The sequence below is a fragment of the Bos taurus genome, chromosome 7, assembly GCF_002263795.3.
Source record: "Bos taurus isolate L1 Dominette 01449 registration number 42190680 breed Hereford chromosome 7, ARS-UCD2.0, whole genome shotgun sequence".
In the NCBI taxonomy this organism is placed as follows: Eukaryota; Metazoa; Chordata; class Mammalia; order Artiodactyla; family Bovidae; genus Bos; species Bos taurus.
This window is the reverse complement of record NC_037334.1, coordinates 76,486,311-76,558,399: the sequence shown is the minus strand read 5'-3', so window position 1 is coordinate 76,558,399 and position 72,089 is coordinate 76,486,311.

Here is a 72,089-nt window from a genome sequence, read left to right as displayed (position 1 = left end):
TCAAGATTCATCCACATTGTAGCATGTGTCAGAATCCCTTTCCTTTTTAAGGCTGAATAATACTTTACCGATCATACAAACACATTTTGTTTATCCATTTATCGGTCAGTGGACACTGGTTGCTTCCACTTTGGGTGGCATCCCTCATAGCTCAGTTGGTAAAGAATCCACCTGCAATGCAGGAGAACCTGGTTCAATTCCTAGGTCAGGAAGATCTGCTGGAGAAGGGATAGGCTACCCACTCCAGTATTCTTGGGTTTCCCTGGTGGCTCAGTGAGTAAAGAATCTGCCTGCAATGCCGGCAGACCTGGGTTCCATCCTTAGGTTGGGAAGATCCCCTGGAGAAGGGAAAGGCTACCCACTCCAGTATTCTGGCCTGGAGAATTCCAGGGACTGTATAGTCCATGGGGTCACAAAGAATCAGACATGACTGAGGGGCTTTCACGTTCACGTTTTGGCTATTACAAATAACGCTACTGTGAATAGGACAGTAAAAATGTCCCTTCATAGCCCTGCTTTCAATTCCTTTAACTATATACCCAGAAGTGGAGCACTAGATCATATGATAATTCTATAGTTTTTTTTTTTAAGGAAAAATCATACTGTTTTCCACAGTGGCTGCGCTATCTTACATTCCCATCAACAATGCATGAGTGTTCTCAATTTCTCCACATCTTTGTCAAAACTTATTCTCTGTTTTGTTCTTCAATAGTAGATATTCTCATGGGTATAAAGTGTACTGATCATTTGATTTTAAATCTAAATGATCTAAATTTTTGTTTCCTGTTTCATTATTACTATATTTGTTTGAAAGGACCAAAAAGATGTAATACTAGTAAATTTATATGAAATTTCTTTGTGAAATTTAAAGAGACATTGATTTTAAAAGATGATGTTTTATCATCAAAATTGATTAAATGTTATTTCAAAGGACTAGATTCTACTTTGAGATCTCTTTGGCTTTTCTAGAATTCTATACTTCTGCATTTTTCTAGAAAAATATAAATAAAAAGTATACACTACCAACATAGACTCATAACTGAATACACAAGTAACCAAAGAGAAATGGAAAAAGAAGTTAAGCATTTACTCCTTTCCATTTGTTCATAGACACAAGTGGGAAATTCTATAAATGCGAAGGAACAGACAACCTATTAGCTATTTAAGTGTTTTGAACATAGAAAAGCCCCAAATGGTCTCAATTCATTCTAATAATATAAGGTTAGCAGGACCCTAAAATAAATACATACTGGATGCTTGAGGCTAGTGCACTGGGACGACCCAGAGGGATGGTATGGGGAGGGAGGAGGGAGGAGGGTTCCGGATGGGGAGCACATGTATACCTGTGATGGATTCATTTTGATATTTGGCAAAACTAATACAATTATGTAAAGTTTAAAAATAAAAAAAAAAAAAAACAAGACAGTTTATAAACTGAAATGACAGTATATTAAAAACCATCATTTACTATTAAGTTATCCCAACATGTCTAATCTGTTAATAAAGTACATTACACTAATAGAAGGAAAAAAAAAATACTTTCCAAAGTTGAAAAGGCCTATAATAAAATTTCCTATCACTTTATAATTAATATTATAAACCATTTTTGGAAATGTGCTAATATTATCCCTTAAAAGCATAAGGTATATTTATTAAGTTCATATTTATCTAAAACATCCCTGCAGAGTCCATAAAGTCATTAAACACAACATTATAAGAATCAGTCCAATAAGGACTCACATTCATATGTAAGGAACAGAGTTACTCACAAATCCCAGAATCGGGGCATTATTATTGGTAGCAGTTTTGCAGCTAAAGAAACATAGGTTTAAAGACATTAAATAACATGCACAGAGTCAAAAAGCTAGCATGAGCAGATGGTCAAATAGGTTCCCATTTCTCAGAATAAGCAAGCTAGAAAAAGGCTTTTAATTTCATACCAATTTTGATACTGTACCACTAATTGTTACATGGAATTGTATCTGAATTCTGTAGCCATTTTTGTATTGGCACTCATTGTAAACGCCTGAGATGAGGGTCCCTGTAAAATTGAGTTCCTCTTACTCTTTGATACCATCTGTGATCATATCAGCAGGTGTTAATTGTTCTTTTGATAATATCCAAACTAATCCTATTAAGGCTAACAGTGGGAGTGTGGCCTACTACAACTTAGTACCAAGGTCCAAAACATAAAAGGAGATTCTGGTATCCATTTACACCTCCAAATAATATACTTTTTAACTGCAATGAAGTGGTCAATTCCCTAATGACATTCTAAGCATCTGCCTGAAGTGTTAAATGAGTTAGTTCCTCTATCAAACCGATTAGAATAGACACATTAATTGGAAAGGAAATTCATTGTACAATATTATGTACAATTTACTGGTTTAAATAAAACCCAACTTGTGAGATTAAGGAGCTTTCTCCTCTGTGTAGGAAGATGGAATTTCTGCTGGTTAAATGTGGCACACACCAATTAGGAAAAATAAAAGTTAATTGTATTCATTCAGTGACCTCTCTAGGCATTTGTAAGCAGTAGACATTTAAACCTATCCTTTATGTTTTCTTGAAAGCCCAAAGAAAATCCAGAGAGTAAGTTTTTATTGAATTTTTTTTTAAAGGACATACACTGTATTTCCTTTTGCTAGATAGATAAAAGCTTGTCAAAAAGAGTGTTTACAAACCAAAATATTGCATTTGGTAATTTTGAAAGTCAAATTATCACATTTGGTGATTTATTTTGAATTATGAAGTGATGCTTTTTATAGTTTTTATGCAATTGAATGTAATATATATATATATATATACACACACACACACAGTTGTGAGTACTTGTGTATATAAAGAATACATGGAAGCAAATTATAATACATGTTGCCTACATTTATGCTTTGTGTTGATACTAAAATCAAGCTCATTAAATAAGTGACAATTACATTTATTAAAAAAATATTGATAACAAACAAACTCCCATTGGAATCTAGCAAATTAACAAGAGACCCCATTTGTTTTGCTGATCCCTTTTTTGATGTGCTAGTAGAGCCCCTAATAAGGTTAGTTAAAGCATTAAACTGAGAACTGAAGTGTGAAAACTAACATTATCTCCTAATTTGATGATAGACATTAATTGCAGCTTATACTTTACAGTTAATGATTGAGAGAAATTTCCACATCTGTGTAGCTTTTTAGTTGCCCACATCAGTAGTCCCTAAATGATTCCACAATGAAAGCAGAGTAAAAAGGTAGCTATACAATTTACCAACACTGGTAGGATAGACATTTTAAAAAATCTATTTATATTAAAGAGCCTCAACAGATATCATAAGAATCTGTTTGTTTGGGTTATATTCTTGGAAAGGAGGCCACATGTTCACAAATAAGCGAAAACATCATATTACCTACCTATTCATATTCCCCACAAGAATACTGAAGTGGGTTGCCTTTTCCTCCTTGAGGGGATCTTCCAGACCCAGGGGTCAAACCCAACAGACATATAAGCCCCAGGACAATATTCACATGCACACATTCTCTCCTGCTATCCAATCCATTCTGTTCCTGAGCTAAGACTGTAATAAGACATACACATACGCTTTGTGCTCTTTTAACACTTAGCTTGCATGTAGGTCAAACACTAATTCTTCCTTTTGTAATTAATATATTTTTACATAAATAAAAACTTGCATTTTTGTCAGTCTGTTGTCTTTTTGCAGGATGTACACTGAAGCAGAGTTCACTCAATCAGTTTGTTTAATTCCCTCTGCTTCTGGTGAATATTCAAATTTCTGAAAATATTTTAAATCTTCATAATTACATTAGCCTACTCTTCTCTTTTTCTTTTTAAGAAAAGTTGAACAAAGACCTTATATTAATCCTATAAATAACTCTTAAATGGGCAGTACTGAGACATCATTGTTGAAATTCAACAATTTTTATTTTCTGTAACATTTTCAAAATATTGATACCATCATGATTCATTGTTTAATATCCATTGTAATTGCAACCAATTGTATGACAGGCACTTTGGTTGATTCTAGATATAAAATGTAAAGTTTTCCTTGTTGTTTCAGAGCTGTAAGCTCCATTGAAGGAAGGGGACCACCACATTAAGTACCGTTTATCAAAATGGAAGTATAATAAGTAAGAAGGGACATAAGAATGTGGAAGACCAACAGGACAGCTCTGCAACTGACTCATTAGCTTCTGAGCACAAAGAAATGCTGGAGGGATGAATGTTTGAAATGCTGAAGCAGGTCTTCAAAGACATAGTCTAAACTAGATACCAGAGTCATACACAACTGCTTAAAATAGAGCTAAAAATACGTTGATCTAGAGCCTCTTATTCACATTAAAGCAAGCTGACAACATGCATTGAGTATGTATGTGTTCATTGTTACTTAGATTGAGTTTTTGTTTTTTTCAGTTGCTGTTACAATGAAACAAGTACCGTATGTCAAATATAAAATTAGGATAGTTAATACCTATACACCGGAGAAGGCAATGGCAACCACTCCAGTATTCTTGCCTGGAAAATCCCATGGACAGAGTAGCCTGATAGTCTGCAGTCCATGGGGTCGCTAAGAGTCGGACACGACTGAGCGACTTCACTTTCACTTTTCACTTTCATGCATTGGAGAAGGAAATGGCAACCCACTCCAGTGTTCTTGCCTGGAAAATCCCATGGACGGAGGACCCTGGTGGGCTGCAGTCCATGGGGTCGCTAAGAGTTGGACACGACTGAGCGACTTCAATTTCACTTTTCACTTTCATGCATTGGAGAAGGAGATGGCAACCCACTCCAGTGTTCTTGCCTGGAGAATCCCAGGGACGGGGAGCCTGGTGGGCTGCTGTCTCTGGGGTCGCACAGAGTCGGACACGACTGAGCAACTTAGCGGCAGCAGCAGCATACATATACACATTGTTTAGCGCCCAAAAGCAATTTAAAAAATTTTTCAGTAAGTGACAACGCTTTCCCATTTTTTGGATCTGATGGGATCTCTTTTCATAGACATCTCTGAAAAGAACAAAGGAAGCTAGGAAGCATATAAATGACACTGTATTAACTCGTGGTCCTATGTAGCTGGTGGTGACATACTTCTGGCTTTAAGAGAAATAGTGAAGAAAGAAATTGAACATGATTGAGTGCATAGAAAGAACATCAGTCAGTCAGTTCAGTCCCTCAGTCATGTCTGATTCTTTGCGACCCCATGGACTGCAGCATGCCAGGCTTCCCTATCTATCACCAACTCATGGAGTTTACTGAAACTCATGTCCAGTGAGTCAGTGATACCATCCAACCATCTCATCCTCTGTTGTCCCCTACTCTTCCTGCCTTCAATCTTTCCCAGCATCAAGATCTTTTCCAGTGGGTCAGATCTTTGCATCAAGTGGCCAGAGTATTGGAGCTTCAGCTTCAGCATCAGTCCTTACAATGAATATTCAGGACTGATTCCCTTTAGGACTGACTGGTTGGATATCCTTGCAGTCCAAGGGACTCTCAAGAGTTTTCACCAACATCGTTCAAAAGCGTCAATTCTTTGGTGCTCAGCTTTCTTTATAGCCCAATTCTCACATCCATACATGACTGACTACTGGAAAAACCATAGCTTTGACTAGACGGACCTTTGTTGGCCAGGTAATATCTCTGCTTTTTAATATGCTGTCTAGCTTGGTCACAGCTTTCCTTCCAAGGAGCAAGAGTCTTTTAATTTCATGGCTGCAGTTACCATCTGCAGTGCTTTTGGAGCCCAAGAAAACAAAATCTGTCACTGTTTCCATTGTTTCTCCATCTATTTGTCAGGAAGTAAAGAAAGAACATAAGATAAAACAATTTTTGTATTTCTTATATGATACAATAAATGTACAAGTTCCTTTCTAAGAGTGAAAATGTTACAGTCACAGAAAGGATGTTAAGAAAGTGCTTAGGATCTGGAGTCTATCAAACTCTCCCTGATTCCTTTAACAAGGATGGATTAGCACTTAAAATTTTAGATTCTTTTAATGAGTCTAGTACATATTTAGTTATTAAAACATATATTCATAACATGTTTATGGTACAAAATAGACACTCATAAACACAATGTAAGTATTTCCCTAAACACACAGATTGGTTGATTCGGCCCAACAGACTCCCCTTCAAAATGAATACTAAATATGATACTATCAATACTCTCAAAATTAAGGAATTGTTTATCTTTAATATTTTCCTTCCCCCATATATACTTTAACGTATCCTTGATGGAATTTTTTAGTTCTTTTTTTTTTTTTTTTTTACTATTCCTTTGTTCTATTCTATTGACTACATAGAATATGTGTCTATGTGTACATGCAATCTTAGGGGATTTTAAAGATACTGATTCTATCATTGACTGGGTGAACAGGTAAGAGATTATCTCCTATACAGCTTTTCATCTTAGCCTTTAGTTGCACCCTTTTCCTTCCCTTAATAGCAGAGAAGAAAGAGTGCTATTTCCTTTACATGAAAGTTCCTAAGGCTCTGATATGACAAGACACTCTTTTTCCTTTTCATTATTTATTTACAAATAGATTTTCCTAGTTTTCTCTTTAACAACTCTATTACAAAAAAGTTTATTATCACAAAATTTAAAAAAAAATATTAAGAAAATTAAAGTCAACATAAAAACCTCCATTACATGTGTATATATCATTCACGTCTAGAAATGCAAAATTATGTGCGATTATTTCACAGAACTGTTATCATAAGGCACTTGTGGTTGGTTAAACTGCTTTGACTGTATATCCTAAAGACTTTGCTCATGTCATAAAATGTTTTTCTAAATATAATTTTAAATAGCCAATATATTTCAGCATAGAGAATTAACAAACTATTCAATCTTTTAAGCTTTTAGATTAGCACTTAGAGTTTTTGAATTTTCATCCTCTTAAATAATAACATAAATATGTCCTTATATGTAAATATTCTTGCATATATCTGATTATTTTATTAAGTTAAAGGGAAGAGCTATATGCAAAGGTATGAGAATTTCAGTAGCACTGATGATTCTTTTCAAATAATTCTCCAGTATGGTTCTCCACATATAATATACAAGTACAGTGTAACTGAGTTACTATGATCTCATATTTTGGCTAACAATAAATATTAGCACTCAATCATAAAGGTATAATTTTAAGTTTTGTGATTTTACCTACTAATATCAATAGCTAAATAGGCTTGTGTGTTATTTTGTAAACTGATATCTTTTATTGTGGAATAATTAATGTTTCTTCACAGTTTTCCTTAAATTCTGAGGCACTAAATGACAAGAGGGAAAAAAGGAGACACTTTTACAAGGCAGTAAGAAATATATGTATTCTTCCAAACTGCTATACATAAAAATGTGGACACGTTGTGGTTACTTGATAAATCACTGTTGATTTTTAGCCCATAAAAACCTTAAGTAACACCTTCATCAAGTGATAATTGATAAGCCAGTGGTAGGTCCAAACTTAACACTAGTAAAATACCCATCACAGACCAAGTGATAAAAATGATTCATCTAAAAGTAATCAAAAACATGTATTTCTAAATATCTTGTAAAAGTACTTGAATATATTACTTATAAAGCAAGGTAAAAAATATAGAATTAAGAGGCATTATATAAAACAAGACTGGGAGCTGACTGTGGCTCAGATCATGAACTCCTTATTGCCAAATTCAGACTTAAATTGAAGAAAATAGGTAAAACCACTAGACCGTTCAGGTATGACCTAAATCAAATCCCTTACATTTATACAGTGGAAGTGACAAATAGATTCAAGGGATTAGATCTGATAGAGTGCCTGAAGAACTATGGACAGAGGTTCCTGACATTGTACAGGAAAGAGGGATCAAGACCATCCCCAAGAAAAAGAAATGCAAAAAGGCAAAATGGTTGTCTTAGGAGGCCTTAAAAATAGCTGCGAAAGAAGAGAAGTGAAAGGCAAAGGAGAAAAGGAAAGGTATACCCATTTGAATGCAGAGTTCCAAAGAATAGCAAGAAGAGATAAGAAAGCCTTCCTCAGTGATCAATGTAAAGAAATAGAGGAAAACTGTAGAATGGAAAAAAAAAACCAAAACAAAACTAGAGATCTCTTCAAGAAAATAAGAGATATGAAGGGAACATCTCATGCAAAGATGGGCACAGTAAAGGACAGAAATGGTATGGACATAACAGAAGCAGAAGATATTAAGAGGTGGCAAGAATACACAGAAGAACTATACAAAAAAGATCTTCACAACCCAGATAATCATGATGGTGTGATCACTCACTTAGAGCCAGACAACCTGGAATGTGAAGTCAAGTGGGCCTGAGGAAGCATCACTATGAACAAAGCTAGTGGAGGTGATGGAATTCCAGTTGAGCTATTCCAAATCCTAAAAGATGATGCTGTGAATGTGCTGCACTCAATATGCCAGCAAATTTGGAATACTCAGCAGTGGCCACAGGACTGGAAGAGGTCAGTTTCCATTCCAATCCCAAAGAAAGGCAATGCCAAAGAATGCTCAAACTACTGTACAATTGAGTTCATCTCACATGCTAGTAAAGTAATTCTCAAAAAGTAATGCTCCAAGCCAGACTTTAACAGTACATGAACCGTGAACTTCCAGGTGTTCAAGGCAGATTTAGAAAAGGCAGAGGAACCAGAGATCAAATTGGATCATTGAAAAAGCAAGAGAGTTCCAGAAAAACATCTATTTCTGTTTTATTGACCATGCCAAAGCCTTTGACTGTGTGGATCACAACAAACTGTGGAAAATTCTTAAAGAGATGGGAATACCAGACCACCTTACCTGCCTCTTGAGGAATCTGTATGCAGGTCAAAAAGGAACAATTAGAACTGGACATGGATCAACAGACTGGCAACAAATTTGGAAAGGAGTACGTCAAGGCTGTATATTGTCACCCTGCTTATTTAACTTATATGCAGAGTACATCATGAGAAATGCTGGACTGGATGAAACACAGTTCAGTTTAGTTCAGTTGCTCAGTCGTGTCCATCTCTTTGCGACCCCATGAATCTCAGCACGCTGGGCCTCCCTGTCCATCACCAACTCCCAGAGTTCACTCAGACTCACGTCCATCGAGTTGGTGATGCCATCCAGCCATCTCATCCTCTGTCGTCCCCTTTTCCTCCTGCCCCCAATCCCTCCCAGCATCAGAGTCTTCTCCAGTGAGTCAACTCTTCGCATGAGGTGGCCAAAGTACTGGAGTTCAACTTTAGCATGATTCCTTCCAAAGAAATCCCAGGGCTGATCTCCTTCACAATGGACTGGTTGGATCTCCTTGCAGTCCAAGGGACTCTCAAGAGTCTTTTCCAACACCACAGTTCAAAAGCATCAATTCTTCGGCACTCAGCCTTCTTCACAGTCCAACCCTCACATCCATACATGACCACAGGAAAAACCATAGCCTTGACTAGATGGACCTTTTTGGCAAAGTAATGTCTCTGCTTTTCAATATGCTATCTAGGTTTGTCATAACTTTTCTTCCAAGGAGTAAGCATCTTTTAATTTCATGGCTGCAGTCAGATGTAAAACAAGCTGGAATCAAAATTGCTGGGAGAAATATCAATAACCTCAGATGTGCAGATGACACCACCCTTATGGAAGAAAGCAAAGAAGAACTAAAGAGCCTCTTGATGAAAGGGAAAGGGGAGAGTGAAAAAGTTGGTTTAAAGCTCAACATTCAGAAAACTAAGATCCTGACATCTGGTCCCATCCCTTCATGGCAAATAGGTGAGGAAACAATGGAAATCGTGACAGACTTTATTTTCTTGGGCTCCAAAATCACTGAAGATGGTAACTGCAGCCATGAAATTAAAAGAAGCCTTCTCCTTGGAAGAAAATCTGAGCAACCGAGATAGCATATTAAAAAGCAGAGACATTACTTTGCCAACAAAGGTCCATCTAGTCAAGGCTATGGTTTTTCCACTGGTCATGTATGGATGTGAGAGTTGGACCATAAAGAAAGCTGAGCATCAAAGAATTGATACTTTTGAACTGTGGCATTGGAGAAGACTCTTGAGAGTTCCTTGGACTGCTAGGAGATCGAACCAGTCCATCCTAAAGGAAATCAGTCCTGAATATTCATTGGAAGGACTGATGTTGAAGCTGAAACTCCAATACTTTGGCCACCTGATGCGAAGAACTGACTCATTGGAAAAGACCCTGATGCTGGGAAAAATTGAAGGTGGGAGGAGAAGGGGATGGCAGAAAATGAGATGGCTGGATGGCATCACTGACTTGATGGACATGAGTTTGAGTAACCTCTAGGAGTTGATGATGGACAGGAAGTCTGGAGTGCTGAAGTCCATGGGGTCACAAAGAGTTGGACATTACTGAGTGGCTGAACTGACTGACTGATCCAGGCAGGTCTTGAATGGGAAGGTGGGGCACCCTGTAGAGGAGTTTACAGGGGACATTATAGGCATGCTGAAAGAAGGCAATACGAAGATGGATCAGAGAGAGATTTTAAAATATTTCCCTGGAAAACTGGAGTAATATGACCACAATCAAGGAATTTCAGTAGTCACTAGAAGCTGATACAGGTAAGGAACAGATTTCTTCCTAGAGCCTCCAGAAGAAGTATGGTCCTGCTCACACCAGGATCTCAGTCCAGTGATGCTGAGTTAAGACTTCCGGGCTTTAAATAAATTTATGTTTTTTTGAGTCACAGAATTTATGCTAACTTCCTGTTTGAGCCATAGTAAATGAAAACAAATACTGATGCTGAAGGTAAGGTATGACTATAACAAATTCTTCAAACTATATAAGTGCCTTTGAGACTGGGTTAATGGACAGAGAGATTGGAATAATTTTGTGATGCATGATAGAAAAAGCCTAGACTAATTTGAACTGACTACTAGTAAAACTGTGGTGGTTCAAGGCACTTATAGTGAGGTCTCAGAGGAAAAAGAACATGCTATTGGAAATTGGAGGAAAGTTAATCCTTATTATACAGTAGTAATATTAGAAGGTATAGCAGAAATGTGCCCTATAGTGGTGTGGAAAGCAGAATTTGTAAATGATTAACTTGGGTATTTAGTTTAAGACACTCCAAGATAAGTGATTCAAAATACAGCCTGGTCTCTTCTCATTGCCTATAGTAAAATGTAAGGGGAAACAGAAATATTGAGGAAGGAACTTAAGCAAAACTGAACAAGGATTTAATGATTTGAGAAATTTGCAGCTTATCCAGATTGCAAAAGATGCTACAATTAGGAGATTCACTTTTAAGAAAATAAATTCTGCCTATAAAGCCAAAAATGTGGCTGAATTACAATTGGCTAGTGCCTCAAAACAATTAAAAGTTTAGAGTATTCTTTCACAAAAAGGGTTCTTAAAGAGATTAAGCATGTGGCTCAGGGATTCACTCAACCATCTCAGCAGAAATTGAGAATAAAGATGGGATCATTCCAAAAAGATATGTGGAGGGCTTTCCTGTCTAATGGTGAGAATCTCTATCACATATACAGAAGACCTACCAGATTTGAGGAATATTTACCAGGAGAAATGGTAAGTATTACCAGTGAACATTTGAGAAATGTTTACCAGCTGGTCTAAAAGGAACAAAGAATAAAATGAATGAAGTATAACCCCAAGCAGAGAACCCTAATTCTATAGGCCAGATTCATTTGTACAGGAGTAGATCTATGCAGAGGCTACAGTCATGGGTCCAAAAGGCAGAATCTCAAGTCTCAGAGGATTATTCCCCGGCCTTGAAATCTAATGGAAACTGACTGGTTGGGTTTTGAAATTACTTGGGGGCTAGTGAGTCCTTTTGCCTTCAAATTTCCCCTTTTTGAATTAGGAATATATATAACTCTGTTTGTCCCAACACTGTATTTTGGAACCAAATAACTTGCTTCCCATTTTCACCAATCTAGAGATGAATTTTTTGTCACAATTGAAGACAATTCTCATTGACCATTCATTCCAAATATCCTATGACTCAAGTATTATGTTAAATCTACTCTGTTTTTACTCTATAAGTGGAACAAAGCATCGATGACAGCACAACTGTTTAGAACATGGTTTGCTGAATATCTCAAACCCACTGATGAGACCTATCATCAGAAAAAATTTTTAAATATATTCTTTTCCAAATATTAGTGCTCCTTGGCAATGTACCTGGTCACCCAAGAGCTCCAGTGGAGATGTACAATGAGATTTTCATGCCTGGTATCACAACATCCATTCTGCAGCCCATGGATCAAGAACTGATTTTGGCTCTCAGGTCTTATTCTTCAGGAAATTCATTTTATAAGGCTGTAGCATCCATAGATAGTGATTTCTATGATGGATCTGGCCAAAGTAAATGGCAATCTTATGAAAAGGATTCATAATCCTAGATATCATTACTAATATTTAGAGATCCAAATATCAACATTAACAGGAGTTTGGAAGAAGTTGATTCCAAACTTCATGAATGCCTCAGATTGGTTCAAGACTTGAGTAGAGGAAGTAATTCTAGATGTGATAGTAAAAGCAAGAGAAACAGAATTAGAAGTGGAGTCAGAGGATGTGACTGAAATGCTTCAATCTCATGATAAAGCTTTAATGGATAAGAGAATGAGAAAAAATGAGAAAAAAAAAAAAAAGTGGCTTCTTGAGACAAAATCTACACCTGGCAAAATAAGCTGTGAAAACTATTGAAATGAAAACAAAGAATTAAAAATACTATATAAACTGTAGATAATAAAGCAGAGGCATGATTTGGGAGGACTGACTCTAAAGTAGAGGCATGATTTGGGAGGAATGACTCTCAGTGCTATTGCAAACTTAACAGACTACCGTATAGTGTTATAAATGTGACTTTTTAATATGCCCTAAGAAATAAAAAACCCATGAATCACTTTATTATGATCTTCAGTCACTGCGTTAGTATGAAATAGAACCTACAAAATCTCAGAGGTATCCCTGTAATGTTGATGGATGTTAACTAGACTTATTGTGGTGATCATTTTGTAATATATATCAACATTGAATCATTATGTTATATACCTAAAACTAATATAATGTATGTCAATTAAAAATAATAAAAGAGCTAATTTTGCTTATTATAACATTTAAGTGCATTTTAAATGTTTTACAGCTCTCTTTTGGGAATTTCTTAATTTTTTTTAAAGATTAAGTAACTCAGGCTTCTCTTGCTTGTTGAGATGCTCTGTCTGTTGATCAAAACCTGGTGTATAACTATATTCTGTGTGATAATCTTGTAAAACAAAGTGCTTATAGTTTAACTCTGCCTATTCTCTCATATAACATTGTCTGTTATATGTCAATCATTGATCTAGAAACTAAAGATATGCTCCAGAACATTCTAGGTACAGTAGACCACTAATAAACAAACACATAAATAAATAATGACAACTGATTAAAAATAAAGAGGGATAGTTAATATTAAGTGGAAAAATAATTATCAAAGTAGGGAATAAGGTTTTTTTTTTTTAATGGAAATTAGGTTATGAGAGTCTTATTGACAGTCTGACATTTGAACAAATATTATTTATTTATATTTATATTCATTATTTATATTATATATTGGGCTTCCGAGGTGGTAAAGTGGTAAAGAATCTGTCTGCTAATGCGGGCGACACAAGAAACTCGGGTTTGATGCCTGGGTTGGGAAGATCCTCTGGAGGAGAAAATATCACCCACTCTAGTATGGTAGCCTCAAAAATTCCACAGACAGAATAGCCTGACAGGCTACAGTCCCTGGGGTCTCAGAGTTGGACACAACTGAACAACCTGAGCATATTATATGTTATAAGTATCAATTATAATATTTATATTATTTATATTTATTTTAATTATTATTACTTGTCCTCCATACATCAAAATTCTAACAAGTGTTTTTGGTAAAAGCCAGATAGGGACATCTGACAAAGGGTTTTATTGGCCCCACTGAAGTTAACTGCAGCATCTAAAAAAAATATTTCTACAATAATATAAGCTTAATAACATTCTGATGCTTCGTCTCCAGGTAAATGAATTTCAGTCTTCTATATTAAAAAAAATGTTTAGTTAGAGGAATTTGTTTGAATGGTGCCACTGGTTCATTGCAACAGCAAAAGAACAGACCTATGCCTGGAATATCCACCTACTGGTGTAGGAAAAAATAATCTTGAACTTGGTCAAATTATCATTTAAGTCTTTTGACTGCCTGTCTAGACCCAAACATGTCCTTGCACTCCAGTGCATAAGGTTTTGAGAACTTCCATTCCTGCTTGGAAAGCTGCAGGTCATTACCCATAAAACTGCCTCTGCTGTTACATATTCCAGATTAGTATCCTTTCTTCCCTACCCTCCCTCCATTTCCAGACTACTGGTGCCTTTCCCACTGTGCATAAAATTAAGCAATAGATGGCTGCTTAGTAATCATGATGTGGTTTGTTTGTTTATTTTTGGAAGTGCATATGGGGGTGATTTTACAATTATCTTTATCCTCTGTAATTAATTTCCAGAGCATTAAATGTAAATTAGCCCTCTGTGTGAAGTGTCAGTGCTATCACCTAAGCAAGGAAAGAGGTTCAACTTCTTAAACTATGGGAGAATTTTCTCCACCGTATTCTGTTAACTCATTGTGGAGAAAAACACTAATGTGAAGAAAAGGAGAAAAGGCAAACTTCAGGACGCTAATCTTGCTCTCTTTGGCTTCATCTCTTCCCAAGCCCATAATTGTTTTCTACAGCTCGTGGTATAGGCTGGGAAGATCAGCACAGGACGCTGGAACACAAAGTAAGCTAAGATCTAAATTTCCAATAGGTCAGAAAGCCCTGTTTGATGACGATTAACCTCAGTGGTCAGTGTACTCGGTGCAGAGAAAACGGAGCAATTTCAAAAGCACAATGAGCTCAGGTGCCTGAATGCACTTAGTATTTCTTTGGCATTTCAAGGCCGACTTTAGCCACTTTTACCTGAAAACAACATAGCAAAATGTTGGGAAAGTAATGTGAAACAGTCACTATGTTGCTCTTTTCCTTAAGGTGGACTGATAGGAGCCCTCTACACTAAGTATGATTAATGTACATACAAGGTAACTTGCTAGACTATGTTAGTTACATGTAAGTGTCTGTGGTACTCTTTTCATTTTAATCACTGGATTTATGAATCTTACATGTGATTGATTGTCCACAGGAAGTATCCAAATCATGGATACTCCCTCTCTCTCTCCCTGGCCAATTTACAGAGTGTGTTGCTAAAATGTATACTTCAAATAAAGATAGCCTTAAATAGTGTAAACATTTAAAACCCGCATTTCTTGCATCTGGTCACCTAAGTAATGGAAGTCTTTGGTCACACTGGTAAACAAGTATCATCCTTACAATTCTAGGATCAGTTCCATAAGAGTATGTCACCTAAATGCAGTATTGGCTCTAGATATATTTCCAAATTCTATTCCAAGTGCTTTATAAGATTTTGTTACATAAGTCAATAGTGAAGTTGTGACAAAATCTTATGAAGAAAACATGTGTATTCTCTGCCTTTTTCTTTGTTATTATCTTTAATATAGTTCAATCGTATAAATCACAGAACGCACAAAGATATAACAAAGCTGGCAATCTAAGTGAACCCAAGAGAAAGAGGTCTTATTCTAAGTGCCTGGTTAGTGGATTACTTTTGCTATTAGTATCTGCAATGTATTTAATGCACAGTTCTCAACTTTACTAAAGACTAAGGGTTAAACAGTTTCGTAATTAGACTGTGTCTATTTGTTTTAATCATCGAGGTCCTATCTCTTGCTCATAATAACTTTGCCACTAGGTGGAAACCTTTAAAAGATGATAGCTGTTTCTTTTCAACAGGATCAGATTTAATTCTAATTTATAGATATTGGAAGAAGCTTAAAATTTTTGTTTCCTCTGAATCAAAAAGTAAGATCTCTAACAGGAGCTGAAACAATTGGGATTTAACTTGGTTTAAGTCTAAACTATCTTCGAAATCATTTTTTAAAAGAAGCCATTCAGAGCTTACATATGCTAAAAGCTTGAACTGAAGTTCAGTCCAAAAGCATTTGAAAAGTCTCCATTCTGCTTTGTCCATTTTCCATATCTAGTGTAATGGTTTAATATGATTTTATTTTGCATTTTCTGCCTAATAACCTTATACAATAGTTAGCATATTGAAACTGTCCACATCTGCTTGAGAGGTTCATTAGGCACTTAACTAGATCTTTATTTGATTTAGGCCTTAGAGCACTTGGCATTTCATCTCTCATGAAGTTGCCTATTCATGCTCTGAGCTAGTTCAACCTTAGAGAAGCCAAAACAGCACCCTTGGCAGTGGGGATCGCTTTTACTGCCATCATTTTAGCTAAAACTCTGCTTTGCCCCATTATTAAAAATGAAAATAATTTTAAATGTAAACGTATGCATGCCTCATGCATCCATACTCATTCACTCTGAACTTGAAGCTACTTGGACTTACTCTCTAACCAAAACATCAAAATCTATGTTTTTTAAAAAGTTGAAATTCATTAAAGCAATATAGTTCCAGAAGTGGGAAATAAACTGGCACAGATTCCAGCATATTTTCTTGGGATTATTTAGAACACATTGGAACATTTATCTATTACTGAAACAGTTAAGCTAACTGTGTGACTGGGTTTTTACAACTTATTTGTGGAGGATTTGAAAGTAACTGATCCTTACTCTCAGAGCCATGCTACTAAAAATATAATTAAAGCTAATAATTCATAATGTCTGAGCAGTATCTGGAGGAACAAGAGAGAACTGTTCCCCACAGCTGAGTTCTGCGCAGCTAACTGGTGGCATTCAGGAATGTTCTGGCCATTTCTCTCAAGCATCTGGCAATAACTTCTGCTGACAGCAGGCGAACAGATTTGATGGATCAGTATTGAATCTGGAATGGAAATGTTATTTTCCCTAATGTACCCAGAACCCTTTCAGGATGTCAGATAAAGCTTTACTTTGGGGATAGAATATATAAACTACCTCTAACCATCCATTAATCTAATACCCCTTTAGGGGGGAAACTGTCAAATTAAGTCTATGTCCAAATGTTGATTCAAAGAGCCAAAAGAAGGAAAAATTTGAAACATCTTTGATATTTAGAATCACATAATTTTAAAGCTATAAGGATCTTTGTAATTAAATGCAGTAGAATTATTTTATTTTTCCAAATAAGGAGAAAATCTAGAAAAGGCAAATTGTTTTCACAAAGTTTTGAATCTCTGTCTAGAAATCATTTCAATGTACCTAATACTTCATTCAGTTTCTGTAACTTATATACAAGAACATTTCAAACCTAGTTGCATGGAAAATCGTGGGCAGGGTGAGGAGGTCAAAAATACAAATGTAAAAGCCCACTGCAGACCAATTAAACAGAATAGAATTTCTAGATAGGGCCATGGCATACGTATGTATGTATGCAGGTATGCATGTGTGTATGTGTACATGTGTGCTGTATGTATTTAAGTCTCAAGATGATTCTAAAATGCAGGAGGATTGAGAACCAGTTGATTCATACTTTGGTCACCTTTATCAGAAAATAAACAAATAGATGTTTGTGTCCTGTCTTATTCTTGCTAGAATATGGCCATTTCTTACCTTCAAGCCTCACCAACCAAAAATTATTTTTATGAGAAATAAATCTTCTCTGTTATGATGAAATACTGCATGTACAAACCATGTAGATAAAGCAAGTTATAAAATGTTGTTAGTATCAATGTGTTAAGTCGCTTAGTCATGTCTGACTCTTTGTGACCCCATGGACTGTAGCACACCAGGCTCCTCTGTCCATAGTATTCTCCAGGCAAGAATACTGCAGTGGGTTGCCATTTCCTTCTCCAGGGGATCTTCCCCACCCAGGGAGTGAACCTAACTCTCTTAAGTCTCCTAATTGCAGGTGGGTTCTTTACCACTAGGTGCCACCTGTGAAGTATCTCATCTACCCAGGAGTATCTGCATTTTAGGATAAAGTAACAGAACAGAAACAGAGTTTCAGTTTAACAAGAATGTTTTAGATAGATCAAAGATTATGAAAGATATTTTGGGTGAAAGACCCCAATCGAACCTCTAAATTAAACCATATTTATAGCTTTATACAGTCAGCAAAAACAAGACCAGGAGCTGACTGTGGCTCAGACCATGAACTCCTTATTGCCAAATTCAGACTTAAATTGAAGAAAGTAGGGAAAACCAGTAGACCATTCAGGTATGACCTAAATCAAATCCTTTATGATTATACAGTGGAAGTGAGAAATAGATTTAAGGGCCTAGATCTGATAGATAGAGTGCCTGATGAACTATGGAATGAGGTTCGTGACATTGTACAGGAGACAGGGATCAAGACCATCCCCATGGAAAAGAAATGCCAAAAAGCAAAATGGCTGTCTGGGGAGGCCTTACAAATAGCTGTGAAAAGAAGAGAAGCGAAAAGCAAAGGAGAAAAGGAAAGATATAAACATCTGAATGCAGGGTTCCAAAGAATAGCAAGGAGAGATAAGACAGCCTTCCTCAGTGATTAATGCAAAGAAATAGAGGAAAACAACAGAATGGGAAAGACTAAGGATCTCTTCAAGAAAATCAGAGATACCAAAGGAACATTTCACGCAAAGATGGGCTCGATAAAGGACAGAAATGGTATGGACCTAACAGAAGCAGAAGATATTAAGAAGAGATGGCAAGAATACACAGAAGAATTGTACAAAAAAGAGCTTCACGACCCAAATAATCACGATGGTGTGATCACTGACCTAGAGCCAGACATCCTGGAATGTGAAGTCAAGTGGGCCTTAGAAAGCATCACTACGAACAAAGCTAGTGGAGGTGATGGAATTCCAGTTGAGCTATTCCAAATCCTGAAAGATGATGCTGTGAAAGTGCTGCACTCAATATGCCAGCAAATTTGGAAAACTCAGCAGTGGCCACAGGACTGGAAAAGGTCAGTTTTCATTCCAATCCCAAAGAAAGGCAATGCCAAAGAATGCTCAAACTACTGCACAATTGCAGTCATCTCACAGGCTAGTAAAGTACTGCTCAAAATTCTCCAAGCCAGGCTTCAGCAATATGTGAACCGTGAACTTCCTGATGTTCAAGCTGGTTTTAGAAAAGCCAGAGGAACCAGAGATCAAATTGCCAACATCCGCTGGATCATCGAAAAAGCAAGAGAGTTCCAGAAACACATCTATTTCTGCTTTATTGACTATGCCAAAGCCTTTGACTGTGTGGATCACAAGAAACTGTGGAAAATTCTGAAAGAGATGGGAATACCAGAACACCTGATCTGCCTCTTGAGAAATTCGTATGCAGGTCAGGAAGCAACATTTAGAACTGGACATGGAACAACAGACTGGTTCCAAATAGGAAAAGGAGTACATCAAGGCTGTATATTGTCACCCTGTTTATTTAACTTATATGAAGAGTACATCATGAGAAATGCTGGACTGGAAGAAACACAAGCTGGAATCAAGATTGCCGGGAGAAATACCAATAACCTCAGATATGCACATGACACCACCCTTATGGCAGAAAGTGAAGAGGAACTCAAAAGCCTCTTGATGAAAGTGAAAGTGGAGAGTGAAAACAGTTGGCTTAAAGCTCAACATTCAGAAAACAAAAATCATGGCATCCGGTCCCATCACTTCATGGGAAATAGATGGGGAAACAGTGGAAACAGTGTCAGACTTTATTTTGGGGGGCTCCAAAATCACTGCAGATGGTGACTGCAGCCATGAAACGAAAAGACGCTTACTCCTTGGAAGGAAAGTTATGACCAACCTAGATAGCATATTCAAAAGCAGAGACATTACTTTGCCAACAAAGGTCCATCTAGTCAGGCTATGGTTTTTCCTGTGGTCATGTATGGATGTGAGAGTTGGACTGTGAAGAAGGCTGAGAGCCAAAGAATTGATACTTTTGAACTGTGGTGTTGGAGAAGACTCTTGAGAGTCCCTTGGACTGCAAGGAGATCCAACCAGTCCATTGTGAAGGAGATCAGCCCTGGGATTTCTTTGGAAGGAATGATGCTGAAGCTGAAACTCCAGTACTTTTGCCACCTCATGAGAAGAGTTGACTCACTGGAAAAGACTCTGATGCTGGGAGGGATTGGGGGCAAGAGGAGAAGGGGACGACAGAGGATGAGATGGCTGGATGGCATCACTGACTCGATGGACATGAGTCTGAGTGAACTCCGGGAGTTGGTGATGGACAGGGAGGCCTGGCATGCTGCGATTCATGGGGTCGCAAACAGTCGGACACGACTGAGTGACTGATCTGAGCTGATCTGATTCTACCTCCCCAATGGCTCCATATTTTTTACTGCGGTTTAACTTGCTTCCATTATAGGAATAACCTTCCACTTCAGGTAAGTTTATGAGAGTGAGAAGGTACTCATGATTAAATGTGTAGGTGATAAGCACCACATTTAATCATCACAATTAGAATTCTCCTTTCTCCAAGAAGGAGATACCATTATTTCCACATAAGATCCAAGTAAACTGCTCAAAGAAGTTAAACTGTCTAAGGCAATTCATCTACTTGGCAGTAGAACCAGGGCTCAAAACACTTTTTTATCTGATTACAGAGCAAAATGTACTTTAAAATAACATGGTTTACAAATTCAAAATGATCCCCAAAAAAAAGTAAACCAAAACAAAAAAATACCTGAATGGAGCCACAAAAAGAATCAGCTTGGCATTTTCACTGTTGATACCATGTGATACATGTCTTCAGAGGGTTTCTGTCGAAGTTTAAATACTTATTTGATAGCAGCCATATAACAGTACCTTGAATGAGCAATGCTACTAGTGTCTCTAGCATCTTTTAAAAATGAAGCTTCTACATATCAGTTTTGGAAGAGCAGCTTGCTTTTCAGCTTTCACTTTGTTAGCTTTAAGTCTCTTGTTTATCCTAAAGGAAATTTCCAAGACAGTGATGTGTTTATTTCATAGAAAAACAGCACTTCAATATTATAGTTGGAAACACACTTCAGAAAGCTTTGTGGTCCTTCTCACACCAACCCTGGCATTATACTGGTGACCCCTCAGAGCACATAGGGGCCCTGGAGAGGACTTGGATGTCTGTCTGTGGTCACAGGATCTTATAGCCCCTCGTTCGTAGGTCTGACAGGCTCTGGCCTTTGGCAACCACTAGGAGAAGGAAATGGCAACCCACTCCAGTGTTCTTGCCTGGAGATCCCAGGGATGGGGGAGCCTGGTGGGCTGCCATCTATGGGGTCACACAGAGTCAGACACAACTAAAGCGACTTGGCAGCAGTAGCAGCAGCAGCTGACCACATATGCAGACGACCTCCTGAAAGCGAAGAGACTCTGAGAGGACTTTGGACGGGGCAGTTAAAAGTTTTTCCACTTGTGTGATGGTAAAAGTGGGCATTAAGGTAAATCTGAGGCACTCTGAGTGTCTGTGGCTGGGTTCCAAAACTCCTTAAGTCACTGCAGCACTGCCTCAGAGTCTAGCCTCCAGCAGGGGAGTGGGAAGAAGCACCTCCGCCTCAGAGATGCAGAAGCACTCTCAAATCAGGACACACTATGAAATTAATAGCTCTTCCTCCCATTCTGAAGGCTGTCTTTTCACCTTGCTTATAGTTTCCTTCATTGTGCAAAAGCTTTTAAGTTTAATTAGGTCCCAATCATTTATTTTTGCTTTTATTTCCATTACTCTGGGAGGTAGGCCATAGAGTATCTTGCTGTGATTTATGTCAGAGTGTTTTGCCTATGTTTTTCTCTAGGATTTTTATGGTTTCCAGTCTTACATTTAGATCTTTAATCCATTTTGAGTTTATTTTTGTGTATGGTGTTAGGAAGTGTTCTAGTTTCATTCTTTTACAAGTGGTTGACCAGTTTTCCCAGCACCACTTGTTAAAGAGATGATCTTTTCTCCATTGCATATTTTTGCTTCTTTTATCAAAGATAAGGTGTCCATAGATGTGTGGATTTAACTCTGGGCTTTCTATTTTGTTCCATTGATCTATATTTCTGTCTTTGTGGCAGTACCATACTGCCTTAACGACTGTAACTTTGTGGTATAGTCTGACGTCAGGCAGGTTGATTCCTCCAGTTTCATTCTTTCTCAAGATTGCTCTGGCTATTCAAGGTATTTTGTATTTCCATACAAATTGTGAAATTATTTGTTCTAGTTCTGTGAAAAATGACCATTGGTAGCTTGATAGGAATTGCATTGAATGTATAGATTGCTTCATGTAGTATACTCATTTTCACTATATTATAGCAAACAAAGCAACTGACAATTAATCTCAAAAATATACAAGCAGCTCATTCAGCTCAATACCAGATAAGAAACGACCCAATCAAAAAAATGGGCCAAAAAGCTAAACACACATTTCTACAAAGAAGACATCCAGATGGCTAACAAACACATGAAAAGATGCTCAATATCACTCATTATCAGAGAAATGCAAATCAAAACCAAAATGAAGTACCATCTCACACTGGTCAGAATGGCTGCTATCAAAAACTCTACAAACAATAAATGATGGAGAGGGTGTGGAGAAAAGGGAATCCTCTTACACTGTTGGTGGGAATGCAAACTAGTACAGACACTATAGAGAACAACATGGAGATTCCTTAAAAAACTGGAAATAGAACTGCCATACGAACCAGCAATACCACTGATGGGTATACACACTGAGGAAATCAGAACTGAAAGAGACACAGGTACCCCAATGTTTATTGCAGCACTGTTTACAATAGCTAGGATATAGAAGCAACCTAGATGTCCATCAGCAGACAAATGGTTAAGAAAGCTGTCCTACATATACACAATGGAATATCACTCAGCTATTAAAAAGAACACATTTGAATCAGTTCTAATGAGGTGGATGAAATTGGAGCCTACTATAAGAGTGAGGTAAATCACAAAGAAAAACACCAATACAGTATATTAACACATATATACGGAATTTAGAAAGATGGTAATGATGACCCTACATGCAAGACAGCAACAGAGACACAGATATAAAGAATAGACTTTTGGACTCTGTGGGAGAAGGTGAGGGTGGGATGATTTGAGAAATAGCATTGAAATATGTATATTACCATATGTGAAATAGATGACCAATCCAAGTTCAATGCATGAAACAGGGCACTTAAAGCTGATGAACTGGGACAACCCAGAGGGATGGGATGGGGAGGGAGGTTCAGGATGGGGGACACATGTACACCCGTGGCTAATTCATGTCAATGTATGGCAAAAACCACCACAATATTGTAAAGTAATTAGCCTCCAATTAAAATAAATAAATTAAATTTTTTTAAGTAGCTCTTCCTGCGCTTTCCACACACAATGAAATACTGACTCTTGCTACTTCTTCCTCCTCAGTGTTAACCAACTCCTATTCCTGTCCCTCTATGTTTTTGTAACCTTTTTTTTTTTTTTTGGTTCCCCTAAATTAATATTGGTGGGAATTTTGTCATTTGTAAATAAAGTTCAAGAAGAGGAGGGTGAAAGCATTTCACTCTTCAAAATTATATGTGTTTTATAGGATTTATACACTGATATTTACAAAATGCTGATAAAACAAATAAAAGAAAATCTTTAAAAAAAATAAGAAGCCATGTTTATGTATTGGAAGACAACATAGTAAATGATGCCAATTCTACCCAAGTTGATCTAAATGTTTAATGACACTTCTATCAAAATCTCAGCAGGATGTTTTGTAGATATAGACAAACTTATTTTAAAATTTATTTGGAAAGCCTCATCTCAAGCCTTAGAATAGAAAACTAAAGTTGAAAAAGAAGAATAATGTAGTTGGACTAAATCCATGCACTATTAAAACCTATTGTATAGCTACATGAATCAAAATAGTGTGGTATTGGTGGTTTGGCTGTGGGATACACACATGAATTGGTAGAACAGAGAAAGTAAACAGACCCAAATAAATAGCCTAACTGATAGACAAAGGAGAAAAAGCAATTTAGTTAAAGGAAGAATACCATTTAGAGGTAAATCAGTCAAGCCACTAACCAATCTCAACCTAAGCTTCATACATGTATATAAATTAAGTCATGATGAATCACAGACTTAAAATGTAAAGATATGAAACTAGAGCACTTTTAGAAAAATAGAAAATAGGATCTACAGTGAGGCAAAGAGTTTTTTGATTTGACATCAAAAAAATGATTGATAAAAGGAAATATCAATATATTGTACCTCTTCAAAATTAAGTCTTTGCTCCCCAAAAGACCCTACTAAATGGGTGAAAACACAAGTCAAACATACACACACAGCAGACAAAAAATGGATTAAAAGAAACATTTGCTCATTTATTTAGCAAAGGACTAATATGTTGAGTATATAAAGATTTCTCAAAACTCTGCAGTATGAAAAAAAAAAGGAAGCAGGGAAAAAGACATGAACTAAAAATGAACAGACATTTCACCAAAGATAATGGTAAATAAGCACACAAATATTCAACATTGTTAGCCATTAGGGAAACCTAAATTAAAACTACAATAAGATATTACATATCAGAATGCCTGAAATAAAGAATACTGACAACAGCAAATGCTAATTTGGACAAAGTGAAGCTAGATGACTCATAAGCTGCTGATAGTAATATAAAACGGTAAATCCATTTTGGCAAATTCTTTGAAATTATTTGGAACATAAGTTGGCAGTATCTTATAAAACTAAACATGTAACTATTGTATGATCCAACATTTGCACACTTGGGAATTTGTCCCAGAGAAATGAAAACTGTTTTAGTCCAAAAACCTGTGCATGAATGCTCTTGGCAGCTTTATTTGCAATAGCCAAAAACTAGAAACAATCCAGATGTTCTTTGAATGTACACTTAACTCAAATTTAAAGTTTATTTTTAAAATGCATTTTTCTGTTCAAAAGCAAAGCTGTCAAGTACTATCTTTGTTTAAAATATAAATCTAACCAGTGTGTTTAAATAAGAATTAAAATATATTTTTTAGTTCTACAGATGACTGTAAAGGATTTATCAAAAGCATTTTTAGCACACATGGAAATGCAGAGGCATAATTTTTAGTAAGTTAAGAACATTTGCAAGTACTTAAGAACCCAGAGAAATAGACATGAAGTTGTAGCTGAAAAGGAACTTGTATTAGTTCTGTGGTCTTAAACAAGTGCTTGGCACATAATAGACTTTCACGTATTTGAGGAGTAAGCTGAGAATGAAAAGGAAAATGTGGTTATGATGGTGAGGATTATGATGATAATTTTGGTGGGTGTGATGGTGGTGATGAGCATGGGTTAAGACTGAGTAAGAGAAGTTTCAATTTGCATTCAAAATTTTTCTGTGTAAGGCAATGAGGTGACTAAAGATTATGTCCAATAATGTTTTTATTCTTACTGTATTTGTAAGTGCTTTTCACTTTGAAATATACCTCATGAAACTTTCTTAGAAATGTTTCATGGTTGTTGAGTTTTGTTGTTGTTTGATTCTCATGATAACTTATAAAACTAATCTCACTTCTGAATGGCTTATTCTTAAGCAAGTAAGTGGTATCTTTGCTATTTATCTTTTCCTAATTTTCTTTAAATGTCATGCTGTAAATTTAAAATACTGAAAAGTTTTATTAATTAAAAATTTTAGCAAGCAATAGAAGGTAATTTAACTCTTATATTTAGATGGTATGAGCATGCAGTGAATTCTCATAAAACTATGGCTATTAACATCAATTGCCAATCTCTGTCAAGAAGTCGAACTTCTCTTAGAGAGAGGAAAGAAAAAAAAAAAAAACAATCAAATTAGAAGCTTGGACACCAGGACATGTTCATTTAAACATGCTTTAAAATGTAAGACAGGCATTGAGTATTTGGAAATCACATGAGGTGAGGTAATGATATAACTTCTCTTTGACAAATCATTGCCACACATCTCCAGTAGCAAAGCATTTTTTACACTGTATGTTAATTGAGAATTACCAGCCTATAAAAATGTGACAAAAGTGACTGACTTCAGTATAATTACAGCAACATTACAGGTAGAGGTAAATCTATTTTTCCTGCTAATGTTTGATATTTATTTTTAACTTTTTAATTGTCCTGGTATGTGAGATGTGAACCAACACATGAATTGTTATAAAATTGACTTGAAAATAAGCACCTAAACGGAGGGAAGCTGAGGAAGATTTGATAATCAGACTGTTTACTGTTCAGTTCAGTTCAGTTCAGTTACTCAGTCATGTCCAACTCTGCAACACCGTGGACTGCAGCACGCCAGGCCTCCCTGTCCATCACCACTTCCTGGAGTTTACTCAAATTCATGTCCATCAAGTCAGTGATGCCATCCAGCCATCTTATCCTCTGTCATCCCCTTCTCCTCCTGCATTCAATCTTTCCCAGCATGGAGTCTTTTTCAATGAGTCAGTTCTTTGAATCAGGTAGCCCAAGTACTGGAGTTTCAGCTTCAGCATCAGTCCTTCCAATGAATATTCAGGACTGATTTCCTTTAGGATGGACTGGTTATCTCCTTGCAGCCCAAGGGACTCTCAAGAGTCTTCTCCAACATCACAGTTCAAAAGCATCAATTCTTCAGCACTCAGCTGTCTTTATAGTCCAATTCTCACATCCATGTATGACTACTGGAAAAACCATAGCTTTGACAAAATGGAATTGTGTTGGCAAAGCAATATCTCTGCTTTTAATATGCTATATAGATCGGTCATATCTTTTCTTTCAAGGAGCAAGCACCTTTTAATTTCATGGCTTCAGTCACCATCTGCAATGATTTTGGAGACCGAAAAGAGAAAGTCTCTCACTGTTTCCATTATTTTTCCATCTATTTGCCATGAAGTGATGGGACCAGAGGCCATGATCTTAGTTTTCTGAATGTTGAATTTTAAGCCAACTTTTTCACTCTCCTCTCACTTTCATCAAGAGGCTCTTTAGTTCTACTTCACTTTCTGCCATAAGGGTGGTGTTACCTGCATATATGAGGTTATTGATATTTCTCCTGGCAATCTTGATTCCAGCTAGTGCTTCATCCAGCCTTACATTTCGCATAATGTACTCTGCATATATGTTAAATAAACAGGATGAGAATATAAAGTCTTCATGTACTCCTTTCCCAATCTGGAACCAGTCTGTTGTTCCACGTCCTGTTCTAACTATTGCTTCTTGATCTGCATACCAATTTCTCAGGAGGCAGGTAAGGTGGTTTGGTATTTCCACCTCTTTCAAAATTTTCCAGTTTATTGTTATCCACACAGTCAAAGGCTTTGGTGTAGTCAATAACATCTACTTCTGTAGATGTTTTTCTGGCACTCTCATGCTTTTTGAATGATCCAACAGATGTTGGCAATTTGAACTCTGGTTCCTCTGCCTTCTCTAAATCCAGCTTGAACATCTGGAATTTCATTGTTTACATACTGTTCAAACCTGACTTGAAGAATTTTGAGCATTACTTTGCTAGCATTTGAGATGAGCATAACTGTGCAGTAGCGTAAGCATTCTTTGGCATTGTCTTCTTTGGGATTGAAATGAGAACTGACGTTTTCCAGTCCTGTGGCCACTGCTGAGTTTTCAAAATTTACTAGCATATTGAGTATAGCACTTTCACAGCATCATCTCTTAGGATTTGAAATAGCTCAACTGGAATTCCATTACCTCCACTAGATTTGTTTTTAGTGATACTTCCTAAGGCCCACTTGACTTTGCATTCCAAGATGTCTGGCTGTAGGTGAGTGATCACACCATCATGGTTATCTGGGTCATGAAGATCTTTTTTGTGCAGTTCTTCTGTGTATTCTTGCCACCTCTTCTTTGCCAGGAGCCAGCACAGGAGTTCCCACCCATGACAAAGGTCATGTGGAAAGGCCTGATATGCAAAGGTGAGTCAGGACTCGAGGGCCCCCCTGGATCTGCCTGAGCATCTACCCCAAAACCAGAATCTGTCTGTTTTACTATTTTACAACTTTCACCAACTCCTCTGACATTAACGGGGGGCTATCCCCGATCACCTTTCTCTGAAGGAAATCAACTTAGGGCTCTAGTTATTTAGCCTCCTGGGCATAATAGGAGTGTTTCAATCCAGACCCCTCAGATGGCTCTCTAACTTGCCTGACAGGTTTATCCAGACTCCTATAGCTACACATACGATTGTTTACAGCCTCCCAACAGCTAGAGGCACGGGGAGTTTAAGATAGTCAAATAGTATAGAGCCTCTCAGAGAGTTAGAAATTGTTAGAATAGAACTAGTAGAAGATTTCATTGTTGAGCCAATGCTTGCTGCCAAGTTTCCACATCCCCTATATTGTGTCCTTAGGAGTATATTAATTAATATAGTTGGTATATAGAAAAAATAAGTAGTGGCCTTAGTGTTAACAACTTTAGACCCTTAAGGTAATAAATTCTTTCCTTTGTTATAAGCCCACTGCACCTTTGCTCTATAGGAATGCAACTTTATCTAACACCTTCGGAGGATGGCGCCAAACTTTAAAATAATTACTCTTAGAGAAAATAAGTCTTATGGTTGAAAAACCTTTATCAGAGTCATAAAATATTAACAGGCCTTCTGGCCAGAAGATGATGTAAATCACCTAAAGCATTTGTATACGATAAGTTTGCAGGAAAGAAACCCTGGTCTCGATAAGGATCAAAGACTGCTGACTTTGCATGATTTTACACCCCCTATTATCCTCTATGCACAACTTAAGGTATATAAGCTCCCTTTGAAAATAAAGCTACCGGCCTTGCTCGAAGCTCAGTCTCCCCGTGTCGTTCTTTCTTGCTTCCTTTGCTCTCCTTTTCTTCTCTGTTCTTCCTTCAGGATGACTGACTAGGAGTGTGGGGGCTCTTTGAGACCACTTACTTGCCTGGGCTTCTAAGACCCACTCGAGAAAGTGCCCAGGGTGGGGCACCTTTCGCGATTCGAGAGGGCGCCTGCGGCCTCTGTAGTCAGAGCAAGTTCGGTGTCACGAACTTTATTAGTTTCCCACGTAAACCAGTCAGGTCAAGCCTCTGTGTCTTTCTCCTTTTATCTATCCTTTTAATCACCAACGTCGTCCTCCTGAGGGAATCCCTGAATCCAACCGGGGCTGGACCCCAGGACTTCTTAATATCTTCTACTTCTGTTAGGTCCATACCATTTCTGTCCTTTACTGTGCCCATCTTTGCATGAAATGTTCCCTTGGTATCTCTAATTTTCTTGAAGAGATCTCTAGTCTTTCCCATTCAATTATTTTCCTCTATTTCTTTGCATTGATCACTGAGGAAGGCTTTCATATCTATCCTTGTTATCCTTTAGAACTCTGCATTCAAATAGGTATATCTTTCCTTTTCTCCTTTGCCTTTCACTTCTGTTCTTTACACAGCTATTTGTAAGGCCTCCTCAGACAACAAAATAGCTGGTTTTAGAAAAGGTAGAGGAACCAGAGATCAAATTGCCATCTGCTGGATCATCAAAAAAGCAAGAGAGTTCCCCCAAAACTTCTATTTCTGCTTTATTGACTATCCAGGGCCTTTGACTGTGTGGATCACAATAAACTGTGGAAAATTCTGAAAGAGATGGGAATACCAGACCACCTGACTTGCCTCTTGAGAAACCTCTATACAGGTCAGGAAGCAACAGTTAGAACTGGATATACAACAGACTGGTTCCAAATAGGAAAAGGAGTATGTCAAGGCTGTATATTGTCACCCTGTTTATTTCACTTATATGCAGAGTACGTCATGAGAAATGCTGGGCTGGATGAAACACAAGCTGGGATCAAGATTGCCAGGAGAAATATCAATAACCTCAGAAATGTAGATGACACCACCCTTATGGCAGAAAGTGAAGAAGAACTAAAGAGCCTCTTGATGAAAGTGAAAGTGGAGAATGAAAAAGTTGGGTTAAATCTCAACATTCAGAAAACTAAGATCATGGCATCTGGTCCCATCAGTTCATGGCAAATAGATGGGGAAACAGTGGAAACAGTGTCAGACTTTATTTTGGGGGGCTCTAAAATCACTGCAGATAGTGATTTCAGCCATGAAATTAAGATGCTTACTCCTTGGAAGGAAAGTTATGACCAACCTAGACAGCATATTGAAAAGCAGAGACACTACTTTCCCAAGAAAGGTCTGTCTAGTCAAGGCTATGCTTTTTCCAGTGGTCATTTATGGATGCGAGAGTTGGACTATAAAGAAACCTGAGAGCCAAAGAATTGATGCTTTTGATCTGTGCTGTTGGAGAAGTCTTAAGAGTCCCTTGGACTACAAGGAGATCCAACCAGTCCATCTTTAAGGAGATCAGTCTTGAGTGTTCATTAGAGGGACTGATGTTGAAGCTGAAACTCCAATACTTTGGCCACCTGATGTGGAGAGCTTGAGAGGGTAACAGGCAGGAAGGCCAGGGGTCTCCAAATAGAGGAAATAGCCTGCAAGTGTCAGACATTTTTATCTCTCTTAAGCAGCAGGAGGAAACAAACTAGCAATATTTTTTCCTTCTCTATACAAATTTAAAGGGAGGTTTCTCTTAAAATATTGTGTTGCCATAATGACACCCGGTTTCGCCTGAAGTTAGCTATTCTCGAGTCTAGAGATAACCAATGCCTTTTTCTTATGGAAATGTTTGTCTTAAGCTATGCTAATGTACTATGCCTTTACCCCAAACTCTGTCTCCAAGTCGGTTCCGCCTCTTGGCCCAGAACCTACTTGACAAACCAGTATGGATATTGTTCCCCTAATCTATGTAAATGAAACTATTTGTATGGTGGTCTGCCCTTCTTCAAGATTCAAGTTAATCATTTTATGGCCCAGGATAAACCATTTGGTGCCAAGATTATCCCAAAATGCATCTTATGGGTGAGGGGCCTGGTGCCATTCTGAATTTTAAGACACTCCTTTCTTTCATTAACAGACTGCTAGTGACTATATAACATCCAGCTAAAGACTAGCAGGGGGGTACTCTTTCTGCCCCCTTCTGATGCCTATGTCAGAAGCTTTCTCTATCTTCTTTATACTTTAATAAAACTTTATTACACAAAAGCTCCGAGCGATCAAGCCTCGTCTCTGGCCCCGGATTGAATTCTTCTCCTCCGGGGGCCAAGAATCCTGGTGTATTCGCGTGATTCAACAACAACCTTTCAAGCTGACTCATTGGAAAAGATCCTGATGCTGGGAAAGATTGAGGGCAGGGGGAGAAGGAGACAACAGAGGATGAGATGATTGGATGGCATCACTGACACAATGGACATGGATTTGGGTAGACTCCAGATGTTGGTGATGGACAGGGAGGCCTGGCTTGCTGCAGTTCATGGGGTCACAAAGAGTCGGACATGACTGAGTGACTGAACTGAACTGAACTCAGACAACCATTTTGCCTTTTTACATTTCTTTTTCTTGGGGCTGGTCTTGATCACTGCCTCCTGTACAATGTCACAAACCTCTGTCCATAGTTCTTCAGGCACTCTATCAGGTCTAATCCCTTGAATCTGTTTTTCACTTTTACTGTGTAATCATAAGGGGTATGATTTAGGTCATATCTTAATGGTCTAGTAGTTTTCCCTACTTTCTTCAATTTAAGTCTAAATTTGTCAGTAATGACTTCATGATCTTAGATCTTAGCCACAGTCAGCTCCCAGTCTTGTTTTTGCTGGCTGTATAGAGCTTCTCCATCTTTGGCTGCAAAGAATATAATTAATCTGATTTCAGTATTGACCATCTGGTGATGTCCATGTGTAGAGTTTTCTATTGTGTTGTTGGAAGGTGTTTGCTTTGGCCAGTACATTCTCTTGGCAAAACTCTGTTAGTCTTTGACCTGCTTAGTTTTGTACTCCAAGGCCAAATTTGCCTGTTACTCCAGGTATATCTTGATTTCCTTCTTTTCCATTCCAGAGGAAGGAATTGTTTCAGACTCTCTTGTTGACTTTGATGGCTACTCCATATCTTCTAAGGGCTTCTTGCTCACAGAAGGAGATATAATGGTCATCTGAGTTAAATTCATTGATTCCTAAAATGTCGTTGTTCACTCTTGCCCTCTCCTGTTTGATCACTTCCAATTTGCCTTGATTCATGAACCAAACATTCCAGGGTCTTTGCAATATTTTCCTTACAGCATCAAGCTTTACTTCCATCACCAGTCACATCCACAACTGGCTGTTGTTTTTGCTTTAGCTCAGTATCTTCATTCTTTCTGGAGTTATTTCTCCACTGATCTCCAGTAGTGTATTGGGCATCTACTGATCTGGGGAGTTCATCTTTCAGTATCCTACCTTTCTGCCTTTTCATACTGTTCATGGGGTTCTCAAGACAGAATACTGAATAGTTTCCTATTCCCCTCTCCAGTGGACCACGTTTTATCAGAACTCTCCATTATGACCCATCCATCTTAGATGGCCCTATAGGGCATGACTCATAGTTTCATTGAGTTAGACAAGTCTGTGGTCCATGTGATCAGTTTGATTAGTTTTCTGTGATTGTAGTTTTCATTCTCTTGGCCCTCTAATGGATAAGGATAAGAAGCTTATTGAAGCTTCCTGATGGGAGAGACTGACTGAGGGGGAAACTGGTCTTTTCTGATGGGCAGGGTCATGCTCAGTAAATATTTAATCCTATTTTCTGTTGGTGGGTGGGGCTGTGTTTCCTCCCTGTTGTTTGACCTGAGGCCAAACTATGGTGGAGGTCATGAAGATAATGGTGACCTCCTTCAAAAGGTTCCATGAGTCCACTGCTGCACTGAGTGCCCCTGACCCCGCAGCAGGCCACCACCAACCCATTCCTCTACCAGAGACTCCTGGACACTAATGGGCAAGTCTGGGTCAGCCTCTTGTGGAGTTACTGCTCCTTTCTCCTGGGTCCTGGTGTGTACAAGATTTTGTTTGTGCCCTCAAAGAGTCTGTTTCCACAGTCCTGTCTATGTTCTGGTGGCTCTAAGGTGGGGTTAATGGCAACCTCCTCCAAGAGGGCTTATGCCATACCCATGTCTGTGGCACCCAAAGCCCCTGCCCCTGTGGCAGTCTACTGCTGACCTGTACCTCCACAGGAGACACTCAAACACAGTTCTGGTTTGGCCTCTGTGGGGTCCTTGGGGCCTGGTGCACACAAGGTTTCTTTGAATCCTCCAAGTGTCTCTGGTGGGTATGGAAAGTGAAGTCACTCAGTCATGTCCGACTCTATGTGACCTCATGGACTGTAGCTTGCCAGGCCCCTCCATCCATGGGATTCTCCAGACAAGAATACTGGATTGAGTTGCTGTTTCCTTCTCCAGGGGATCTTCCTGACCCAGGGATCGAACCTGGGTCTCCTACACTGCAGACAGACTCTTTACTGTCTGAGCCACCAGGGGTGGGTATGGGGTTCTATTCTAAATGTGATTTCTTCCCTCCTACCATCTTTCTGGGGCTTCTCCTTTGCCCTTGGACATGGAGAATCTTTTTTGGTGGGATTCAACATCCTCTTGTCGATGGTTGTTCAGCAGCTAGTTGTAATTTTGGAGTTCTCACAGGAGAAGATGAGTGCACATCTTTCTACTCTGCCATCTTCCTCTGGCATCCTCCTCCATTTACTGTGTAAGTGTAACATTTATGTTGCTATTTACCATAACATGAAATGTCTATGAGGTGCTCTTGGGCAGGAACTCTTTGCTAGCAAGCTATCAAGCTTAACTGGGATAACCTGTAGGAAATCTTTAGTAAACAAACAAGCCATTCAGTTCTTGGGAGATGCTTGTACATATTAGCATGACACAGTCATTGTCATCTTTAAAGAGTAATCCCTAAGCCACTGTTAGTTGTACTCTGATCGTTGTGAGTCAGTACAAATTTTATAAAATATTCACTTGTCTTCCTACTCTAAATTCCATTTTCTTACCCGTTAGGATTTTTTTTTTTTTTCCTTTTCTGCAAAACCTAGTCTCCCTTGAATTTAATTTAAAATCTGTGTGCCCTCCAAGCTCACTAGTTTGAAATTATAGAAAAACATGCAGTAATTTTCAGCTAACTTTCAATAAACTCTAAATGATAGAAGCATGCTGAGTTGAAAGCTATAAGAAACATGAGAAGAATATTGATCATCAATATGCTTGTCTGTTACCTTCTCTCTTGAGCATTGCTTGGGAGACCTATCCTTTGGGAAAATGCTGGGGTGATAGTTGGGACCCTACTTGTAGGTGTATTGTTGTGTTGTTAGTCGCTTTAGTCATGTCTGACTCTTTATGACCCCATGGACTATAGCCCACCTGGTTCCTCTGTCCATGGGATTCTCCAGGTAATACTGGAGTTGGTTGCCATTTCCTTCTCCAGGACTTGAGGGTGAGGATTACATAAATGGATGAACTCTTTTCTTTTTTTTATTAAATCACTAAAATGTCAATAATAATGGAACTAACACACTGTTGCTGTTGCTCTCCTACCATACCCTTTAAGGGATAACCCTTCTTGACAAAATTGCTAATAAATGTTACAAATACTAGTGCCTGTTGTTCTTGACCCCAGGGCTTATTCTACAGAATTGCCCACTTGAGGTGTGTCTGGGTTTCTAATTAACATATACAAGTGTCCTAAAGGATGGCTGTCTTTTTGAAGCTCTCCCTTGGGGTCTTACAAAGTGGTTTTCATTTGTATCATATTGACCATAATCTATTAATAATTCCAAGTATCCCTAAGTACCTTCTTATTTGGTGCTCCTTTCACTTGATACAGTTAGAGATAGGAAAACTAATTTTATCTATATTGGTCATATAGATCTATACACTTCAGAATAGATAGTTAAATCAGGGAAATCAAATAGCCACTAAAATTTTTAATCCAGTTTTCTATTTTCTTGTAGAGAAATGTATAGATTTGGCCTTCAAGTGAACTAAATACAAGGATACATTTAATTTTGTTTACTTCTGTTAGGAAATTGACATATGATTACGACAGATAACCCTTAATTTTGGTGGAGAAGTATCATTCTTATGTTGGGAGGAATAGTCTTAATGGGCATTAACCTAAATATATACTTGCACTGTGTGTGTGAGAGAAAGCCTGTGTGGCACTCAGTCATGCCCAACTCTTTGTGACCCTGTGGACTGCAACCTGCCAGGCCCCTCTGTCCACGGAATTCTCCAGGCAAGAAATATTTGCACTACTTTCATATTATTCTAAGTAATCACAGATTCATACCATTATAAAAATGAAGCATAAGGTCATATTCTAGCATATTCTTGGAGTCTAAAGAAATATAAAAGGTATAATCAGTTTATATACAGAATTCATGTAATTTGTGTATTTGGAGTCATTGGACTCCTTTTTGTGTTAATTATATTAGGTTATCATAACTATATCTGAAATATGCTTTTAAGTTACAAGCTTGTCAGGTTTCTAAGTTAAAGCATATAATTTCCAACATTGTCAATGAAATCATATTACATAAATCCAGGTGACTGAGCTTTCTAATAGTGATCCAAGATAAAATATGTTTTTTTTTTTTTCTATTTTTTTTCTTTAATAGAAAATTATTTAATTAGTATACATGTGTTCCCCATCCTGAACCCTCCTCCCTCCTCCCTCCCCACACCATCCCTCTGGGTTGTCCCAGTGCACCAGCCCCAAGCATCCAGCATCGTGCATTGAACCTAGACTGGCATCTCGTTTCATACATGACGTTTCACATGTTTTAATGCCATTCTCCCAAATCTTCCCACCCTCTCCCTCTCCCTCTCCCACAGAGTCCATAAGACTGTTCTATACATCAGTGTCTCTTTTGCTGTCTCGTACACAGGGTTATTGTTACCATCTTTCTAAATTCCATATATATGCGTTAGTATACTGTATTGGTGTTTTTCCTTCTGGCTTACTTCACTCTGTATAATAGGCTCCAGTTTCATCCACCTCATTAGAACTGATTCAAATGTATTCTTTTTAATGGCTGAGTAATACTCCATTGTGTATATGTACCACAGCTTTCTTATCCATTCATCTGCTGATGGACATCTAGGTTGCTTATGCATTGATTTTTTAAGAGTTAAAATGTTAAGTACATTTTAATAACCATAGTAAATCCCTAATTCAGGAAATATATGAATAACACCAAACCAAAGATATATTAAAGTTATACATTTTAGAAAGCTAGCCAAATACTGACTTAATAAATAAAGTTATTGGACCAAATCATACTGAACCTTTAAAATTTGTGGACAATTAAAATATTTTGTCACTCAAATAAAATTATTAATACCTTTGTTATCTTTGTTTATTTTCAGGTAATATCTGGATAGCCATCTTTGACATAGCAATATATTACCAAATACAGTATGATTTTAATTTTTTCCCTAAGAAAACAGTTCATTAAAGAATGAAAATAACATTCTTTTTTTTTTCAAACTCCCAATTATAGCCATAATGCCTCAAATATAGAGACATGCAAGTAAAACATTCATGAAAGGCAAAAGTGTAACGAAATAAAAGATTGATGTTTTCCCTAGATAATTTTTTAATCCCAATTGGGCTTAAAATTTGCATAATTGTAGGGAATCTTGGCTACTCAACACATTTACTTGCTCAAAGAGAATTCTTCTATTGAGACCTTAACTAGATCATATAATTTTCCTAACAATTATAACATTGTCTATGAATTAGATAAATAAACATGTATTTCTAGCCTATAGAAAGCTATAGTACAATTGTGTTCAGTTTAATGATTACCTCATTTGGAAACTTGATGCTTGACTGACTCTGACCTGGAAGTCTATCTCAAAACATAAGGTTTGCTTAACAGTGACCTTTTCAGAAATTTGCTGTGAGCTATCAGAACAGGTATTTATGAACCAATGATTCACATGATAAACATTTATTGAACTTTTTCTGTACAACTGTCATAAAGTGAGGAACTAAATATGTTAAGGAAACATTTGTCATTCCCTGATGAAGTTTCCTTTTAATGAACAAATCAGTCTTTAAACAAACATTCACACCAATAACAATTTGCTTTGTAATGATAATTATAAACTAAAACTGGAAGATGTATGAGGGAATATAACAGGAACACTGATGTAGATTTGGAAGTATGAGGAAGTAAATCTGAGGGACACATTGATGTGAACAGCTGGAAGTTGGGCAAAAGCATTTTAGGAGGAAGGGATGACTGTCAGTTTCCTGAGGCAGGGAAGAACTATGCCCACTTGAAAGCCCAAGAGCAGGTCAAAAAATAGAGATATGAGAGCTATGAGGCTAGAGCTACATGGAAGCCAGAACAGGCCTAGTGTTGCAAGGTAATGGAGGCTATTGGAGAGTGGATTAATAATTTCACACTTCTACCTATAGAAGTAAATTGGCTGTAGCAAGAAGTTTCACAAAGCCTCTTGGGTCCTACAAAGAGCAAATCTGAGATACACATGCAGAAGGCAGGGAAACACAGTTCATAAATATACTTTGGGTTATTAGTAGTTAGAACAGAGTTGGTGAATGCTTATTTCCAATCATAGAGATGTGCATGTGTGGTGGGGGGGTGGGGTGGGCAAAGATTTTGCATTTGAGATGTAGTTTTTAAATAATAAAATTTTTCCATTAGAACAATTACATTTGAGTGGTGACACAATGCTTTACTGCTGTAGGCTGGGTGACTTAGGTGTACATCTAGTTTAAAAGTTGAGCCTACAAACTGGTATTTTAAATTATAATTCTTAAGGTTAGAAGAAAGCACATTTTATAATAACTCTCCCTCTTGCCATGGGAAAAAGTTGCAATATTAAAAACAGTAAAAACAACCAGAGAGCTCATTCTTCTAAACAGATTGAAGACAGATGCTAACATGTAAGCAAAAGATGAGTACAAATCCAACATCATTCAGTACATCAAATATTTACATAAATGTCTTTTAAATAGGCTACTTGTTATATTAAGTGAATAGCCAACATAATTTCTTGCTTTATGGCAAGAAATAGAAAATTTAGCTATTTTCTATTAAAAGTGTTTTAAGTGAGATTATGGTCTTTTGATTATATGATACTCATAGCAACATTCATTCATAAAGTTTAGTTTCTATGAGATATAAGTGTGCTACAAGACATAATATTCCAAATTTAATGTAGAAAGGATCATGCTGCAGTTACTTTTAAAAATATTTTTATTGGTATCAGTTTAGTAAATTTCTGATACCAGAAATAACATAGCTTACATATATATGAGAAACATTTAATTAAAACATTCTTTCTTCTCTGCCAAACAATACTAGTCTTCATAACTTTGTGGTTTTGATCTTTACATCTCAAAGATATTTGAGATGGCTTAAACTTTTTTCACCTTGCAAATTAGCCATGAGCATTTTAAAAACTAACTTTAGCAGAGTTAAATAAATTAATTGCTGTCATTCTTCCATGCCCAGCCCCTGTTCATGAACTTATATAACTTTCAACTCATAATTATGGCACAGAAATATTCAGTCGCTCTTATCTTCTGTGTGACTTTAATGTAATATCTTTGATTTTGAATTCAAACTGAATTTGGAACTCAGGTACTCCCCTTAACTGTATGAATGATCATCAATAAGTTACTAAATCACTCTGAGACATTTTTTATCATTAAGATGGTAATAATAACCTACCTGAAAGGGTTGTTATGGGAACTAAATAGCCTAGGGCCAAGCTGGCCCATTATAGACACAATAAACTGTGGCTATTATCATTAACGATAATGGAGATATCTGCATCTTAAACTCCCTGAGTGACTTTATGTACAAACAACTAAGGTTGTTTGAGAATTGTTCTAGAGTTACCATGTCATGTTTATGATAGCCAGAAAAGCACTTAACAGACACTGAGAATGAAAAGAAACTGGAGCTCACCTATTTGTGGGAAGAGTGTAAACAGCACAGCATTTCTGGAAAACAGTTTAGCATTTCTTTAGAGGCTAACTCATACTTACAGCTTGCAAATACACCCCTAAGTTCTTATCCTAAAGAAATGAAATCTTACGTTCACAAAAATGATTGTACACAAATGTTTATTATAGATGCCCTTCAACATGTGATAGATAAACAAACTGTGAAATAGCCACAGAATGAGATACTACTTAGCAAGAAAAACCAACCAACTACTGCTATTTGATCTCAAGAACTTTATGCTGAATTTTAAAAAGCCAATCTTAAAGAGTTTACATACTGGATTATTTCATTTATATAGTGTTTTTTCAAAGCAAAAAAGTTATAATGCTCAATGATTGCCAAGAATTAGGGTTGAGAGAGGATAGACTTATTCAGGGGTAACATTAAGTAGTTTCTTTGTGGTAATGGAAGAGTTCTGTCTCCCAGATTGTGGAGATGGTTACTCAAAACTACCTCTATCATGAAATTTCACGGAAACACACATGGACACACATGCACAGACAAAAGAGTGCATGTGAAAACTGGTGAAATCTATATACAGTCTATATTTCAGTTAATATCATACTAATGCGAAGAGCTGACTCATTTGAAAAGACCCTGATGCTGGGAAAGATTAAGGGCAGGAGGAGAAGGGGACGACAGAGGATGAGATGATTGGATGACATCACTGACTCGCTGGACATGAATTTGGGTGGACTCCGAGAGTTGGTGATGGACAGGGATGCCTGGTGTGCTGCGGTTCAAGGGGTCACAAAAAGTCAGGCACGACTGAGTGACTGAACTGAACTGAACATTAGTTTCCTGGTTCTGACAAGGTTCTATGGATATGTAAGAGACTATCATTATGGAATGCTAGATGAAGTGTACACAAGTGTATACAGGGCTCTCAGTATTATTTTTGCAAATTCTTTTGAGCTTTCAACTATTTCAAGTTATTTTTTATAAAGTATTTCACTATGTAAACACAGCATCCAGAGCTTTAGATTCATCTGCTTCAGTGACATCTCTTGCAGCCTGAGGACCAATCTAAGAATTTAATGCTGTAACATTAACTTGATCTTTTCAAGAATAATTAGGAGTTATAATTGAATTGCCTTTGACTGTGTGGATCACAATAAACTGTGGAAAATTCTGAAAGAGATGGGAATACCAGAACACCTGATCTGCCTCCTGAGAAATTTGTATGTAGGTCAGGAAGCAACAGTTAGAACTGGACATTGAACAACAGACTGGTTCCAAATAGGAAAAGGTGTTCGTCAAGGCTGTATATTGTCACCCTGTTTATTTAACTTATATGCAGAGTACATCATGAGAAACGCTGGACTGGAAGAAACACAAGCTGGAATCAAGATTGCCAGGAGAAATCTCAATAACCTCAGATATGCAGATGACACCACCCTTATGGCAGAAAGTGAAGAGGAACTCAAAAAGCCTCTTGATGAAAGTGAAAGTGGAGAGTGAAAAAGTTGGCTTAAAGCTCAACATTCAGAAAACGAAGTTCATGGCATCCGGTCCCATCACTTCATGGGAAATAGATGGGGAAACATTGGAAACAATGTCAGATTTTATTTTTCTGGGCTCCCAAATCACTGCAGATGGTGACTGCAGCCATGAAATTAAAAGACGCTTACTCCTTGGAAGGAAAGTTATGACCAACCTAGATAGCATATTCAAAAGCAGAGACATTACTTTGCCAACCAAGGTTCATCTAGTCAAGGCTATGGTTTTTCCTGTGGTCATGTATGGATGTGAGAGTTGGACTGGGAAGAAGGCTGAGCGCCAAAGAATTGATGCTTTTGAACTGTGGTGTTGGAGAAGACTCTTGAGAGTCCCTTGGACTGCAAGGAGATCCAAGCAGTCCATTGTGAAGGAGATCAGCCCTGGGATTTCTTTGGAAGGAATGATGCTAAAGCTGAAAGTCCAGTACTTTGGCCACCTCATGCAAAGAGTTGACTCATTGGAAAAGACTCTGATGCTGGGAGGGATTGGGGGCAAGAGGAGAAGGGGACGACAGAGGATGAGATGGCTGGATGGCATCACTGACTCGATGGACATGAGTCTGAGTGAACTCTGGGAGTTGGTGATGGACAGGGAGGCCTGGCAGGCTGGGATTCATGGGGTCGCAAAGAGTCGGACGTGACTGAGCGACTGATCTGATCTGATCTGATAATTGAATTAGATTAGAATAATCTAGAAAAATTTGGAAGGAAATATTTATTTTTAAAAATCCTACTTTTACTTTGTAGCTTTTTTCATTAAATGAAATAAAGACAAAACTGTGCATTTATTTGCAAGTGAAATTGACTATAAATATAAGGATACTAACATTAAAACTGAAAGAAATTATTTTATTAATCATATTCTGATGTTTAAAATATATAAGACATTATTCTGTCAATAAATTATTTATCAACATGAAACTAATTAATTTATGTTCCTCTTTTTGCTCCTTGATATAATGAATTTTTCTCAGGATAACCACCATTTCAAATATTGAAAATCACTAATGCACTTTTTAAACTTGTATGCAGGTCAAGAAGCAACAGTTAGAATGGGACATGGAACAACAGACTGGTTCCAAATTAGGAAAGGAGTACTCAATCCTGAATATTCATTGGAATGACTGATGCTGAAGCTGGAGTTCCAATACTTTGGTCACGTGATGCAAAGAGCTGACCCTTTAGAAAAGACCCTGATGCTGGGAATGATTGAAGGCAGGAGGAGAAGGGGATGACAGAGGAGGAGATGGTTGGATGGCATCTCTGACTCAATGGACATGAGTTTGAGGAAACTCCGGGAGATGGTGGAGGACATGGCGTGCTGCAGTCCATGGGTTACAAAGAGTCAGACATGACTGAGTGACTGAAAAACAAAAGTGCTCTTTAAACAGGAAGAGATGCTAACTATAAGCTATGGCCCCAATTTATAGAATTAATTATTTTTGAAGCACAAATCAGAATTTAAGACCAGAATCCTGATGATGATAGCAATGATAATGAATTGTGTAAATCTATACCCATATCTCAGAGAAGGCAATGGCACCCCACTCCAGTACTCTTGCCTGGAAAATCACATGGATGGAGGAGCCTGGTAGGCTGCATTCCATGGGGTCGCTAAGAGTCGGACACGACTAAGCAACTTCACTTTCACTTTTCACTTTCCTGCATTGGAGAAGGAAATGGCAGCCCACTCCAGTGTTCTTGTCTGGAGGATCCCAGGGACGGTGGAGCCTGGTGGGCTGCTGTCTATAGGGTCACACAGAGTCGGACACGACTGAAGCGACTGAGCAGCAGCAGCAGCATACCCATATCTTGGAGAAGGCAATGGCACCCCACTCCAGTACTCTTGCCTGGAAAATCCCATGGACAGAGGAGCCTGGTAGGCTGCAGTCCTTGAGGTCGCACAGAGTCAGACACGACTGAAGCGAGTTAGCAGCAGCAGCAGCAGTATACCCATATCTATATCATCCATCTAGCTGTCTTAGTTTGGTTTCCTGAGAAGTAAACCTTAAGATAAGGTGTCAAATGCAAGGAATATCATTGTTGGAAATAAGAGCAGAAGAATGGGAAGCAAGACAGAGAAGATAGCCACTTTAGGGTTTACTTGTAAGCAAGTTAATATTAAGGGTAAATGTAACTGAATTCTGCTAGAGAAGTCTGGGACCCAGTGCAAAACACGTGCCGTATTTATCCAACATGAAATGGGAGGAGATTTATATTTATATATCAATTCCCATCAGTCTTTGGTTAAAGCTGCTTCTGGGAAGAAAGTGGTCCTTCTTGTCCCAAAGGTAATGAAGCAGCCAGATAGCCAGAAACAGCCCTCATACAAAGAAAAGTGCTGACAGTTGATGTAGCATATATGTAGAAATGATCAAAGTGTGGAGATTTTGATAGATCCCCAACAGCATCTGTTATATATCCCCTATATTATTCTGTATATATTGGTCATTTAACAAGTACTTGTTGAATTAATTAATACATAATTTAAGTTTGCAGACTAAGTGATATAATTTTCTTTTTTGATCACAGAACTTAGAGTACTTTAGGTTTAATATAAATTAATGTATCTATTTTTTAGATGATGTAATATTCTTTAAACACCCTATAGATTAAATCATATCTGTTTTTTTAGTTAACCAACAAATAATATTTTATTACTTGATACTATTGGGAATAAAGTTGAGACATGTGCTTTCCACTAACAAGAAACATTTAAAACATTCAGAAGGGAATAGGTGATCAATACGGGTTGACAGGTCTCACATATTCATATTGGTTAGAGCTCAAATGGTATAACACTCCATGTGAAGATTAATGAATTTTCCACCCATCTGTTATATTTTGTGAATTAAGGACATAGTAAGGGTATAGTATTCCCAGAGTTAGGGCTAAGGCCCTTTTACTGAAAGTCAGACTGCATAAATCAAGTTGATTCTTTTGAAGAGTAAATTATCAATGATCTAAATTTAATATCAATGGTTCTTCTTTGAAAAACAAAGATTTCATAGTTAATGATTTATTTGAAACACTAAAGATGTTATTTAATTTTTTAAAGATACCTGCAAAAATTGTTGAAATGCAATGTTAGACTACTCCAATTAGTAAGTAAAAATGGGCTTATTAAAGGTAGGCCAGAACCTTGTATATAAGAAAATAAAGTATAGAAACACATTTTTCACATCTGTTAATCAATAAACATCTCTCTGTAACCAAAATAAAGTCATAATATATTTTCTAATAATATGGAAAAGTTATAATAAAAGGCTAAAATGACTCAGTCATGATTCTAGAAATGAGGAAATAAAAGGAAAATTAATGCAAAGAGATAGTGTCCCACCATCCCCTTTTACTTCCCTTTATATATAATGATCACATAAAGTGAACAGGAGGAAAGTCGGGCTTAATTTATACAGAACAGAATGGTGACTTTTGAATCTATATTTCCAAAGAAAATTAGATTTTGAAATAAAAATTGGCAATCTAGCTAAAACTACTGAAAGTCAGTACTGAAAGTCAGGTACAGTCAAAAAAAGCTTTAAGAAACAAATTAATGTGGAAAGATGTGAAAACAAAACTAAATTTCTAAGTGGAAAATGGCCACTTACATCAATTCTTGTCATATTAGTTAAGTGTTCAGTTTTGCTCAGCACATGTAAAAATGAAAGGGGACTTTTAATAAATTACTACAGAAAATGTAATGGATCATATTTTGATTTGACTGGAATTTATTGTAGCTTCTGTGATGATCCAATATTCATATTTTAATTTGTAGGTATGATTAGGACATACCTTTTTTAAGCCTTTCATTTTCTATGAAGGAAAAAGACAAGATAATTTAAAAACAACTTAATATTCCTGAAATGTTTGGCCTGAGAAAATGAATAGAATGTGTCTTTTGATTATTGAGCAGTGTTATTTTAAAATTCTCATGTAGGTCATTTCTTACTCTAGAATTGGATCAATCAAAGGAAGGTGAATCAGCAAGGCACAAAAGAGGAAGCCACCTTGAAATGGATTAAGTGAAATAATTTTGTGAACATATGGCCTGGAAATTAAATTGATTCAGCTAAACAAGTTATATTAAATAGATCAGGTAATTTTCAGGCATCTGATCAGGTGATCACAATTTAAAGCAATTACACTATTTGAGGCTTGTAGAAAGTGGAGACTACTAGTCTATGGTTTATGGATAGAGACCACAAAATAAAATTGAAGTTGTTAGTAACCTTTTAAGAGTTTTCCCTTTATGAAAGGGTGCATGTAAATACAAGATTCTTGATGGAAGCCACCAAAGAGGTTTTCTAAATAAAATTTATCACACATCCAAGTTGTCAATAGTTTATTCATTTATTTACTCACTTAAATGTTTATTGAGCACTGTCTCTTTTTATCCTCATTTTAAAATGTTCCAGTTTTCAAATTTCCTATTCTAGACTGCTGAGTCAAAATATTATATGACTTTATATGTATTTAGAACAGAAAAACAGGTGTCTTTAATTGATAAACTTTACCTGCAGAATCTCCTCTGCCATAATGATATTTTTTTTTTCTTGGTCTTATCTTATGTTTGAGCTCAATGTAAAATACACATTTAGACATTACCTCTCTTCATTTGGCCTACTGTTTCCAAATATATAGGTATTTCAAAATTACCAGAAAGGAGCTGGTTACTTTGGTAACTTAAGGAACTTACAAAAGATAGACAATGTGCATTATATCATATGCCATGAATGGCTACTGATTTAATTTTTCAAAACTGAATGAATAGTAAGGCTTTTTCATATTTGTTATGAAAACAAGTAACTTTTAAAAGTATTTTTTTGTTAAATTATGTAATAAGCTTATGTTTAATTGTTATGCACTGAGTTATACAAATCAAAATTATTGTGTATTCTTATTTTAAGACTGTTAAAATTGTGATTGTAATTATGACAGTGTAAGAATTATTTTAACCTCTCTTTTTAAAATTTTTATTGGATTATAGTAGATTTAACATTTCTTAGTTTCCACTGTACAGCAAAGTGAATCAGTTATACATACACATATATACACTCTTTAAAATTATTTTCCCATAGAGCTCATTACAGAGTGTTGAGAATAGTTCCCTGTGCTATAAACTAGGTCCTTATCAGTCATCTATTTCATGTACGATAGTGTGTATGGATGCAAGAGTTGGACTGTGAAGAAAGCTGAGCACCAAAGACTTGATGCTTTTAAACTGTGGTGTTGGAGAAGACTCTTGAGAGTCCCTTGGACTGCAAGGAGATCCAAGCAGTCCATTGTGAAGGAGATCAGCCCTGGGTGTTCTTTGGAAGGAATGATGCTAAAGCTGAAACTCCAGTACTTTGGCCACCTCATGCGAAGAATTGACTCATTGGAAAAGACTCTGATGCTGGGAGGGATTGGGGGCAGGAGGAGAAGGGGACGACAGAGGATGAAATGGCTGGATGGCATCACCGACTCAATGGATGTGAGTTTGAGTGAACCCCGGGAGTTGATGATGGACAGGGAGGCCTGGCGTGCTGTGATTCATGGGGTTGCAAAGAGTCGGACACGACTGAGCAACTGAACTGAACTGAACTGAACTGAATGTGTACTGTACATGTCAGTCTCAAGCTCCCAATTTATCTCTCCATCTATTTTAATCTCTTAATCTGGAAGTCAGTTGAGTGGATGAGTTGTCATATTAAATCTAATGTATATAGTCTGGACATGCTGTCTTAAACACGAAATTCACACATGTGAAATTTGTGAAAGTTTATTCATAAGAAAACACTATGTAATTCTTGATGATATTATTGATAAATAGTCCTGTGGTTACAGTGGAAATGAGGCAAACAGTATGGTGTTTTCTAACCATAAAAGGCAGTTTTGTTGGTTTGATTTACATCAAAGTAATTCACTGATAAGAAATGAACGGATTTTAACCATACCAGGTAATGACAGAAAACATCTTGTAAATAGCTTCATATTTTATAACACATCTTCCCATAGATATTCTCACTGGGCTTTAAAACAAGCAGATGATGAGACTGCAATATTTAACATAGAGATACAAAACTGAAGCTCAGAAATCCTTGGTTTTCCAAGGATGTACAAATAAACAGAATAGATAGGACAGAAATAAAGATGTCACTGCAGTTTGAAGAAAATACTGGAGAAGGCATGATAGAAACTAGACAAGGGTCACTTGAGAGATCAGTTAAGTGGCTACTATATATTTCAGATAGAGATGATGAAATCCATTAATAGAGGTAGGGCAATGGGATGAATGGAAGTGGATGAATTTCAAAAATATTCATGAGAATTGAGAGGTTGAAAGAATCTATTAAGTGAAACCATATGGACTTGCCAATATTTAACTGTTTTGATAAGTAAAAAAGACAATTTTATATTATTTAATCTCATAAAATTTAGTCGTAAAGGAGTTACCATACAAGATTCTCAGGTTTTATAATTGACTATCTGAGTGTTTGGTGAAATTATTACGAAGCAAGTAAAAGAGAAGGAAGAGAAAAAACTGTTTCTTGACCTACATAATCTGAAATGTCTTTGAGAATCAGAGAATTAAGTAAGTATTCAAAGGGTACTCAGAAGAATGACGGCATCAGCAGTAAACAGCATTTAGACATACATCAAAATCACAACAGTTGAACAACAGTTTGAAGAGAGCATGTATGAATTGAAGAGAAAAAAAGAATGAGAAAAAACCATTCAGAAGAGAGAGGAAAGAAGACTGACGGAGACTGAGATGGAGTAGTCAGAGAGGTAAAAAAAAATAATCAATAGACATGGGTGTCAGAAAACCAAGGAGAGAAATTCAGAGAGAGAAGTGGTCCTTTTGTGTAACATTCTGCAAGATTTTATGTTTGTTTATTTTTGGCCTTACTGTGTGAGACTCACGGGATCTTAATTCCCAGACCAGGGATTGAACCTGGGCCCTCAGCCATTCAAGCGCAGTCTAAACATTGGACTGCCAGAAAATTGCCACATTCTTCTAGAAATTGTAGCCAGTGAGATAAAGCAAGAAGGGGAAAGGCACATAGACTGGAAAGGAAAAATTGGAAAGCTTCACGAATTGCATGATTATCTACATAGAAAATGCCAAAGAATCTTCAGAAAAGGTAGTAGAATATAAATAGTATGGTACAATATCAATATTTTCAAAAGCATCAGTCCTATTTTTATATATGAGCAATGAGCAACTGGCAATTGAAGTTATAAAATGTACCACTTATATTTATACTGAAAATACCAAGTCCTTAGACATACAGCCTAAAACAAAACAAAACATGTGCAATATCTACAGAAGACTCAGTTCAGTCACTCAGTCATGTCCGACTTTTTGTGACCCCATGGACTGTAGCACGCCAGGCTTCCCTGTCCATCACCAACTACCAGAGCCTATTCAAACTCATGTCCATCACATTGGTGATGCCATCCAACCATCTCATCCTCTTTCATCCCCTTCTCCTGCCTTCAATCTTTCACAGCATGAGGGTTTTCTCCAATGAGTCAGATCTTCATATCAGGTGGCCAAAGTATTGGAATTTCAGCTTCAGAATCACTCAAAATGCCAGTTAAAAATATAAACTCAAGAACTGGAAAGATGCACCATGTTTACTGGTTGGAATAATTAATATCGTTAACATGCCAATTCTTCCCAAACTGATAAATCAGTTTAGGTCATACCTGAATGGTCTAATGGTTTTCCCTACTTTCTTCTATTTAAGTCTGAATTTGGCAATAAGGAGTTCATGGTCTGAGCCACAGTCAGCTCCTGGTCTTGTTTAGTAAAACTTAAAACTATAAAATCTTTAACAGATAAAATAGGGGAAATAAAATTAGGTAAAATTTCTTAGCTATGACACCAAAAACATAACCCATAAAATAAAAAATAGATATCCAGACTTCACCAAAAGTAGAAACTTCTACTCTGGGAAACACTAGATAATGAAAAAATTAGTCATAGATTGAGAGAAAATATTTGAAAATATTATATCTGATAAAACACTTCATCCTGAGTATATTAGGAACTCTCAAAACTCTATTAAAAGTAGATAACCTGGCTTTTTAAATGAACAAGTATTTGAACAAATGCTTATGTAAGAAGTCATTCAGATGGCAAATAAGCTGAAAATAAGTTCATTAATTTTTAGGAAAATGCAATTAAAATCACAATACAATACCATTACACATATATTTGACTGAGAAAAATAAAGCAAAACAAAATTGATAATACCATGTAATAGCTAGGTTATGGAGCAACTGGAACACACCTAATATGCTGGCAGTAGTGCAGAAAGTACAGCCATGTTGTAAACAGTCTAAATGTTTCTCATAAAATTAAACATATACTTTGTTGTAACCTATCTGTCCCACCTCTAAACATTTACCAAAACCACATACTCTCACACAAATATCTGTATCTAAAAGTGTACATAGCTGGAAATAGAACTGCCATACGACCCAGCAATCCCACTGCTGGGCATACACACCGAGGAAACCAGAATTGAAAGAGACACGTGTACCCCAATGTTCATCGCAGCACTGTTTATAATAGCCAGGACATGGAAGCAACCTAGATGCCCATCAGCAGATGAATGTATAAGAAAGCTGTGGTACATATACACAATGGAGTATTACTCAGCCATTAAAAAGAACACATTTGAATCAGCTCTACTGAGGTGGATGAAACTGCAGCCTATTATACAGAATGAAGTAAGCCAGAAAGAAAAACACCAATATAGTATACTAATGCATATATATGGAATTTAGAAAGATGGTAATGACAGCCCTATTTGCAAGACAGCAAAAGAGACACAGATGTATAGAACAGTCTTTTGGACTCTGGGAGAGGGAAGGGGGGATGATTTGGGAGAATGGCATTAAAACATGTATAATATCATATATGAAATGAATCGCCAGTCCAGGTTCGATGCAGGATACAGGAAGCTTGTGGCTGGTGCACTGGGATAACCCAGAGGGATGGTATGGGGAGGGAGGCAGGAGTGGGGTTCAGGATTGGGAACACGTGTATACCTGTGGTGGATTCATGTTGATGCATGACAAAACCAATATAATATTGTAAAGTAAATAATAATAAAATAAAGAGCTAAATAAATAAATAAATAAAAGTTTACATAGAATTGTTACTTGCCTCTAGCTGGAAACAATCCAAATATCCTTACATTTGTGAATGATTAAACTCTGATACAGTCATATAGTAAATAGTGCTGCTGCTAAGTCGCTTTAGTTGTGTCCGACTCTGTGCGACCCCATAGACAGCAGCCCACCAGGCTCCCCCATCCCTGGGATTCTCCAGGCAAGAACACTGGAGTGGGTTGCCATTTCCTTCTCCAATGCATGAAAGTGAAAAGTGAAAGTGAAGTCGCTCAGTCGTGTCAGACCCTCAGCGACCCCATGGACCGCAGCCCACCAGGCTCCTCCATCCATGGGATTTTCCAGGCAAGAGAACTGGAGTGGGGTGCCATTGCCTTCTCTGATAGTAAATACTACTTAGGAGTAAAAGGAGTAAACTACTGATCCACACACAACCTGATGGTGAAGTATGTATCAAATGCATTTTTATATTAAATGAAAGAAGCTAGGCTGAAAAGGCAACATATTCTATGACTCCATTTATTTAAAATTCTGGAAAAATCACAATTATAGGACAGAAAACAGATCGGTGGTGTCAGAGGTTTGAGCAGGGAGAGATGGATTACTAAGAGCACAGAAACAATTTTGGAAACAATGGAGCTATTCTGTATACTGACTTTAATGGTAGTTGTATAATTGTGGCAGCGCAAGTGGTAAAGAGCCCACCTGCTAGTGCAGGAGACACAAGAGATGTGGGTTCAATCCCTGGCTGGGGAGGACCCCCTGGAGGAGGACATGGCAACCCACTCCAGTATTCTTGTCTGGAGAATCCCATGAAAAGAGGAGTCTGGTGGGCTACAGTCCATAGGGTCACAAAGAGTTGGGCACAACTGAGGTAACTTAGCATGCACACATACATTTGTCAAACTTTGAACTGTGCACTAAAAAGGTCAATTTTACTGTGTGTAAAATATATTTTAATGAACAATGGGGAAAATAAGGCATTTTAACACTTCAGAGACATCGTGTAAGAAAAGAACAGATCAGATTAGATCAGTCACTCAGTCGTGTCCGACTCTTTGCAACCCCATGAATCGCAGCACGCCAGGCCTCCCTGTTCATCACCAACTCCCAGAGTTCACTCAGACTCATGTCCATCGAGTCAGTGATGCCATCCAGCCATCTCATCCTCTGTCGTCCCCTTCTCCTCCTGCCCTCAATCCCTCCCAGCATCAGAGTCTTTTCCAAGGAGTCAACTCTTCGCATGAGGTGGCCAAAGTACTGGAGTTTCAGCTTTAGCATCATTCCTTCCAAAGAACACCCAGGGCTGATCTCCTTCACAATGGACTGCTTGGATCTCCTTACAGTCCAAGGGACTCTCAAGAGTCTTCTCCAACACCACAGTTCAAAAGCATCGATTCTTCGGCGCTCAGCCTTCTTCCCAGTCCAACTCTCACATCCATACATGACCACAGGAAAAACCATAGCCTTGACTAGACGGACCTTTGTTGGCAAAGTAATGTCTCTGCTTTTGAATATGCTATCTAGGTTGGTCATAACTTTCCTTCCAAGGAGTAAGCGTCTTTGAATTTCATGGCTGCAGTCACCATCTGTAGTGATTTTGGAGCCCAGAAAAATAAAGTCTGACACTGTTTCCCCTGTTTCCCCATCTATTTCCCATGAAGTGGAAGAAAAGAACAACATGCTATCTATTTTATTTAGAAACATGAGTGTCTTTGTTGAGAAAAATTTTGAAGTACCATAGAAAGCATAGTCAGTTTGCAGTTGTTCAGGAAGCCAGGCAATTACAGCCAGTAAAGAAGGAACAGTCAGTGCAGTTTACAATTCTCTCAGGAAACTTGAATTTAAAAGAGAGAAGGTGTTTTGTTGAGTGTGTATATAAAATTGGGCGAGAATAACTTGAAATTTGAACATTCACCTGCACACAGGGGAAAAGACAATAGAGGAGGAGGTTGATGATACCAGAGGAAGAGGACAAATTAACAGTATGAAGTATATGAGGAGACCGGAGTGGATGAGTTGAAATATAGAATCAGAGCAAGAAGCATGTAAAGTAAGGAAGCATTCCCGCCTTAACTAGAAAAAGATACATGTGTGAATATGTAAAATTCTGACATAGGGTGGCAGAAGCTGAGGGGGTTTCTAACTTATACTGCTATTTTTCTCTGTGAGTGAACATGGAAAGTGAAAAATATCTCTATATAGTGTGACAAGCCCCCTTGAATCTGGAAAAATAAATCTGATACAGTTAAAAGTATTCTGTTATGTTTTGTTTTGTTTCTATAAGCACTGAGAAATCCAGATGAAGTTGAGTAGAAGAACAGTTGAACTCATCCAAGTTTTCTATTTGCTTGTTCTTCCAGAAAGCTGAGTTAGAAAAGCAAATGAGGCACATGAATTGAGGGTGTTTCCAAAACGTGTATATTTTAGCTGTTTAACAAAGCAAGCAAAAATTTGTTGGAAAAAAAGGTGTCAAGGGATTGGTGATCTTCATGAAGTTGAACCATTGTGGTGGGTATAACACAGCAAAAGAACAATAACTTGCTCTGAAGGCTATTGTCAGAGAGTGGAATCTCAGGGTGTGTAGATTTCACAAGCAAAATGAGTAGGGATAAAATTTCATTGTGTGACATTAGGAAGGGAAACTGATGTTGAAAAGAGGTCATATCTTTGGACCTGAATTGCTAAGACACTGCATAGGTTTTCTATATTCATATTTATAACAGCTGAGAACACTGGAACGACTTTTAAAAATTGTGGAACAGGTATCAAAATATTAAATGAATGAGACAAAAGGACTAGAAAATTGATAAATGAGGAATTGTGTAGAGAAGTAGGTTACCAAGTTTTATAGTTCTGAAAGGAGCAATAGTTCAAGTGAGGATGTAGGAAAGAAGGTCCTGAGCTGTTCTGGTGAGTGAGGACTCTGAAGTTACTACCCATCCTCAGCTATGTGGACCATATGGTAAGGCAAGTTTGTCTTCATTATTACATAGGAAAAATGTCCTAAAGGAGTCAAGATTCAGTTAAAGTAAGGTTATATACTCTCCATATAGACAGGACTGGTGTCTCATGAAAAAAGCGTTTCAGTGCAAAGCAGAGAGGATGCTTGTTTAGTGCACAGTGTGTGTGTGTGTGTGGCTGGGGGATCAGGGAGAGGGGACCTTTGAAGAGCCAAGGCACGGTGCAAAGCTGAGTTAGGGGAATTATGGAGGTGATGTTCTTAAAGAAGACTGATAATCAGTGGGAATTATTATTGGATAGTAACCAAGACTAGAGGAATGGTCTTTATGTTATTCCTACCACTTCTGAGTCCATGGAAGGCATGACTAATTGATTATGACATCCTTTCCTATTAATACTAGATTCAGTTCCAAAGGCCTTCTCAATATACCTAAAAAGATAATAATTTCCAATTAGAAAAAATATCATGGTGATTAATCCATTTTAAAAATCCTCACCATACTTTTCCACAATTTTTTTTCTCTTTGACTTTTCCCATCTGACACCTGTACTTCACATTCCAGAAAGAAGAGACTCAGCATTCACCCTTTCCATTAAGTAATTTTCCTTTCCCCTCCAGAAAAAGATTCTATTCACTATTCTCATCTACCTCTCTCAGAAATATAGGTTATATCACAGATTTTAAGAGATTTCTTAAAGTCCTTCTGGATTTTAAAGGGAAATCTATTATGCATTAGTAGACACTGTAGATGGTTGATTCCCAAAATTGATATTCTTTCTGTTTCATATAGAGAAATAATTTGTACATTATTTCCTGATCTCTATTAAAGTGTTCAGGACAAAACAACTAAACCCTTTGCTTTAGTGAATTTACACTGAAAATCTTCAGAGAACATTAGGAGCTATACCACATTGAACGTCAGGAAGGGCGGCGGTGAGGAGATACCCCTTTCCAAGGTAAGGAGCAATGGCTGCACTTTGCTGGAGCAGCCGTTGAAGAGATACCCCACGCCCAAGGTAAGAGAAACCCAAGTAAGACGGTAGGTGTTGCAAGAGGGCATCAGAGGGCAAACACACTGAAACCATACTCACAGGAAACTAGTCAATCTAATCACACTAGGACCACAGCCTTGTCTAACTCAATGAAACTAAGCCATGCCCGTGGGGCAACCCAAGACGGGCGGGTCATGGTGGAGAGATTTGACAGAATGTGGTTCACTGGAGAAGGGAATGGCAAACCACTTCAGTATTCTTGCCTTGAGAACCCCATGAACAGTATGAAAAGGCAAAATGATAGGATACTGAAAGAGAAACTCCCCAGGTCAGTAGGTGCCCAATATGCTATTGGAGATCAGTGGAGAAATAACTCCAGAAAGAATGAAGGGATGGAGCCAAAGCAAAAGCAATACCCAGCGGTGGTTGTGACTGGTGATAGAAGCAAGGTCTGATACTGTAAAGAGCAGTATTGCATAGGAACCTGGAATGTCAGGTCCATAAATCAAGGCAAATTGGAAGTGGTCAAACAAGAGATGGCAAGAGTGAATGTCGACATTCTAGGAATCAGCGAACTAAAATGGACTGGAATGGGTGAATTTAACTCAGATGACCATTATATCTACTACTGCGGGCAGGAATCCCTCAGAAGAAATGGAGTGGCCATCATGATCAACAAAAGAGTCCGAAATGCAGTACTTGGATGCAATCTCAAAAACGACAGAATGATCTCTGTTCGTTTCCAAGGCAAACCATTCAATATCACAGTAATCCAAGTCTATGCCCCAACCAGTAACACTGAAGAAGCTGAAGTTGAACAGTTCTATGAAGACCTACAAGACCTTTTAGAACTAACACCCAAAAAAGATGTCCTTTTCATTATAGGGGACTGGAATGCAAAAGTAGGAATCAAGAAACACCTGGAGTAACAGGCAGATTTGGCCTTGGAATACGGAATGAAGCAGAGCAAAGACTAATAGAGTTTTGCCAAGAAAATGACTGGTCATAACAAACACCCTCTTCCAACAACACAAGAGAAGACTGTATCCATGGACATCACCAGATGGTCAACACCAAAATCAGATTGATTATATTCTTTGCAGCCAAAGATGGAGAAGCTCTCCACAGTCAGCAAAAACAAGACCAGGAGCTGACTGTGGCTCAGACCATGAAATCCTTATTGCCAAATTCAGACTTAAATTGAAGAAAGAAGGGAAAACCACTAGACCATTCAGGTATGACCTAAATCAAATCCCTTATGATTATACAGTGGAAGTGAGAAATAGATTTAAGGGCCTAGATCTGATAGATAGAGTGCCTGATGAACTACGCAATGAGGTTCATGACACTGTACAGGAGACAGTGATCAAGACCATTCCCATGGAAAAGAAATGCAAAAAAGCAAAATGGCTGTCTGGGGAGGCCTTACAAATAGCTGTGAAAAGAAGAGAAGCGAAAAGCAAAAGAGAAAAGGAAAGATATAAGCATCTGGATGCAGAGTTCCAAAGAAGAGCAAGGAGATTAAGAAAGCCTTCTTCAGCGGAACAATGCAAAGAAATAGAGGAAAACAACAGAATGGGAAAGACTAGGGATCTCTTCAAGAAAATCAGAGATACCAAAGGAACATTTTGTGCAAAGATGAGCTCAATAAAGGACAGAAATGGTATGGACCTAACAGAAGCAGAAGATATTAAGAAGAGGTGGCAAGAATACACAGAACTGTACAAAAAAGATCTTCACAACCCAGATAATCATGATGGTGTGATCACTGACCTAGAGCCAGACATCCTGGAATGTGAAGTCAAGTGGGCCTTAGAATGCATCACTATGAACAAAGCCAGTGGAGGTGATGGAATTCCAGTGGAGCTATTCCAAATCCTGAAAGATGATGCTGTGAAAGTGCTACACTCAATATGCCAGCAAATTTGGAAAACTCAGCAGTGGCCACAGGACTGGAAAAGGTCAGTTTGCATTCCAATCCCAAAGAAAGGCAATGCCAAAGAATGCTCAAACTACCGCACAATTGCACTCATCTCACACGCTAGTAAAGTAATGCTCAAAATTCTCCAAGCCAGGCTTCAGCAATATGTGAACCGTGAACTTCCCGATGTTCAAGCTGGTTTTAGAAAAGCCAGAGGAACCAGAGATCAAATTGCCAACATCCGCTGGATCATGGAAAAAGCAAGAGAGTTCCAGAAAAACATCTATTTCTGCTTTACTGACTATGCCAAAGCCTTTGACTGTGTGGATCACAATAAACTGTGGAAAATTCTGAAAGAGACTGGAATACCAGAACACCTGATCCGCCTCTTGAGAAATTTGTATGCAGGTCAGGAAACAACAGTTAGAACTGGACATGGAAGAACAGACTGGTTCCAAATAGGAAAAGGAGTACGTCAAGGCTGTATATTGTCACCCTGTTTATTTCACTTATATGCAGAGTACATCATGAGAAATGCTGGACTGGAAGAAACACAAGCTGGAATCAAGATTGCCGGGAAATATCAATAACCTCAGATATGCAGATGACACCACCCTTATGGCAGAAAGTGAAGAGGAACTCAAAAGCCTCTTGATGAAAGTGAAAGTGGAGAGTGAAAAAGTTGGCTTAAAGCTCAACATTCAGAAAACGAAGATCATGGCGTCCGGTCCCACCACTTCATGGGAAATAGATGGGGAAACAGTGGAAACAGTGTCAGACTTTATTTTGGGGGGCTCCAAAATCACTGCAGATGGTTGACTGCAGCCATGAAATTCAAAGACGCTTACTCCTTGGAAGGAAAGTTATGACCAACCTAGATAGCATATTCAAAAGCAGAGATATTACTTTGCCAACAAAGGTCCATCTAGTCAAGGCTGTGGTTTTTCCTGTGGTCATGTATGGATGTGACAGTTGGACTGTGAAGAAGGCTGAGCGCCGAAGAATTGATGCTTTTGAACTGTGGTGTTGGAGAAGACTCTTGAGAGTCCCTTGGACTGCAAGGAGATCCAACCAGTCCATTGTGAAGGAGATCAGTCCTGGGATTTCTTTGGAAGGAATGATGCTAAAGCTGAAACTCCAGTACTTTGGCCACCTCATGCGAAGAGTTGATTTATTGGAAAAGACCCTGATGCTGGGAGGGATTGGGGGCAGGAGGAGAAGGGGACAACAGAGGATGAGATGGCTGGATGGCATCACTGACTCGATGGATGTGAGTCTCAGTGAACTCCGGGAGTTGGTGATGGACAGGGAGGCCTGTCGTGCTGCGATTCATGGGGTTGCAAACAATCGGACACGACTGAGCAACTGATCTGATCTGATCTGATGTTCCATACTATCATAATGCTTAACAGTTCAGTTGACAGATCAGCGTGCAGAGATTAGGTCATACTGGCTGTGTATTTGGGTCAAATTACTAACTATTCTTTGTTTTGCCTCTGTGTTTGTAGTCTGAAATAATGTGTGGGTGGAAGGGCAATGACACCCACCTCACAGAGCTGACGTGATCATTAAATGAGAGAATAAGTACTTAGAACAGTCTCTTCCTCAGAAATAGTAGTAAGAATCTCAGTGGGGAAGAAGATGGAAATTGTATTCATTCAAGAGGCAAGGAGTCTTATGTTTAGCCTAGAAAAGGGATGATTTAGAGGAGGACTTATCTAGATTTATATGGAATGATGGGCTGAATAAAATACACAAAGTTGTATATTGGCTCTCCTTATGTAAAAATATCAAATAATTAGAGTTCCCTAAAATTGAATGCTGTGTGTCAGGATTGGTAAATTGCTTGTTGATGGAGCATGAAAAGCAGAGGCTGAATGAACAATTATCATGAGTGTTGTGAACTGAGTTTATATGAGATATTTGACTAGAGGATGTCTAAGATCTTTCCACTCAAATGTCGTGTTTCAGTTCAGTTAAGTTCAGTCGCTCAGTCATGTCCAACTCTTTGCTACTCCATGAATCACAGCACGCCAGGCCTCCCTGTTCATCACCAACTCCCAGAGTTCACCCAAACTCATGTCCATCGAGTTGGTGATGCCATCCAGCTATCTCATCCTCTGTCGTCCCCTTCTCCTCCTGCCCCCAATCCCTCCCAGCATCAGGGTCTTTTCCAATGAGAAAACTCTTCGCATCAGGTGGCCAAAGTATTGGAGTTTCAGCTTCAGCATCAGTCCTTCCAAAGAATACCCATGACTGATCTCCTTTAGAATGGACTGGTTGGATCTCCTTGCAGTCCAAGGGACTCTCAAGAGTCTTCTCCAACACCACAGTTCAAAAGCATCAATTCTTCAGTGCTCAGCTTTCTTCACAGTCCAACTCTCACATCCATACATGACCACTGGAAAAACCATAGCCTTGACTAGACGGACCTTTGCTGACAAAGTAATGTCTCTGCTTTTGAATATGCTATCTAGGTTGGTCATAACTTTCCTTCCAATCAGTAAGCGTATTTGTATTTCATGGCTACAATCACCATCTGCAGTGATTTAGGAGCCCAAAAATAAAGTCTGACACTGTTTCCACTGTTTCCCCATCTATTTCCCATGAAGTGATGGGACCAGATGCCATGATCTTTGTTTTCTGAATGTTGAGCATTAAGCCAACTTTTTCACTCTCCACTTTCACTTTCATCAAGAGGCTTTTGAGTTCCTCTTCGCTTTCTGCCATAAGGGTGGTGTCATCTGCATATCTGAGGTTATTGAGATTTCTTCCAGCAATCTTGATTCCAGCTTGTCCTTCTTCCAGCCCAGTGTTTCTCATGATATACTCTGCATATAAGTTAAGTAAGCGGGGTGACAATATACAGCCTTGACGTACCTCTTTTCCTATTTGGAACCAGTCTGTTGTTCCATGTCCAGTTCTAACTATTGCTTCCTGACCTGCATACAGGTTTCTCAAGAGGCAAGTCAGGTGGTCTGATATTCCCATCTCTTAAAGAATTTTCTATAGTTCATTGTAGTACACATAGTCAAAGGCTTTGGCATAGTCAATAAAGCAGAAATAGATGTGTTACTGGAACTCTCTTACTTTTTTGATGATCCAGAGGATGTTGGCAATTTGATCTCTGGTTCCTCTGCCTTTTCTAAAACCAGCTTGAACATCTGGAAGTTCACAGTTCACATATTGCCGAAGCCTGGCTTGGAGAATTTTGAGCATTACTTTACTAGCGTGTGAGATGAGTGCAATTGTGCGGTAGTTTGAGCATTCTTTGGCATTGCCTTTCTTTGGGACTGGCATGAAAACTGACCTTTTCCAGTCCTGTGGCCACTGCTGAGTTTTCCAAATTTGCTGGCATATTGAGTGCAGCACTTTCACAACATCATCTTTCAAGATTTGAAATAGCTCAGCTGGAATTCCATCACCTCCACTAGCTTTGTTCGTAGTGATGCTTTCTAAGGCCCACTAAACTTCACATTCCAGGATGTCTGGCTCTATCTAGGTCAGTGATCACACCATCGCGATTATCTTGGTCATGAAGTTCTTTTTTGTACAGTTCTTCTGTGTATTCTTGCCGCCTCTTCTCAGTATCTTCTGCTTCTATTAGGTCCATACCATTTCTGTCCTTTATCAAGCCCATCTTTGCATGAAATGTTCCCTTGGTATCTCTAATTTTCTTGAAGAGTTCTCTGCTGCTGCTGCTGCTGCTGCAAAGTCACTTAAGTCATGTCCGACTCTGTGGGACCCCATAGACGGCAGCCCACCAGGCTCCTCGTCCCTGGCATTCTCCAGGCAAGAACACTGGAGTGGTTGCCATTTCCTTCTTCAATGCATGAAAGTGAAAAATGAAAGTGAAGTCGCTCAGTCGTGTCAGACCCTCAGCGACCCCATGGACTGCACCCTTCTAGGCTCCTCCATCCTTGGGATTTTCCAAGCAAGAGTACTGGAGTGGGGTGCCATTGCCTTCTCCAGAAGAGATCTCTCATCTTTCCCATCCTGTTGTTTTCCTCTATTTCTTTGCATTGATCACTGAGGAAGGCTATCTTATCTCTGCTTGCTATTCTTTGGAACTCTGCCTTCAGATGCTTATATCTTTCTTTTCTCCTTTGCTTTTTGCTTCTCTTCTTTTCACAGCTATTTGTAAGGTCTCTTCAGACAGCCATTTTGCTTTTTTTTTTTTTTCTATTTAAGCTGACTTATTAAACAGTCTCATAGTAATTCTTATTTACGGTGCAGTAAACACTACATTTCTTTTTCATGTGGATGGTCTTGATCCCTGTCTCCTGTACCATGTCACAAATCTTCATCCATAGTTCATCAGGCACTCTATCTATCAGATCTAGTCCCTTAAATCTATTTCTCACTTCCATTGTATCATCACTATATACAGTCTATCCTAATACATAAATATACATGGATATATGTATATATACAAGTGTGTATATATGTGTGTATACATGTATGATTGGAAAACCAATTTGAGACATATTAAATCAAGAGAGAAACTGAAAAGATCATTAGCTTTATAGTTCTGAGGATTTAATTTGATGATTGTCTTAGTTTGATAAGTTTTTATCATTCTTAATAGAAAGGCTGAAAATTCATTGAATAATGAATGGTTTTATCATCTATAATTCAACCAATGTATTTTTTATCATTTCATGCAGATGTGACTCTGTAAAGCACACACTATACTTTCCTTAAATGTATTTATAAGGGTTATTTTTTTTTTAGAAAACTTCAAATAAATTGTTTTAGTGTGAATTGCCTATCCATGCTCATGTGGAACAGAACATAATATTAAATCTTGTTTATCAGTTTAATATGATCATACGTAGATAGAACCTCATTGCGTAGTTCATCAGGCACTCTATCTATCAGATCTAGGCCCTTAAATCTATTTCTCACTTCCACTGTATAATCATAAGGGATTTGATTTAGGTCATACCTGAATGGTCTAGTGGTTTTCCCTACTTTCTTCAATTTAAGTCTGAATTTGGCAATAAGGAGTTCATGGTCTGAGCCACAGTCAGCTCCTGGTCTTGTTTTTGCTGACTGTATAGAGCTTCTCCATCTTTGGCTGCAAAGAATATAATCAATCTGATTTTGGTGTTGACCATCTGGTGATGTCCATGTATAGAGTCTTCTCTTGTGTTGTTGGAACAAGGTGTTTGCTATGACCAGTGCATTTTCTTGGCAAAACTCTATTAGTCTTTGTCCCTGCTTCATTCCGTATTCCAAGGCCAAATCTGCCTGTTACTCCAGGTGTTTCTTGACTTCCTACCTTTGCATTCCAGTCCCCTATAATGAAAAGGACATCTTTTTTGGGTGTTAGTTCTAAAAGGTCTTGTAGGTCTTCATAGAACTGTTCAACTTCAGCTTCTTCAGTGTTACTGGTTGGGGCATAGACTTGGATTACTGTGATATTGAATGGTTTGCCTTGGAAACGAACAGAGATCATTCTGTCGTTTTTGAGATTGCATCCAAGTACTGCATTTCGGACTCTTTTGTTGACCATGATGGCCACTCCATTTCTTCTGAGGGATTCCTGCCCGCAGTAGTAGATATAATGGTCATCTGAGTTAAATTCACCCATTCCAGTCCATTTTAGTTCGCTGATTCCTAGAATGTCGACATTCACTCTTGCCATATCTTGTTTGACCACTTCCAATTTGCCTTGATTTATGGACCTGACATTCCAGGTTCCTATGCCATACTGCTCTTTACAGTATCAGACCTTGCTTCTATCACCAGTCACAACCACAGCTGTGTTCTTTTTGCTTTGGCTCCATCCTTTCATTCTTTCTGGAGTTATTTCTCCACTGATCTCCAGTGACATATTGGGCCACCTACTGACCTGGGGAGTTTCTCTTTCAGTATCCTATCATGTTGCCTTTTCATACTGTTTATGGGGTTCTCAAGGCAAGAATACTGAAGTGGTTTGCCATTCCCTTCTCCAGTGGACGACATTGTACAGGAGACAGGGATCAAGACCAACCCATAGAAAAGAAATGCAAAAAAGCAAAATGGCTGTCTGGGGAGGCCTTATATATAGCTGTGAAAAGAAGAGAACCAAAAAGCAAAGGAAAAAAGGAAAGATGTAAACATCTAAATGCAGAGTTCCAAAGAATAGCAAGAAGAGATAAGCAAAGCCTTCTTCAGCCATCAATGCAAAGAAATAGATAAAAGCAACAGAATGGGAAAGACTAGGGATCTCTTCAAGAAAATCAGAGATACCAAAGGAACATTTCATGCAAAGATGGGCTCAATAAAGGACAGAAATGGTATGGACCTAACAGAAGCAAAAGATACTGAGAAGAGATGGCAAGAATACACAGAAGAACTGTACAAAAAAGATCTTCACAACCCAGATAATCACGATGGCATGATCACTGACCTAGAGCCAGACATCCTGGAATGTGAAGTCAAGTGGGCCTTATAATGCATCACTATGAACAAAGCTAGTGGAGGTGATGGAATTCCAGTTGAGCTATTCCAAATCCTGAAAGATGATGCTGTGAAAGTGCTACACTCAATATGCCAGCAAATTTGGAAAACTCAGCAGTGGCCACAGGACTGGAAAAGATCAGTTTTCATTCCAATCCCAAAGAAAGGCAATGCCAAAGAATGCTCAAACTACCGCACAATTGCACTCATCTCACACGCTAGTAAAGTCATGCTCAAAATTCTCCAAGCCAGGCTTCAGCAATATGTGAACCGTGAATTTCCTGATGTTCAAGCTGGTTTTAGAAAAGGCAGAGGAAACAGAGATCAAATTGCCAACATCCATTGGATCATGGAAAAAGCAAGAGAGTTCCAGAAAAAACATCTATTTCTGCTTTATTGACTATGCCAAAGCCTTTGATTATGGGGATCACAATAAACTGTGGAAAATTCTGAAAGCGATGGGAATACCAGATCACCTGATCTGCCTCTTGAGAAATTTGTGTGCAGGTCAGGAAGCAATAGTTAGAACTGGACATGGAACAACAGACTGGTTCCAAATAGGAAAAGGAATATATCAAGGCTGTATATCGTCACCCTGTTTATTTCACTTATATGCAGAGTACATCATGAGAAACGCTGGACTGGAAGAAACACAAGCTGGAATGAAGATTGCCGGGAGAAATCTCAATAACCTCAGATATGCAGATGACATCACCCTTATTGCAGAAAGTGAAGAGGAATTCAAAAGCCTCTTGATGAAGGTGAAAATGGAGAGTGAAAAAGTTGGCTTAAAGCTCAACATTCAGAAAATGAAGATCATGGCATCTGGTCCCACCTCTTCATGGGAACTAGATGGGGAAACAGTGGAAACAGTGACTGACTTTATTTTTCTGGGCTCCAAAAGCACTACAGATGGTGACTGCAGCCATGAAATTCAAAGATGCTTACTGATTGGAAGGAAAGTTATGACCAACCTACATAGCATATTCAAAAGCAGAGACATTACTTTGCCAATCAAGGTTCGTCTAGTCAAGGCTATGGTTTTTCCTGTGGTCATGTATGGATGTGAGAGTTGGACTGGGAAGAAGGCTGAGCACCAAAGAATTGATGCTTTTGAACTGTGGTGTTGGCGAAGACTCTTGAGAGTCCCTTGGACTGCAAGGAGATCCAACCAGTCCATTGTGAAGGAGATCAGCCCTGGGATTTCTTTGGAAGGAATGATGCTAAAAGCTGAAACTCCAGTACTTTGGCCACCTCATGCGAAGAATTGATTCATTGGAAAAGACTCTGATGCTGGGAGGGATTGGGGGCAAGAGGAGAAGGGGACGACAGAGGATGAGATGGCTGGATGGCATCACTGACTCGATGGACATGAGTCTGAGTGAACTCCAGGAGTTGGTGATGGACAGGGAGGCCTGGCGTGCTGCAGTTCATGGGGTCACAAAGAGTTGGACACGACTGAGCGACTGATCTGATCTGATCTGATCTGATCTGAAGTAGATATAAATTTCCCCTAAACTATGTTAAAATAACTAATCGTTATGAGAGAACCGAAAACAAATTCTTGATTTTTTTTTGTTTAATGCTATTCTAGTCCTGTTTCTAAGGTACACTGGAGGTAACTTTTATATTAAACTTGTGCCTTCTCAATTTACTCTTTTCCTAAACTTTACTATTTCATAAACAACAAGACTCTTTTTCATCTACCGCCCATAGGGTATGAATAATGAAGAAAATGAGTGCAAGTATTTAGCTTTTTGAGACCGTAAGTATATTTTTGTTAATGTGTGACAGAAATGGTATTCATTAACCTAAGGCTTTCTATTGTAATAGCCACTCACTTAAGAGAGAAAAGTTTTATTTTACACATTCCAAAAATTTAACTTTACATGTAAAGAACAATTTTGAGGACCATTTGAGGACCAGGAGTCAGAAAAATTTTTTGTAAAGGACCAAGTAGTAAATAATGTAGGTTTTGCAAATCACATGATCTCCTTCTCAACTACTCAACTCTGCTACTATAACTTGAAGCAGTCATAGAAAATAAGTCAGTGAATGAATTTGCTTTTCCTTTTTTTTACAGGAAAGAGCTGAATTGCTTGAAGTGTATCATAGAGTGAGGTCTGCACTGGCTATTGCCCCATTTCAGGATAAGTGAATCCTGTGTAAGGACCATTGTAAAAAAAAAGGAAAAGCAAATTCCTGAAACCATTCCTGCAGCTACATTACCATATGTGTAAACAATTCTCTTTTTGCAAAATAATTTCTTGTATTGCCAAATTGATATAAGAAAAGATACCTATAGACTCTAATATGACTGTAGGAAAACCTGAAGCTAATAAATGACAACTTAAATTAAAAGAAAGACAAAGGATATAAGGCTGGAAGATTTAATGCCAAAAAAATACAGTTTGATAATTTTAAGAAGAAAAAAAATATTTTGCTTTAAAAATGTAAAGATGACCAGAAAAGCATTATCTGGTGACTAAGAAGGTTTTTCTAGATTAGTTCTATTGATACTTTGTCTCTAAAATCAGGAAATGGATCTTGCCAGCAAAGAAATGACTTTTAATGTCCTTTTGATACTGGAAAATGTCCCTGTCCACCCAAAACCCTATGAATTCAACAATGAAAGGTGCTGAAGTGTTCTATTTTGTTTCAAAACATGTGTCTGTAAATCAGCCTCTAGATCAGGGAGTCACAAGGACTTTTAAGGCTTCTTATCCACAGTAAGGACTCATGCTGATGCTGAAGCTGAAGCTCCAATACTTTGGCCACCTAATGCAAAGAGCTGAATCACTGGAAAAGACCCTGCTGCTGGGAAAGATTGAGGGCAGGAGGAGGAGGGGGTGACAGGATGAGATGGTTGGATGGCATCACTAATTCAGTGGTCATGAGTTTAAGCAAACTCTGGGAGATAGTGAAGGACCGGGAAGACTGGTGTGCTGTAGCTCAAGGGGTTGCAAAGTGTCAGACACAACTTAGCACCTGAACAACCACCACCACCCACAGTACTCTATGGAAAGGATTGTCAACGGTGTGGAAGAGAACTCTGATAAAATAGCACATCATGAAAGTCTAGAAGGGTCACACCACTGAAGATGTCATCATCATTATAGAAAAAGCCACAGAAGTCATCAAACCCAAAACAATAAATTGTTACTGGAGAAAACTGTATCTAGATGCTATGCTTAATTTCACATGATTTATTACAGAGCCAAACAAGGAAATCATGAAAGAGATTGTGGATATGGAAAAAAAATATAGTAGGATGTGGAGGGTTTCACGATACAGATCTTATTGTAATTCAAAAACTAATAGAAACCACATCAGAGGAACTAACAGAAGATGACCTGATAGAGATATGTGCTTCTGATCTAGTGCCAGACAATGAGGAAGAAGATAGAGAAGAAGCAGGGCCGGAAAACAAATTGACATTATACAATGTGGCAGAAAGGTTCTGATTGTGCAAATCACTCTACTTCTTCATAAACGTCAACATAAACTCTTCTATGATACAAGCACTGAAACTAAAACAAATGGCAGAAGGATTGGCCCTATATAGAAACATTTTTTTAGAGATATGAAAAATCAAAAAAGTCATACAGATATGATGACATATTTTCATAAAGTTACAGAGTGTACCTGCCTCTCATCTCCCCTTCTACCGCTTAAGGTTGTGAGTAGGACCAACCTTTCCTCCTCGCTCTCCTTAGCCTACTCAATGTGAAGACAACAAGGGTGAAGACCTTTGGCAATGATCTATTTCCACTTAATAGTTAGTAATTACCAGAAAGTGAAGAGGAACTAAAAAGCCTCTTGATGAAAGTGAAAGAGGAGAGTGAAAAAGTTGGCTTAAAGCTCAACATTCAGAAAACGAAGATCATGGCATCCGGTCCTATCACTTCATGGGAAATAGATGGGGAAACAGTGGAAACGGTGTCAGACTTTATTTTGGGGGGCTCCAAAATCACTGCAGATTGTGCCATGAAATTAAAAGACGCTTACTCCTTGGAAGAAAAGTTATGACCAACCTAGATAGCATATTGAAAAGCAAAGACATTACTTTGCCAACAAATGTACATCTAGTCAAGGCTATCGTTTTTCCAGTGGTCATATATGGATGTGAGAGTCGGACTGAGAAAAAAGCTGAGCGCTGAAGAGATGTTTTTAAACTGTGGTGTTGGAGAAGACTCTTGAGAGTCCTTTGGACTGCAAGGATATCCAACCAGTCCATTCTGAAGATCAGTCCTGGGATTTCTTTGGAAGGAATGATGTTAAAGCTGAAACTCCAGTACTTTGGCCACCTCATGTGAAGAGTTGACTCATTGGAAAAACTCTGATGCTGGGAGGGATTGGGGGCAGGAGGAGAAGGGGATGACAGAGGATGAGATGACTGGATGGCATCACCGACTCGATGGACGTGAGTTTGAGTGAACTCTGGGAGATGGTGATGGACAGAGAAGCCTGGCGTGCTGCAATTCATGGGGTCGCAAAGAGTTGGACACAACTGAGCGACTGAACTGAACTGAATCACCATGCTCTACATTTAATAAACTTATCTGTTGTGTATATGTAAATTTTCATGTGAAAATCTAAAAACTGTACAGCAAGAACTATGTCATTTCTGTGTCAACATCATCATTTTCCCCTAAGTGTTCGTTGTATAGTATATCCTGTGCAAGATTTATTAAGGTGATTAACGTATCCTTACATAGACATAAGGTGAGTGATAGACAACATAAAACTAATAATGTGTTAGTTTTCTCTGTTCTATAATTTTGCTTTCAAAGAAACATTTTATTACTGTGCAGTATATTTGAGGTCCAGTGTTAATAATATGTATAACAGTTACAATGTTTTGTTTGTATCATTCCATCATCTTTTAAACAGATGACATAAACTTAGATACAGTAAAGTACTATAAGTGTATTTCCTAATGATTTTCTTAGTAACATTTTCTTCTCTCTAGCTTATTCTTTTCTAAGAATAAAGTATATGATAGATATAATATACAAATATGTGTTAATCAACTGTGTTATCAGCAAGGCTTCTGGTCAACAGTAAGCTATTAGTAGTTAAATTTTAGGGGAATTGAGAGTTATATGCATGCAGGGGGTTAGTGTGTCTAACTCCTACATTTTTCAGGGATTATATTTTTCTTTTAAGAACTTTCTATCTACATTCTAAATGATATTTTTCTATGCTTTCTACTATGACTTTGAATTTTTCTTTTACCTATAACATAGTGAGCTAAGTTTTTGTATGAAATAAAGATTCAATGTCATTTTTTTCCTTAGGCATAATTTATCTGCCTCCAGCACATGGTCTCTGCTTTTTTTCCTTATGGAAGAAGCACCTTTGTGAGACTTTGATGAGAAATCTTTTTTGACTTCTTTATTCTATTCCACTCGTCAATTAGTTCAAATCTATGTCAATGATATACTCTCTTAATTACTACAGCTTCATAGGTCATTATATTATTTAGGAAATTTTCCTTTTTATGAAAAGGTAATTTTGTATAAATTACTAGTCTTCACCAATAGCCTCTTTTCTTCTCCTTCTCTGCAAATGTAATATTTGACTTCACAGCCCTCTATCATTTAGGCAGACCCATGTGATGAATTCTAGCTAATGAAATTTTGTTTGAAATCATGTGTGTCACTTCTGCTGCTGCTGCTAAGTCGCTTCAGTCGTGTCCGACTCTGTGTGACCCCATAGATGGCAGCCCACCAGGCTCCCCCGTCCCTGGGATTCTCCAGGCAAGAACACTGGAGTGGGTTGCCATTTCCTTCTCCAAGGCATGAAGGTGAAAAGTGAAAGTGAAGTCGCTCAGTCATGTCCGACTCTTAGGGACCCCATGGACTCCAGCCCACCAGACTCCTCCGTCCATGGGATTTTCCAGGCAAGAGTACTGGAGTGGCTTGCCATTTCCTTCTTCTAGTGTGTCACTTCTAGACTGGGACAATAAAATGACCATTCTCCAATCACTCTGTTCCCTTCTTACAATGTTTGATTAACTCTATCTTTTAAACAGACCATATCATAGAGACCAGGACAGCCTGGATTACATCTCTCTGTGGGACATGGTGGGAAATGAAAAATGCATTTTGTGTAAATAAGATATTAATGTTTTGAATTTGCTTGTCACTACACTTGGTAATGAAGTTATACAATGAAATTCAATCCCTAGAGTCATTTAACTGTGTATGAAAACAAAAAAAAATATTTTTTTTCTGTTTTTGGTAACTATCCCTACTTATTGGCACTAACATGGGTTAAGATACATGATTTCTTTCTACTTGTGTTGTTTATTTATATACAGGCATGTTAAAATCATCCCCTCTACCTACTAGGTTCAACTTGAACAAATTCTTGACAAATAGAATGGTAAGAAAACATGAGAGCAGATGGAGAAATTGAGAATCTGACTCTTTCCACATTAAAAAATTGATATGTTTATCACCTGGCAAAAGTTTTGTCTTCTAAAAATATAAAGCTGAATGTTCTAAGAAATGTGGGCTTTGTTCTTAAGCAAGAAACCCAAAAAGTAGGAAAAGAGAACAAGAAGAAATTCTCAGTAGTAGGAAGATTAAAATGTGTTACAAGGAAAAGACTAGTATTACGTAAGATTTTATCCTGCATAGAGATGATGATGATTCCTTTGCTGTTCTTTGAATGTACTGAGTCATTTGTAAAACTATAGATGAGATTTAACAAGAAAATGGAAGGTCTGCTTTGTGAGCTAACAGTCTGGAAAAAGTAGAGTATGAGTCAAACTTTGAGCTCCATCATGGAATAAAAAGTTTCATATGATTGACAGTTTAAATAGATACCTTAGCAACTACAATGGTGCAATACAGGTATTTACCGTGTATTTTGGATTTTTATATTGAATACTTATAGATTTATGAATATCTAACTATTCACGATGAAATACTGTCATTCTTGACAAAATCCACTTCTGTGATGAAACTACACTAATTTTATAGCAAAGAAACTCTTTTTGTTTGTTTTCAGCTGTTCACTCACTTGAAACTTTTCTGCACTTCCAGACTCTTGCTATAAAAATCCTACTGCCATAATACTTGCCTGCAGCTAGATACTCAAGTTATCACACCAAAGATTGATTTAAATTGAATTTAATTATCTGCCTACATCTTTAAATTCTTTTTTCTTTCTTTAACCATTAATTTTCAAAACCACAATTATCCACAATAATTGTAGTTGGTGGTCTTGAATTGGTGTCTATTAAAATAAAATCTATATACTAGTTAATTTAATTTGATTAAAAGAGGGCTTGACTCACCCACATTAAGATGTTGCTAAAGTTCTTATATTCAACCATTAGCTGACACTTTAAAAAATGTAAATGAGAATCTACTTTCTACCTATCAGTTTTAAAAATGATGAAGTTTGAAAATACACAGTATTAGCAAGGGCGTAAATCATCAAGCACTTTTCTACTTATTGTGCCAGTTGTTAATTGGGGCAATTTTTTGAGGGTGATTTAATCATATACTTAAAAACATTGAATCATCAAATCATTGACCAGTAATTTCACTTTTAGAAATTAATCAACACATTTTCTCCTTTCAATGCTCAAAAGTATGCACACAACGATTCATATTTGGAAGTGTCAATAATAAATCTTAGTGGCACAATGAAATTGAAGCAGATCCATATAACATAGTATTATCTTACTTTTTAGTTATTTAAAAGAGACCAAGAGACCAATGGGCTTCCCAGGTGGTCTAGTGGTGAAGAACCCACCTGCTATTGCAGGAGGCGTAAGAGACACAGGTTCGATCCCTGGGTCGGGAAGATCCTCTGGAGGAGAAAATAGCAACCCGCTCCAGTATTCTTGCCTGGAGAATCCCATGGACAGAGGAGCCTAGCGGGTTACACTCTGTAGGGTCCCAAAGAGTCAGACACAACTGAAGTGACTTAGCACGCACACACACAAGGGACCTGTATGTGTTGATATATACTTGATTGTTTGCTTGTTAAGTTGCTTCAGTCGTGTCCGACTCTTTGCAACACTATGGACTGTAGCCTTCCAGGCTCTTCTGTCCATGGGACTCTCCAGGCAAAAATACAGGAGTGGGTTGCCATGTCCTTCTCCAGGAGATCTTCCTGACCCAGAGATTGTTGATATGCTGCACATACTGTGTATTTTAAACTGGTGTTTATGTATGTGTGATATGCCCACATATTTATGTGTTTGCATATGTATAATTTTTAACAATCGCTGCCATCAGTTGTGTGGATTTGAATTCTGAGCAAGGAAAACTTATTCATTATACTATTAGATGTTTGTTTGACCACATACTTTCATTATTTTTCATTTAAAAATCATTATTTGAGTAAAGGAAAGGGAGAGTTCATTTAGTTTTTTGAAAATGCAATACTAAAATATAATAATGACTATAAAGACTATCCTGTGTATCCTGCTGGGCGCTACAAAGCTTCTCTGCCCCTTGTCATACCTATTTCATTTAGTTTTCAATGACTTAGCAATGACCTCAATTCCAGAATGAATATCTGACTAAAATCTGGTTTAAAAAAAAAAAAAAAAAGAGTCCTGGCTTTCTACAAAAAGCTATTTTTTATGTATATAATTTCTCAAGTTATTCTCAGCAAGGAATTCACTTTTATTCTCCAGCAATTAGATAATATGTTTACCCTAGAGCTATTCACATCTTCCCAACTCTTCCCAGGTATGTGATCCATCTACCATTGATCTATATCCCCATGGTTTATTTCTTTTTAGTTTGCAAAAGTATATGAAAAGCTTTTGCCAAACAGTATTACGGCCAGAAACTGATGCTGTGAGACTTGAAGCCTGCCCCATGCTGTAAAAATAAGATTGTATCATTAAATAGGGCTCTCAGGTATTTGCCAACCTGGGTAATGATGTCTCTCTGGGATACCTGCCCTTTTGGCAGCCTCCCATCCAGGCACGAGTCAGCAATCACAATTAGTGTGAAGTGGCGTAAGATTGCCAAGTCTGCAGAATGCAGAGGAAATGCAGCAGAGTCTGAAATGCAACTCAGTGAGCAGTCACAATCCTCAAGGCAAAAATTGCTCCATTCTTAAATGGGAATAAAGCAATGATGGATTGACTGCCAAACTGCATTCTCTGTATAGGTATGCCCGGTCGTCCTGTCAGTCTTTCAACCATTGCAGAGTGTTCCCAATATATTTCTTTCCTCCCAAATACTCCTACATGCCTTTCTCCAGGTACTTGTGGCAGAGAGAAGTGACAGCGTTATTCTGTTGAGGACACTCAAAATGGGGTTTATTCTTTACTGAAGAGGTCAGCAAAAGACTGAATAGACAGCAGAGAATAAAATGGTTAAAACTGTTTGAGTAAACGTCTACAAAGGATTTGTCAAGTGAAAGACATCTTAAAGAAAGAGCGAGATACCTTAAAGATCCTATAGTCCAGTTGGAAGGTAGAGTAGCCAGAATTAAAATTGATGGGTATCTTCCCTTAATTATGCCTTCATGTTGGCCAGTCACTTTGAGGTGATATCTATCATGATGAATTGCTCTCAAACTCTTATTTGTGCTGCATATTTGTGACTATGTCCCTTACAGTTACATTCTCACAACAGCTAGCAGATTGCCTTGAATATGATATGTATACAGGAAAGTTTGGATGGGAAAATTAATTCATTTCTTGATATCCATAAAGTAGTGGCTCAGTCATATTTGGAACTGTGAGAAGGTATGGCATTTACTGATTTACATCTAGGAATTAGTTGACCCGCATTACTATTTGGAAGTATCTTTTAAAGAGCTGGCTTACTGCAAAAACAACAGAGAATTGTAATGTGTCTATTTTGCCTTTTTCTGTTTTATTTTAGTGACTGATAAGAATTGTATAGACTCATCCAGCAATCATAATTTCATTGCCAATTAATAGTAACTTTACATTTAGACTTTCTCTTCATCCCTTCTAAATAAAACACACAGAATTCTGTTACTCCAAGTTACACATGCTTTTAAGTTCTGTTAAATTAATTCCTGATTGAATGTAAATATCTTTTGTTTCTTAAAACATAAGTGCCATTATTGAAACTCCTGAAATTTGCAGACACTAAAACCATCAATGAAAAAAAAATCTCGTCAAAATGGGCTTACAGGTGGACATTCTACTTACTCTCTCATGCATTTAATTGAATTTCGTGCAATTTCATGTGCATTATAATAGACTTCTTTTACACCATCAGGAAACAAGTCTTAAAACATGTGCTGTGCATTAAACATCACATAAATATTCAGCAAGGGAAAGAAAAACAGTTCTGAAGAAGTATAGTAATTTTACAGTCTCTGGTTTCTAATAAATTTTTACAGCAATCCTAAACTGCATT